Source organism: Anomalospiza imberbis, chromosome 3, assembly GCF_031753505.1.
Source record: "Anomalospiza imberbis isolate Cuckoo-Finch-1a 21T00152 chromosome 3, ASM3175350v1, whole genome shotgun sequence".
Taxonomy (NCBI): domain Eukaryota; kingdom Metazoa; phylum Chordata; class Aves; order Passeriformes; family Viduidae; genus Anomalospiza; species Anomalospiza imberbis.
In genome coordinates, this window is record NC_089683.1 from 64,268,152 (window position 1) to 64,340,240 (window position 72,089).

Sequence of the window (72,089 nt, forward strand, 5' to 3'; positions counted from 1 at the left end):
TCATTTGGCCCTTGTGTGACATGGCTGGTGTCTTCTTGGCAGGATGGGATGGTTGCCCACTCAAGTGGAAAGTTCCCTTCTGTTTTAGCCTACAGTCCCAAACAAGTTACTAGCAAGTTGAAACTGCCATTTTATTCATCTGAGAGGTTTTTGTGTGGGGGCAGAGGAAGGTTAGAGATTTGGAGGTTCACAGTGGTTAGCCCAAGATTTTGGTAAATTGAGGATTGACCATGTCAAGATTTACAACCTTCCTTAAAATACTCCCATGTATAATACACAGAAATAGGGAGGGAACACCTATTTGTGTTCATAATTGTTAGGCCTGATGCTTTGACACCAAGAAATACAAAGTCTTTGTGTGAGTAACAGGAGGAGGAGTACAAAGAGGTGAAACTTTACACTTTGCCCTTAGTCACATCACAGCTGAGGATCTCCTGAGTCACCAAATGATATCTCTGGCTATCAGAGAAAATCGCTTATCATCTTGTTAATTATCTTATCCCAGCTCTGCTTTGTCATCCATCTGTCATAGGAGGCTGATTTGAAAAACAGTCTGAGGGTCAGCCTCTGATTTCCATCCACCATGTATCACTAGCCAGACAACAAGAGCACCTAAACTTCTGGCACAGCGTATGGGAATATCCAGGGGCGGCATTGTCACTCAGAGGTGACAATGCTGAGTTTCTTCCAGCACAGCTTCTTGTTTCAACCACAAAAACTTGCATTTTGTCTGCTCCATACCTTTCAAACCATCCTTTCTCAAGCAGCAGACTGCCTTCCAAATCTGTGCTCCTGCCTCAGCTGCTGCCTGATTTCCCATGACTGCCACAAAGGGTAATTACTGTCATCCCCAGTAGTGTCTAGGGCACCCTTTAAGTCCTTGCTCTTGCCCTGCCTAGAGCACAATTATTCTCAGCTGGCCACGCAGCAGCCAGATTTGGAGCACTCCTCACCCCGGCCATGTGAGCAGGCTGGAGGGGAGCCTTGCTCATCTCTGTGGCAGTGCATGCTTGAAGAGCATCAAGGCCAGCATGAGGGAGCATTGCAAAGGGAAAAAAAAGGAGAAGAAGAAGGATAAAACAAATCTCTTTGGTTCTCCTCTGCACAATAAAGACAAGAAGACAAGTAAGGATGCATGAACTGTTTGCTAAAGCTCTTTTTGCAGTGGTGGACTTGAAATGACATGTTCTGCCTTCACCTCCCACGCTCCTGAGGGCACTTGGGAACTGTGGTGCTTGCAGGAATGAGTCCTTTAAAGGTTCAAAAAAAGTGGAAAGAATTCTTCTTAACATACATTTCCACCTCCTCCTGGTGAAGCAACTCAAAGCTTGCTCTGGAATCAGCAACAGGAGTGTAACACAAAGAAGCAAACCAGAATAGTTCTGAGGAGGAAAGGTGGCTTCAGGCATTGAAGTGGACAATCACTTCCTATATAATATTAGTTTACACAGAATATTACACAGATCATATGCAGTGTATGTTTTGGAAAAGGATGGTTTGTTCTAATGTAGTAAACATTGCTACAGCTGGTGTACCAGCTTGGATTAATATTGGAAATTTGGCTTGATATTCATCAACCGTGTGTCATCAAAACAGCTTCAGTCTGAGCTGTGTTTATTTGCAGCTTACTGCATAAAAAATCTCAGAAGTCTGATAGTAAAGTTGCCTAAATGATTGATTCTTTAGGGAATTTTTTAAATTTAGCTTACTTTCATTAACATCATCCCAAAACATAATACCTATTTCAGCTTCCTTTTCCTGGTGTATTTTTTCCAAATTTTAGAATAATAAAATTTTGAAATGAAAAATTTGAACTTTCTTCCAAAGTATGTAGGCATGACATTTTAGATATTTAATTTTTATTTTCTAATGCATGAAAACAGTCATAAATAGCAAATTTGAGAGTTTAAAGAGATCTGAGAAGCTGAGATCTGACTTGCTTTGTAGTAAGTAATCTATTTGCCCCAGAACTGGCCTGGTTCTATTGTAAATACAGTAGCTGCTTTGCTATTAAAAACAGTAGTACAGCTAATGTAAAGCTAATGTAATCCAAAGAGATTCTTTCAAGTCACCATCCAAACAGAGAGGCCGGCTTTGAAGGTTATCAGATGAGAGATCACAGAGGACCAAGCCAAGTTACAGATGACTGGGCTTGTACTGCTCCTCTGCATTTACTCTCTGGTTTTGAGAGTACCTGCCAAGTCAAACACAAACATAAAGACTTTTTGACAGCCTGTGAAAAATGTTTTGAAGGCAGAGAAGTGCCAAATAACACAGTACCTCTACCTTACGCTCCTGCCACTAAAAATGTGACCTTGCTATAGCTCTACAGGTGTTTTAGTTTTCTAATGTAAGGGTGCTTCATTTTATCTGTATTAATATAATGAAAATGTAGGCTGGCCTAGCAACAACAACAAAAAAATGAACTAACATGAAAGGGATGTTCAAAAAGGGAGTGCTCATGTTGTCAGTCTCACAGAGCTTTACCATTGTGCTTCCTTTTTCCCCCATGGCTATGGTAAGTAGGACTATTATCTACCTCTTGCAAACAAAAAACATATGAATTAATATCCCTTAAAGGGCAATTCCCATCAGGCTTTGGGACTGACAAAATACTATATAGATGCAAATAGTAGGCATCTAGAATATCTACTCCCATGAAATTAAGCTCAGCATGAAGCAGTTGGTCTGGGTAACAGAAAGCCTCTCTTCAAGCTTTAGGGCAGCCAGTGTATTTCTACTGTCACAAGAGAGTAAGAAATACACTGTGCTGTCCTAAAGAGCTGAATCGACAGAAAACCCTCGGCTGAGACGCTGCTGAAGAGACATTCAGTATCAGTTCTTGGGTAGAAAATGCCCCTCAGGCTAGGGCTGGGCTGCTCCAAACCTCCTTGGCAAGGAGACAGGAGGCATAGTCATCCAGCACTTGGTGCTGGGGAGCAGCTCCTCTGCATTCGCTTGAGGGCAGTGAGACAGCTGGCAGAGAAGCCATCACGGCACCGAAATTAAATTTACAGGCTGCTTTCCCATGGCTGCGCTGGGACATAGCAGGGTGCTTATAATTATGTTTTAGGAGCCTCCACCCTCTTGCCCTAATTTCCAATTAAAGTTGTATCCTTCCCAGGAGAGATTGCAAGCATCCTACCAATAAGGGGAGGAGGCCAGGAAAGACCATTCTGTGTGGATCAGTGGTAGACAGCAAGCTGAAGAATTACTTTTATGCCACAACCAGCAGCTACTCAGCCTTGTCACCTAATTAATTGTCTCTTCTAGACTTACTGATGGTGTGTTTAAAGCCAAAAAGAAAAAATGGACAACGAGTGGAATGGAAATGTGGTGGGAACAAAAGGAGAGAGGAAACAGACAAGGCAGCATAGCAGTGGAAAAATGGCAGTGTTTCAGTCTCTGTGCTATTCCTATTGTCAGCCAACTGTGACTATCTAGAGTGGAGTGCTAGGCTGGATGTATAAGCAAGAGATATTCTCTTACTAGTTTGTTTTCCTAACCATACCTAGATGTTAGTGTCTTCTCTGCAGGACTCCTCTCTTTACCCCTACCTTATCCTAGGTGACCCAGATACTGCACCTAGAAACCAAAGTTGTTCAGTAATCTTGATCTTTTGAAAGGCAGAACATGAAAACTGTACAGATAATAGTATTTTAATATACTTTTTCACTTAAGTTTTCTGAACAGTCTCCTAGTTTTTATAAACCACTGCAGGTTTATATATATTTTTTTCAAGTGTTGGCAACTTCTGATTCAGATTCAGAATGTGTAAGACCAACATTCTCATCTCCAAAAGTTTGTCAATAAAAATTTCCTGGTGGCTTTAAATGACCAGGAAACTGCTCTGAATGCCAAATGGCACAGAGGAAACTTGTGGTTAGACTTGTGATGGAGGCTGGCAGCACCTGCTTTAATGAGGAAGAAAGGTGCTGCTAAGAACCCTCTGTCTTATCACATCTCAATAGGTCTTCCTCCCCTCGGTTATGTTACTTGGTCAATAGGTTGCAGCTGTGAAGGAAACATCTCTTACTCAACACACAAATCTTCCTCTGACATTCTCTCCTCTTGCTCCTCTTCATTTGCATCCTCATTTGCTCACAGCTCTGCAGCATCCATTCTTTTCATGTGGGTTTAAATTAAGGAAAGACCATAATCTCATGAGTGCCATTTAAAGCAACAACTTTGCCCATTGTAGTAATAATAATAATGTAATATCTCCTATAGGATGTTTCTCTCTTCCTCTGTGTAATAAAGAGTTTCCTTTTAATAGTCCTTGTTCCACCAACTGTGACTAGCAGAATATGTTATTATCAACAAATATAATTTATATAATTAGAGATTTATGGGCTTGTATAAAACCCTTTACCAGCCTGCTTCTGTTTCTAGACACTGAAGTTTTCTTGTTTGTTTTTCCAGCTGATAAGAGCCTGCATGGCCACTAAAATTGAAAATGAAAAATAAAAAAATCATACAGAAACCTTTCCCACTGGAAAAAGCAGATCTGGATAAAATAAGACTGTAACACTCCATTTGCAAACTTAGGCACTTAATTGTAATATTCCTTTTATTCTTGTAGAACAACAAAAGCAATGCTTAATGAGATGAAATATTTAATCTTATCCAAACAAAAGAATTTAAGAAAATCACTTCAGTAAATCCTTAGTTTATGTTTCTAAGTAACTTTTCTGACAGATTTTTTTTAGATTTATCTCACAACAGATAGAAATATAAAAACATTAAAGCATAAATAGTAGAAAATAAATTTCTTCATTAACCACTGTCAATAAATGGAATTTTTAGGGATCAGTTTTATGGAAGTTTTGATTCTGGTGAATCACCATGACTTAGCTTTCATTAAGGATCTTCTATACAGGAAAAGGAAAAGAGAGTAAACGTGGAAAAGATAAACATTCTTGCAGTTACACGTAATGAAATGAAAAGGTGGAAGAAATGTCCATTCTGGACGGACAGTGAATATCCTGTCCATTTGAAGAGTGAGGACCAAACCTTGAGCTCTGTCAGTGGGGCTTCAAGCGAAGCCGTGCTCAGCACCATCTGCGCTGCTTGCACCTGGCACATCGGACTCCTTAGGTCTATATGAGGAAAAGTCTTGGGACAAGGCTGTGGGGAACACACAGCTGGATACAGGGACGAAGTTGAATCTGGATCTGCCTCTTTCTTTGGAGTGGGAAGTGTTGCAACATGAGCAGTTTAGGATGGACGCGGCTGCTATTGCTGAAGATAATATGTTATGAAGTACTGGCTTCTTCTTCAGTCCAGGGTGGCATCCATGATGTTTTCTTTGCTCCCTGCGTAGTACAAGATGGATTACAAGCAAAGGGAAGACTATTGTACAAATAACAAATTATATGTGTTGAAATTTTACTAATTCAGTAACAGCTTTTATAGCAGCACAAACAAGGAGCCATTTCTCACATAAAAGACGAAGTTTTTGCTCATAGCTCTTTAGTTATTAATGTTAAAGCTTTTTAAAGCTACCCTGGACTAAAAAGTGGACTGAGAAATTATCAGCTGCTGTAATTAGAAATCTCTCAGACATCAATCAAGAAAGTTGTGGAAGCAAAGGACAAATTCACATGCTCTAGACAAGAGTCATTCCAGTTTCAATTAGTTAATATTAACCTACTTTTTATCTACTCTTGTCTTATTACACTTGAAGTTCTCTGAGAGCAGAAACTCAGGACAACTTGTCCTTCCAAAAAATGACTTTTCCTAGGTATCCTAGTGAAGAAAACCCTGAAACCACACAGAAAAGATAAAAAGGATCAGGAGTTACTTCTATTTTTTACTTTTATTTTACCCCAGAAAATGCAGAGTGACTGTAACTGGTCAGGTCAGTAAGTGAACTACAGAAGAAGCAAGTGATGCTGATGAGGAGGCCATCCTGAGAGCAAGAAAAATGTGACAGTGAGGGAGCAGCTCAAGAAGAGTTTGAAATGGCAGGTAGTCCTGATGTGAAATGCAAAAATTCCAAGTATGGCAAGCGTTTGCTCTTAATGTTATTAAAGTTATTTTTCAGTAGCATCTTGTTACCGCTGCAACTTGTGATTCATGTGGGTGTACTATGGGGAAAGATTTTAGTGAGCTGAATGTGCAACCTGGGCATTCAGTGTGATGGTTTGCTTCAGGAATGTCATCATCTTTCAGCAATTTGTTGTGCTGAGGGTTTAGGAGGAAAGGGAACCTATGGGGGCTTGACCTTAGCTGTTATTTTATTGAGTGGGAACCTCAATTTCGCTGTTACAGGGATATGAGGGACGAACAGAAAAGCATGTCAAATAACCCAGTGAGTGCAGGAACAGTGCTGGAATCCTCCACTGGCACTTACCCCCTCCAAACATGTGTTTCTATGTAAAATAGGGATAGCCATCTTTTGCAGAGTTGTTAAAAGGATGAGTATTTGAAAGGTACACTGAAACTGGATGTTTTTGAATTTAATTGATTTCTAAAGCAGGCAAACAATCTAAGCCTGTTGTTCCTCAGGATGCCAATGCAGCCACTCCTCAAACACAACACCCAAGGCAACAAAACCAACACCCTGATCTGAAAAGAAGAAGCTGCTTTTCTTCCTCTTAGTCCTCTCTGTCCTCGCATCCCCATTTGCTTACACCAGACACCAACTGAAGCAGGTGAAGCAATACTGCCTTTTATGTCCTTTCCCATGTTTTAGAGAGAGCAGTTGTGACAACTGAAAATATCTTCATTAGAAGCATATTCAAAGTAGCTAGAATATTTTCAATATTTCAACTTTTCTGGATGATTCTGAGCAGCCTGAGAACTGTTTGGGAGTTATATATGTTCTAGCAGAAACCAGCATTACTTCTTTTTGCGAACCTGGTTAAAAGTTCATGCTCTTTATTGCTAGAGAGGTGGAAGCCTACCCCTCTGTGATCAGCAGCAGTGGTGCAGTGCCCCAAGAACGCCAGAAAAAGAATCCTTCTGGCATTAGCAGTGCTAGTGTTGTCATTCCCCTCCCAGTTTATGGCACAGCAGTGATTACCCCAGCTGTCTTGGAAGTTGTGGCGTGACAGATATTGGTTTGTTCTGGTAGCTGAGCAACATGATGCTGCTGCATGGGGGGATGATGAATCATGAGGGTGTTGTTCAGGCTTAGCAGGGTTTGGCTTGGGGAAAGCATTAAACAAGGAAGCCTAACAAATCTTGTACAAATCCAAGAAAACACTAGTGTTGTCATTGTCCAGGTCAGGACTGTGCAATAAACTACAGTCTATTCACAGGAAAAATCCTCTGGCTGTGCCAGGCAGCCAGGTAGTAACCATAAAACAAACTAAATTTTTTGTGTGTGTGGAGATGAACATAGAGAGGTTAATAGGATCCAGCCAACAGCTTTTGGCAGAACAGCATCTTCAATGGATTTTAGGGCTTCTGCAAGAATTAGAAGCTTTGAAATTTAGTACCAATTTGAGAAACTTAAGTAGATTTAAAGAATGGATTCTTTTAATAATTTTTTCTTTTAACTTTAAACAGATTTATGAGAGTTTAATATTCCATAGTAAGCATTATGCAAATATTCCTATTCCCTGCTAACTAAACTGGAAATAATGACTGGTGGGGCACTCTCAGTTGGTTGGTAAGTCTGGCAGATAACAAGCAAACCAACCCATGAAATGCAATTTTTGAGTGATTATGTCTGTAAATCTAGAATTTCACTAATGGAGAGCTGTGCAAATAGCGGTACATTTGGTTTTGGTTTTGGTTTTATGTGAGCTGTAGCAAAACTCTTCACCATGGAGCCTCCACGTGAGAATGCAAAAGTAGTTGACTAAAAACTTTTCCTTTACACCATGTATGACGGGGCTGTATCTCAAAACACTAATTTTATTGTTCCTTTTTAAACATAAATCAACCTTGACTGAGTTTAAGCCCAGACATTTAGCAATCCCTGTTCTAAACTGAGCTTGCTTGAACCATAAGGATTTCTGTTCCTATCAGAAGCTCTCTGATTTGCAAGTGTTCTCATTTGTCAATATTAGAAAAACACTTTTCATCATAAAAATGAGATGAGACTAGAGCTCTTGCTTTCCCAGAATCTGGCAGTGGCTGTGACAGTCTTTCAAACCTGCAGAGATGGATCTTCTTCCAGTTAAATTTCTTCTTACTCCCTTCTCTAGTTGTCATTGCCTCCTGCCATAGGTTATACCTCACTGATCTGCCTGCAGACTTATCTTAGTGCTCCCTACCTTGTTTCAAACACAGTCAGTTGAAATATTTCAAACTTTCTTCCACCAAGTCTTTCATTTCCTCTGATGAATTAGCTTTGTTGATTTACAGTGACATGAACTAGAAGATGCTTTTGCAATTGTGATGTTAACAGAACAGCTATGAAATAAAAAAGTAGCTGAGAATCCCTTTTCTACTGTCAGTGGATCCAGAAGAGAGCCCCTGCTGTTGCATTATGAAGTGCATCTCTGAAGGCTTCTCTAGCTGGGCCCTACCATGTTTTCATCAAGGTCTTTGGCAAGCCTGTCTTCAGGAATATGTGAAATGTGATTATATTTTTGAAACTACATTTAATTCTTTATCTGCTTCCTTCAAAATCCCATAGACCTCCTTTAGAAACACTTCTATAAAGTGATGATAATATAAAGCAATTCTCTGTAGCCCACACATGCAGCTCATTCTCCATTAATGCTTTCTCTGGTTTCAGAGCAAAAATCCATTGCACCTTGGGGAAAAAATATACTAGAGCACATAAATGGTCAAGATATTTTCAAGTGGACATGAAAGTTATCTACAGGAGCTCAGGGTCTTCTGGCTTTATCAGTATTTATAACAGATAACACAAACTAACAAAGCAAAACCAAGACCTTTTGTTTGTATTAATATTCTAAGTCATATGTTGAGTACAACAGCTCTGTATTTGGTTTGGGCACTCTATCATTCTAAGAAAAATTCTCCTTTGATGCAGAGACCCAAAATTGTTTTCTCTGAGTCCCAAAAACTCAAATGCAGTAAATTGATTGATTGGCACTATCAGGAGGAAGGACTTGACTGAGCTGAAGCAACCTTTCAACCTTCCTCCTTTCTTAAATCAGGAGTTGGAGCACACTACCAAAGGAGTGTTGGGGAAGATCTCATCATTGCTTCTTATGCTGCACCTGCTGGTAAACCAAACGCAGGATTGTGTCTTCTGTCACTACTGTCAGCTGGGTGCATTTCATGAGAAATAAGCGTGAGGAAACATGAAAATAAGGAAAGTTAGGAAGAGGCCTTTAACATAGATCTGAAATCAAATTTTAGGCACAGTGAAGCCTCCTTTGACAGTCAATAATTTTCTAGTCGTCAGAGTCTGAGGAAAACCATCTCCCCTGAGGGGGTGAGCCCTGATTGAGCAACTTTGGCATAGATACCTGAGAGAGGCTAACCAATCTATGTGACTGTCTCATTTTCTCTTAATTCATGTATCAATGTTAGTGATCTCAGATTTCAAGGCTGTAAGGGACTTACCACTACAGTCTTGTCTTTTGCATGACACAACAAATAATGTTATTTTTTAATGAGTAAAATGTCATTACTGCCAAACTCAGCCATTATAGTGAGATCACTTTTTCAACATTTTAAATGCTTATTCCTTTGAAGAATTAATAGGACAAAATAAACCAAAATAAAACCAAGCAAACCCTCTTTGCTTGTTCTAATCCCTGGATCATCTTAATGTGGGAAGAAAATGCTCCTCAGACTTCACAGGTTTTTTTCCATACTGCTGAGTTGGGATCAGCTTGAGACTGAGTTCTCATAGAGATCTGAGCTTTACAATCCAATGCTTTGCTGAGTCCTCTTGACCCAAAGAAGCCTGCATAGGCCTGGGATTTCCTCTCCTGGAACAAGCTGGGAGTGACACTCTGAGGATCAGGAATTGCCAGAAAGGAAGGATGAGTCTCCATTTATTCTGTAGGGAAGGGGCTCAGTCGTTAGACTCCAGCAGACCTTGGGAACAAAAGGCCTGTAAAACAAAGGAAGAACTGAAAAGATTTGGTTTCAATGCCTTCATCTGGGAAAATTTCAACAAGCCACTTGTCCTCTGTTGTCTAAAGTCATAAGCCATAAGACTGGAATAATTTTTTTTCTCTAAGAGATGAAAAGGCTGAGCTCAATGGGATGTAAAGCAAAGATCTGAAACCTTCTTGCTGGAATTTCTAGGCTTGTATCCCTAAGAGCCAGTGATGTTGCTGGATTCCAGCACAGCCATCTCTAAACTGCTCCCCAGCAGCTGAGGAAGCCTACTTCAACTGGCTGCCAGGAAGCACAGCCGTGCTAACTCCTGTGGGTTAGCATGTAAATGATTCTGCATTTGTGGCCCCTGCAGCTCCTTGCAGGCCTCTTCCCAGTGGAAATGAATTGCAATATCCCCTCTGACTACATTTTATGGATGGCAGCTCAATGGTTCATTAAATCTCCTTCTCCAGAGATGATGTGATCCTGCTTTCTGCAGACAGAGCTCTATAATGTAACTGAAATTAATCCTGCAGCCACAGACATGCACAGGAGCTCTTTACTTTGGTTCTTTGCTTTACACCCTATTGAGCTTAACCAAGCTTTCAGAGTGAATTTCCCATTCAATCTGCAAAGAACTCCCCCAAAACCCACTCAGACCCCCTGCCAGAGACATTACAGTTAGTAAGAGACAGTGCACATAGGAGAAATAATGAACTGCACCATTCAGAAAGACTACCAATACTTACTGGCACTGCTACCACCTGATAGCAGTACGAGCAAACTTCAGGTGCAAACTTATTATGAGAAAACCCTGCCAAGCCAACCTTCTGCAACTATAACAGACTACCAACAGACCTATTTCCACTCTGTGTTGATTTTTCTTTTATGGCACATAATAGTCAAAAGACAGGGTTTAGAAGCACTTTTAACTAGGAAGACTCGCAAGTTCAGCTCCAGCTTACCATGCTCTGGAGTTCTTTGAAATTTATCCTAAACAAATCCAGGTAAACAATAATTAGCTGTGCATGGGTGAGGGTCTCAATCAGAGGGCACAAGGGATTCATATTTATTAATCCTCTTGTACCAGGCAATTTTATCTTTCTGGTAGAAAAGTTCTAGGACTTTCAATGGCTCTCATAAAAATATCTCACAAGAACATCAAGGATTCTTCTTACCCTTTTGAAACTGCTCTGGAAGAGGCAGTCTGCTTTCTAGTTTGAGTACAAGAGCCCGAATAGTAGCTTCTGAAGTTAACTTTGCAGTATCAATGATCTGCTTTGGGCATTTTGCTGATTTTTGGTGAGTTTTTCTGGGGTTTGGTTTTGTTTTTTTTTTTTTTTTTGGTTTTGTTTTAATTTTTGGGTTTTGGTGGGGTTTTTTTACATCTTGATTTGCTTGTTCAAACCATGAGAGCAGCTTAAGCCTTTCTATATCTGTGGCAAACAGCAAGGACATCACCCTTGTAACAGCATTGTGCAAGTAAGAAATGAGTTATCGTGTAGGAAAAAAAACCAATTTGCTATGTAAAGCTATAACAACTTTAAAATTGATTGGTGAGTCATCCCATGTAAAACTCTGTAGAGGATCGCAACCTAGTTTTTGATGAGGTGGCTGATTGATTTCTGAATTTATAGTTTTCTCAGTTTTTTGGAAAGCAACTTTAGCTTTCTCTGTTATTAGTGGCTAAACTGGCCCATTTTGATTTAATTTCTAGAGACATAGTTTTTGTAGTAAGGAGGCTGTAATCCCTGTCAGGGATTATCTGGCAAATTATAAGCATCTGCTCTCAGTTTGTTTCCTCAGTGGACAAGGCCAATTAGACCTTGTGGCTATAAAGTTGTGCTTGTTTTTGGAAAGAAGGGCTGTAAACACTAGTGCAGATGGTCTGATGGTCTTAGGGAGCGTTTTAAGACTCTCAGCCCCAGCACTTAAAAATTTAGTTGGAAATCTGGAAAAATTCCTAGAAGGTTCCAGTAGCCAGTCATTATTGAATGGTCTTATGTCCCTTTTGGCATTAAACTGAAGCAATGGTGGATCAAGAATTTGAAAAAAGGGCATAGCATTTCACATGGATAAGGCTGAAATTCAGTCTCACAGACATTTGTATGTCTCTTGTTCATTTATTTATTTTGGAGCTGATCATAATTTATGAGTTGACATAACAGAAGGAAAGATTTCTTTGAAAATAAGAGAGAAAACGTGGATTTTTAAACGGAGATTTGCAAATGTTTCCCATTTGTTGCATCTCGGTTTGGGGTTTAGGTTAGGGGTTCTGATCTGTTAGCTAGCCATGTTCTGTGTACCCCTGCGCACCCCTCGTGTTTCTTTTCCCCACTCTGTGGCTGTTCGCCCTGGGTCCCTGACTGTTGGAGCTTCCGCTGTCACTCCTGTGACCAGTCCCCATCCTACCCGGAGGGTTCGGTGCCTGTCACCCCGATCTCCTAACCCCCGTTCGCCCCAGAGCCCCGGGACTGCCCCCATCGCGTCCCCGTTGGGTGCCGTGGTCCACGTCATTGCCACGGCGCCTGCCCCCATTGGGCGGGAGGGTCCCTGCTCTCCTCGCCCTGCCCCGATATAATCCCACGCCTCGGAGTGCTGGCTGCCGTTTTTCTCACGCGCAAGCTGGGAGCGGCTCGCGGCGCCTCTGCGCAGCTCCCCGTGGCAATAAAAGACTTTCAGCCTTCCACGTGTGGGGATCCGGGTGTTCCTTCACTCTTTACTGGTGTCTCTCGCTCGCGGTGGCAAGAATCCGCAGCCAACCCCGCCCAGACAGCGGCACGGAGCAGAGTCCGGAAACGCACCGATCCCAGGTCCCTGAGAGATTCGGTACCACTCTAGGTGCCGAAGCTGCCTGGGGACCGGGAAACACCACCAGACGCCGCGCCCATTCTTATTAATTTTTAAAACAATCGAGCTCCCAGCTCCCTTCAGATTCTTTGAGAAGCCTGCCTCCACTGCTACAATTTTATACCATTCCTATATAATATTTGGGCCAGCTGCATTTTAACTGTCTTGTCTAAATATTCCATTCACCTGCTCTTATAAAAAGTTTTAGCCTTTTTCAATGGACATGTGCCTGAAACAGCCTATACTGAGTTTTTAATAAGAAACGTAGAAGACTCAAAGTATGATGAGTTTGAAGTTCAGGAGTCAATTTGGTAAACAGTTCAGATTTCATTGTTCTATAAGATGGAATTACTTCCTTGTGTGTATGTAAAATCACTTCTTCCCCCATATAGGAAAGGATGATGGAAATGTAGTGACAGAGTGCTGCTCTGCCTCCTTTGATAGCAGATGGCTTTTGCTGTCAGTGCCCAGGTTGCAGGTCCAGTGACCTGAGTGTTTTTTGAACATGAACGTGGTGATCAAGGCTGAAAGTTCCCAGAGGCCTATAACCTGCAAACAGAGTGAGTAATTTGTCTAAATTTGGTTTCATGTTCTCCACACAGAAGCACATAGCAAAACCTCAGTTGATTTGAGCCAGAAGCAGACCAACACACAGAGTTGTAATATCTGAATCAACTGTTTAGATGGACAAATATACAGAAATCTTCTTATCCATATATTCTCTGACACATTTTCCAGCGTAGGATCCTGCTCAAGAGTGCAAGACCCTCAGGCTGAAACCAAGGCTCAATTTCTCAATTCTGGTTTCAAGTGAATCATGTAATGGACTGGCCAAGTCCTGTCATCATGTGCCACTTGGTCGGCACATGTCCACATTGTTTACAAAATTCACACATTTGCAACAGGTGAGAGCATTGCTTCCCTCTTTCATGTCACATTAAAATGACACTGTTCACACATTAAGAGCTCTTAAGCTCTTGCAGGTAAGGGAAGTTACAGGGTCATTCTTCAATCCACTTGTATTCAGCAGATTAGAGAAGGGAAGATTCCATTTTCCAAACTTGCTGATGCAGAACGTGTAGCGTATTCGTGTGTGAGGGAGAGTGACCTGTAAGAGTACAAACACACGAAGAGTGATGTGGTCAGACTGGTGCTGCAAATGAGCAGGTTGCATTAGGTGCTGGAAGGGAGTCATGCTCTATAGGAGTGCTGTCTGTACTATTTATCAGAGGAAGAAATGTGGTTTATGCAGTTCGGTGTCACCGAGGTGAAATAACACAAGTAAAATTATATAATCATAGAGTGGTTTGACATAGATCTGTTGGAGCAGGTCTAGAGGAGGGCCATGAAGGTGATCAGAAGGCTGGAACACCTCTCCTTGGAGGAAAGGCTGAGAGAGGTTGTTCAGCCTGGAGAAGGCTCCAGGGACACCTCACTGAGGCTTTCCAGTAGTTAAAGGAAACTTGTAAAAATAAGGGAGAATAACTTTTTACATGGGCATGTAGTGCTAGGACAAGGTACAGGGTGGTTTTAAACACTGCATCTCTCTGCCAGGTGGCACTTACGCTCCCTCCTGAGGTGGAGACACTGAGGAAGAATAAAGGTAAGTAAAACAGCAAAGCAAGAGATGGAAGGGATGTGCCCTGGCCTCAGAGATTAGCATGCCTTGCATGGCTTTAGGGATTCTGTCTAAGATTCTGTCTTTTCTCTAAGTGCTGGTTATACATTTAAGAACTGGTACATAGACATGATTATGTGCATGTATTTGTGGTCATGGACAAGGGTGGCTATAATACAGTTTCCAGGTTCTCTCCCTTCTCTGCCACATGAGCATCTTCATCACTGTGCTGCAGAATTGTGCCACCTCTGCAGACCAGTGGGATGTGAAGTCATGAGACTCAGCATGAGAGAAAGTGCTATGGCCATGTATTTTGTGGGAGACAGCTGAACCTCAGGCTCCTGGGCGCTGTGACAACTCTGCCTGCTGGAGCCTGTCAAAAAACAAGGCACTTACGGTATTTAGAAACCTTCAGGAACAGAGAGCAGCTGAACAAGAATTTGCTGATCTGAACATGTGTGTTTCATTCTGACAATGCACCATTTATTACCTATGTCTTTTTAATGCCTCCATCTTTCTGCTCAATATTGAGGAGGGATAGGAGAATATTTATGAGTAAACTGCAGGAATAAGCATACCAAATGGTTGCAAATTTAGAATAGAATCACTTAACATGTCGTGCTTCCTGAGTTAGGGATAAAGTAGTTACCTAAGTGATTCCATTCCAACCAATGCAAGAACATTAATCACATCTAATGATACAATTTCAGCTTGTATAGACACATTCTGGCTCCTGTCCAGTTACTGAAAATCTTAACCATGTCATAACCCCATTTTGATTATCTGTTGCTTGGGGAATCAGCTTCAGACCTCCCAAAACCACAAAAGAAGCATGAGCAAACACTGTCAGGCACTGCCTTCATTCTAAAAGCACTTTAAGAACTGTGATGGAGATCTCCATCTCTATTGGATACATCCTTTCTCCCGGAGCAGGTATCTTCTTCAGGTACTGCTTCTGACTGGAGCTCTGTGCTAGTCCTGAGACAAGGAGATGGTACTACTACTGTCAAGTCCCTATGGCAACACAAGCCATTGACTTGGGAAGAAGAGTCACTGCTTGAGTGCTTGCAGGAGGGGCAGTGAGCTATGTTTACGGATGATTAACAAATTGTTTAGTAAGGCAGCATGGCATTAAGGAGTTAATCATAATCGAGGCAGAGATTAATATCTATTTGTAGCAACTCCAGGCAGCTTAACTTGCTTCCACTGGCTTCGTGACAGAGTGAATCCCCCAACTGAAGCCATTGAAGCCTGCTCCACCCAAACTTGCGTGGTTTCAGACAGAAAGCACCTGTCAATCTGCCCGTCCTGCCTTGCCGCATGCACAGAAAGCAGAAATCATGTACAGCTCTCCAACTCCTAAACTCCTCTGCACTGAGGCAGTTACACATGATTATATCCTTGGTGGAAGGTGATGTCTCCTCAAATTGGTTAGGCATGTTTACAGGCTGGAGAAAAGATAAAGCAGCTCAGTGATTTGAGAGTAATTTCTGCCTCCCTTTGTTGGAGCCATATTCACAGCATGCTGCCTCGCCCCTGTGCAGGAGGAAGAACAAGTTCAAAGGGATTTGTACAGAGTTGCAACTCCACACTGAAATACTCTTTCCTCATCTCACTTTTCTGGCAGTCACACTCAATTGCCCTAACTCTGGAGTTAGGCCAGACTCAGGAAAGGAACAAGGTGGCCTGGGTTTGGCAGTGGGGATTAATTTTGTACCTGTACATCTCTTTGGAAAAGATTTACAGAAGTGTGTCCACTGTAGCAGCTCGCTTTCAAAGGGAATCCAGTATCACCAATTTGTACAGGAATTTGTTTCTCATCTCTTCACACTGCAGGTTATAATAAAGGAGCTGATTTACAGCATACCACAGCAGTAGGAGAAGTGGGAAAGTACCTATATGTTGCATTAGAAGCAACAAGGGTGGTTGAACCTGCAGGGGAGCTTCCAGTACATTGGATAAAGTAACCCAGGTTGGAATTTGACAAAAAACCCAGATTATTTCCTTTGCCTGAAGAAATATATGATGGTGACCCTAAGGGCATACACTGCATGAAAAGCCATGATCTTCCAAATATGGATAAATCAGTCAGTCACCAAATTAATTTGAATCATTTTTCTCATGCAAGGCCTTGTTTGCTTTAAAGAGACAGTGTCATTGACAGACTTAATTCTGGTTATTATGTTTGTTAGAGAAATAATTATTTCAGGTTCCCAGCTCAGAATCCTTGACATTAGTTCTGATACAAAAGTGCAGAGAATATTTATGAGCAAACTGTAGGCGTAAAAATACTGAAGGGTTGTGAACTTATGTGATAGTGTCAAGCCCACAGTGACTCCAAGTTATCACAATGAGGCACTTAAATGGTGAGCTGCTCTTTGAAGGTGTCACAGACTGCAGCAAGTGCCACTTTCAGCTTTTGTGGAATAGTTACTCAATTCTGAGTGATACCATGGAGAGATTTGCCATGCAAAATGGCATGCCTTTTTTTAGTGTAAGATCATAGAATGGTTTGGGTTGGAAGGGACCTTAAAGATCATCCAATTCCAATCACCCTGCCATGGGCAGGGACACTTTCCACTGGACCAGATTGCTCAAAGCCCCATCCAACCTGGCCTTGGACACTTCTGGGGATGGGGCATCCACAACTCTGGGAAAATTGTGCCAGTGCCTCATCACCCTCGAAGGAATTTTTTCCTTATATCTAACCTAAACCTACTTTCAGTTTGAAGCCACTCCCCTCTGTCCATTCCCCCTGCCCTTGTAAAAAGTCCCTCTCTTATCTCTATTGTATGTCCCCTTACTGCAAGGATGCTGTAAGGTCTCCCCAGAGCCTTCTCTTTCTTCTCTTGGCTGAACAACCCCATCTCTCTTACCCTGTCTTCACAGAAGAGAGGCTCCATCCCTCTGATCTTTTTGTGGCCCTTCTCTGAACTCACTCCAACAGGTCCATGGCCGCCTTACGTGGGGGGCTCCAGAGCTGGATGCAGTACTCCACCTGGGGGGCAGAGTAGAGGGGAAGACTCCCCTCTCTGGCCTTGCTGCTTTTGACACAGTCCAGGACACGTTTGACTTTCTGGGCTGCAAGTGCACATTGCCAGGTCATATCAAGCTTTTCATTCACCAACACCCCCAAGTCCTCCTCAGGGCTGCCCTCAACCCATTTTTCACCCAGCCTGTACTTGTGCTTAGGACTGCCCTGAGCCACAAGCAGGACCTTGCACTTGGCCTTGTTGAACGTCATGAGGTTCACACGTCAAGCCTGTAAGGTCCCTCTAGAATGGCTGCTCTTTCATACCTGCTCATTTTTAGATTACAAAGTAATGTTCCCTTTGGCCAGTGCTAGGAGAGTCGGCACACCTTTACAGCCGGACACATGAAAGCTGCCATGCAGAAAGGAGGACTGGGCTGGGGAGGGCCCGTGAGAAAATGCTTCAGTGCCCCCGGGAAGGAGCAGCGGAGAAGAGGAAGAGGGAGAAGGAGACGGAGGGAGAGAGAGAGAGGGCAGTGCCTGCCTATCTCTGCCAGAGGACGGAGCAGCGTTTTCCTAAAGGCACCCAGCGCTGAGCGAAGCGACTCCCGGGCGGCCGCCGCCGGCTCGCTGCGCTTCCCCCGCCTCTTCCCACCGGGCCTGCCCGCCCGCGCCTCCGCCGCGCCGCCGCTGCCCGCGCCCGCCCCCTGCCGGTGTCCGGCGGCGCAGCAGCCGCGGGGAGGCACCGGCAGGGGCGGGGCAGGGCCGGGCCGGCAGGGGCGGGGCAGGGCCGGGCACGGCCGGGCTGGGCCTCGCCAGCCGGGCCGCTCTCAGCACCAAGGCTGAGGCGGAACGAAGGCTGGCTGATGCTTTTCGGCTTGGGGCAGTGGGCCGTTGAAGACCTGGTCGGAGGCTGGGCCTTTCCCACGGCCATAGGGGAGCGGGCAGAGCTTTTCGCTTCCCTGCGCAGTGTTAAGGGCACGAAGGGCCGGTCGGGCAGGCTCCCGTGGCCGGGGCAGGAGCAGCTCCCACGGCCGCGGGACAGTGCGGGTGGGTGGCGCCGCTCCTTGGTGGCAGCCGCTGGGCTGCCGAGCGGCGGTCCTGGCTTCACTGCCCTCAGCTGCCTGCAAGAAGGGATTAGCAGCAGCTGGAAACTGCCTTGGCCGCCTGACTGCCACATACTACTCATGCGAAACTTGGGACGGGGTCCCAGAAGAGAAGTACCTTGAACTTAAAGCTAGGCCTTCCCCAGATGGCGACAGACACGTGGATTGGTGACCTCCCCACGATGAGGAAGATGCCGTAGATGACCCCTGTCACTGCTTTGAGCTGTAGCTTTTTTCAGGAGCTGAGGACACACCCAGAAACCTGTGGGGTCAGTGCCCAGCCAGCCCTATAATCCTTGAAAGCTCAGTGACACTAAATAGCAGAAAAATAAAAGAACTTTCAACAGGAAGGCCCTGAACCCTTCTTTCTCACTGGAAATCTTGATGTGAAGATCACGCTGTATCAGTACTATGTTCTTAGGATTGTAGGATGTTCTCAGCTCAGTACAATTTGTGACTGTTTGTTTCCCATTGCAGGAATATTATTCACACTCATTTGCAATCAAATAAAAGGCTGACAGTGAAACATGGCTGATGTGATGCGGGAGGTTAAACCAGGGAGCTGGAATGCTTCCTCTAACCCTAGATGTCTACTTTCAAACCATATAATCTATATATATAAATCTATATGTATAAATCCATGTGTTCTCTTATGTTAATAACACGTGCCTGAAAGGGCTTGTCCTCCTGATGTGTCTATAATCTGCTAAAAAAGGATATGGTTCATTAGTATGCATCCATCTAAAAAAGCTGATTGGTTTCTCTAGACAGATTGCTACACAAGGTAGAGCAAACTGCACTGGCATGAGAATACACACATAGCTGCTAAAGGTTATTCTATGCGCCTGTGGTTGGGTGTAAGTGACCACAACTGCTGTTCCTTTTGTCTGGCTAAAATACACCCATTCCTCGTGCTGCTATCCTCTGCATGGTGCATGGGCATGATTTGATTGTTGTCACACATTTCTGCAGTTTCTTCTACAACTCCTTTTCATTATTTCATGATTTGACTATTAGCTAAATAGTAAGTGTTCCCACATAGCCTGCTTAGGATGTATGAAGCAATTTGTATAAAATAAAGCTGTTAAATACTTGTGTTCTTTTTTTATTTCAGTTTTTATGCATTTCTTTAAGACTCTTGAGTTAACATTTCTCTGAACCAAAGTGGAAATGCTAAAATAGCCTAAGATTTAAAAAAAAAAGTAACAAAGTATTTTATTTAGGAAATGAACTTATTGCATGTAAAAGAAAAGGATCAAAAGTACACCAGGATGCTAAGTGTTTGTGTATGGGGTTTTTATAGCTATGTATTCACATAAATACTGAATTAATACAAGGAGCAATAGGACTGTTGCCATTTCTGTCAGGCATTACCCATTTGGTACTGATGGGCCTTACTATGGCTTTGGGTTTTTTTTTTTTTTTTTTTTTTTTTGTTTTTTTTTTTTTTTTGTTTTTTTTAGAAACTCTGGCAATAGCCACAAGCTGAGATGGTTTTGTCCCCAAGAGGGCCAAGACTTCCAGGGTAACTCTATGTGAGGTACAAGGAAAGAAATTTTCATTCTCTTGATCTTCTCTAAGCACTGTTCTCTTTTGAAAACTAAGCAAGACATAGCCACTAGATGTCTGTATTCAGCAACAAAAGGCCACATGTGCCTTCTTATTCTGCTATAAGCTGTAATAAAAATGCAGTATAATTTTCATAAAATCAATTAGTCTTTTCAGAGTAAAATTAATGTGGACCGGCCGAAGAGGCAGGACAACCCACCGTGAAGAAGTTCTTCACAAAACCAGCTTGAGCAGGACCTCTGAGCATGTCCCCTAGTGCTGGACTCAGCCTGATTCTAACAGAGGCCAAGGATGACATTTCCTGCCAGAACTATGGGGAGACACCCCTGACTCAGTTTGAGATGCTGCTAGAAATGCCAGATATAGAGCACTGGTCTGCCAGTGGCTGTGCCAGCCATACTGCTGGGTGGCAGAGGAAGGGTAATGCAAAAGTACAACATCTCTGCCCCTTCCCTCAAAGGAGAAGTCCTTGGATGCCAAAAGAAGGCTGTGGTGGGTTAATCTTGGCTAACAGCCAAATACTCACCCAGCTGCTCACTCCCTTCTCCCTCCCCTCGTCTCCTGTAGGACACAGGGAGAAGAAAATAGGATGAGAATGATCATGGGCCAGGATAAAGACAGGGACAGTGCTTGCTAATTGCTGTTATGGGCAAAACAGACTACTTAAGGGAAAATCAACTTAATTTATTTCCAACTAAAATAGTGAAAACAAAAAGAAAAATATTAAAACAACACCCTTCCTCTCCACTTCTCCAGTCTCAACTCCCTCAATCCATACTCTTCTACCCACTCCAAATGGTGTAGAGTGTCAGGGGTGGATATGATCAGTACAGAGTGGTTTCTTTCTGCTAATCCTTCCTCCTCACACTTCCTCTGCTCCCCTGATTTGCCCACGAACTGCAGTTGCTGTCAGGAAATATCTGCTCTGATGTGTGCTCTCTATAAGATGCAGTCCTTCAGGAATATTCATGTGCTCTAGTGTGCATCCCTCACGTTCCCTCCCATGCTGCTTCTCCCTCATTTTTGCCTCCTCCTTAGTCTCTACTCCCTTAGAATTCATGGAAAAGTAATACCTAGTGTGTCTACTTGGTTTTGAACCTTCTGTCAATGATCAGCTGTGAAGAACCTGCCCTTGGGTGCACTGGAAAGGGCTCACAACATTTCTACAGCCATGGGAGCAGCCTGAGCACATCTGGAATTTCTTCAGTGCCTCTGTGAGGGTGTGCAGAAGTGGTACTCTCCCGTGTGTGAAAATGTTGATCCATTCCATAGGGGAAATATAACACTCAGAGTAAGAAACATTGCATATTAATAATTGGCTTGGTTCTATTAAGATTTAAAAATCGAATTCATATGTTAAAAATTTTAGAGAAAGCAAATTAAAATACACTAAGAGGGGCTGAAGAATTTCTTTCACAAAAGATTTTGAAACTTTTGAAACCTGAATATTAAACTTGTCACCAAAGAACTCTAGATAAGTGGTAAAAATTCAGCAGAAGAAATCTAGGCCTGCAATTACTCTAGCTCAGATTCACACAGAAATTTCACTTTGACAAAAATCTCTAGTTTCAGTGTTAGTTGTTTTAAATGAGAATTTTAAGCAGATCATCTAATTATGTAATGAGTTTCTCACTTTCTGTTAAATAGTATTTTGGCAGAACTGACTGTATATTGCAGATACTCCTTTGATAGCATTGCTTATTTTTAATTCTGAAGTGTTGTATCTGGTTTTTTCAATCACTTTGGATACAGTTTACTTTTCTAATACATTTTCTTCCTGACTACCTGCTTTTTTAGAACTGTGATGATACCGTGATAGGCTGATTTCACAAGCAGAATGTGGAAACCAGGCCTCACAGACAGACAAGAGGAAAATCCGTCATTGACTTCAGTATGGCAAGATTTTTCCATCTATGATCCCTTGACCTGTCTCATTCTTGGTCAGGCAACTAAATTACTTGTTTTAAGGATTTTTCTTTTTCCTTGTAAAACAGCTGTTTTATTTCTACATAGATTAGAAAGATTTTTTTTTTTTAATAGAAAGTCTTTAACAATTCCTTGTACATTTAAAATGTGAAAATTGTGGATTCATCTTAGGAAAGGAGCCAAAGTTCAAGCTTGTTCTGTCTGAGCTGAAGCAATGCTGCATCCCAGTTGCCAAGTATTAAGATGAATGCCCAGTGATAAAAAATTTTTGCTTCTGTATCTGTGTCTGATAAAATCTTTAAATTAGGTTCCTATTTCTTGACATGAAATAGTGAAATGTAAGCAGTCAGTACAGCACTGGGTTAATCACTGGGGTTTTCTGGAAGAATAATGTGGACCACAAACCTTCTCTGCCCAGCAAGGCTGAGTTCCTGGGTGGGAAATTTGATGTGCACTGCCAGGATTAAGAAGAAACACTGATGGAGAATGGCAGGCAGGCCAGGCAATAGCTACTGAAATAACTGACCCAGAGACAGGGATTGGTGTATCTTGTTGACCATGACAATTTTTTTCAAAATCTTGTCACAAATTCCCCGATAAAGACAATACTGTTTCTTCTACACCTTTTCTCTGCTCCAGCAGTGAGATTTGAATCTACATTACTAGCTACAATATTCAAAATAAAACTACTGAGGTCAGCAGAATGTGTCTACAATGAGATTTATCTGAAGCTGAAGTAGTTTAATCAGAGTTTTACTTTCATCTTAGTCTTTCAGAAAAAGAAGGCTCTTTTTCCAGAGTATATAATGTAAACTGGCAACTAAAATTTATTTACAGAAGTTAATTAAAATTGTGCAAAACTCTTTCAAACATTTATTTATCAATGTCATGCATTGATGTAAATCAGAATAAAGTTCAAAGTATGCAAATAAAATGTTACACAAGCATACTCTAGAGACTTTTCTTATGCTGAGTGGTGATTTATTCGTTAACTTTTTGTCCATTTCTGTCAATTGCCGGTAAATGTCCAAAGTTCTGTCTGTTGTTTCTAATAACAGGAGCAAGACTCATGCAAATTTGGAGAAAACACATAGTTGCAGCCTTCTAAAATGGGGAAATGATGGATTTCTTAACAGGCTGTCAAGCTAATCTTGCATTTCTGTATAGTCAGTCCCGGATGAAACTGCCCATTGTGACGCCAAATAGAAAGTGAGCTGAGATTATGAGCCTCCCTTTAGTGCTTTGTCAGCTATGAGTCTGATTCTATCTCCTTCTCTTATAGAAACATTGCACCTTCAAGAGGTGAGAGTGATTTTTGTTTGCTGCACCAGCACTAGAAGATGGGATGCATTGTGCATATATAATATATATTTGTAAAGAATATCTCAAACACCTGATCTAGTGTATGAAAATGTTATGCAGAGCAGTGTTGCTAGGAATGCTACTTAAAAAACACCAACAAATTTTAACAAAGGTTAAATGACTTATCTAGCTTATATAGGAAAATTGTGGGAGACTTAAGAACTGCCACACATTCTCCCAAACTCACAAAATCATCTTATTCACAGACAGGCCTCTAGAAAGGATTCATCTAAATGCTATATTCCTTGGAAACTGAACTCCAATGTTTATTTCCTCTCTCTGTAAAATGAATGTGTTGTTTACATTTTCCTTCTTTCTCTCTGTGGCTTAAAGGGGCTGCAGCAGCTTCTTGTGGGTACATATTGCTTGTTCTGCATTCTTTTAACAGCTGTCATCAATACCTATCAGCAACTGTTTATATGAAGTTATGATTATTTCATTAAAAATATGACACATAACCTCAAGGATGAACACGGACAAAAAAGCAAGCTATCAGATACTGATTCAATAGGCTCAGGACTGCTCATCTGGAACTAAGGGCGCCACGAGGTCAAGTACTTCCCCTTATTCAACCACACACAATACCCCTGGCTGCTCAGTACTTGTAGTTTTAAGCATTTGCTATCTTTGGTATCAGATTGTTCCACCAACAATCAAGGTTTGAATTGAAGAGGAAGCTTTTTTGGAAAGCTTGTGGTCTTAACCCAGGCATTGGCTTACTTGTTGAAGCTAGATTTTAAGGATGGCAGTGTAAGACTTCAAGCTGCAAGTAAAGCCAGGTCAGTTCTGTATGGTTTTCTGTAAGGTGGTGAAGGTGACACCTTCCTAAGGAAAAAGATGTCAAGTTGTAAAACTGCAGGCAGAGAGGCAGAGTGTAGCTGTGGGTTTTTCTAGGGCCTTCTTTATGGAAGAACTGAAGTGTGTTGACAAGCAACATCTTGCCTGGCTTGTGATGCCCATTGGGACAGCAACAGTATTAGTGGCCCTTTGGGTCACTTCCAGTCTCAACACTGAAATTTGCTTGAAATTTAAGAAGAGATTCCTGTCTGGTCTTCTCCTTTTGTTGTTTTAATCAATGAATGAGGGTGCTTAGGTAAATGTGCCTTCCTCTCCTGTGCTGGTAACCCAGTCCTCAGACTGATGGATTTGAACATGAGGACTTTCAAGTGACTCTGCTCATGGGGAAAGCTGTCACTGACTGTCTGCCTCCTTCAAGCTGATCACAGTGCAGTCCATAAATTAAGTGCTCAGGGAAGTATGGGCTGTTTACCTGATTCACATCATCCCTCTTTTTTTTGCTTTTAGATAGAAGCATGGGTAGAATTTCTCATGAAGCTCTAGCCCTAGCTAGCTAGCTAGCTCTAGCTCTAGATCAAGCTGTAGCCCCCATTGCTGTATCTTGTTCATTGCTGTGGTATGTGAATATTTTATTGAACTCTGTAATGCATGATGGCTATTGAAGCCTGTGGTGTTTTTCTCTGCTTTCAACAGACACTAGAAAGTCATGGAGAATGGTATTGAAGAGGAAGGAAACATTTACAAATAGTAGCTATGTTACTTCTCAAGCCAAAAAACAAACCAACAAAACAAACAAACAGAAAAAGGCAGTTAAATGTCAGGAAGTGGTTCTTAAGGGAATAATTCTCCCAAGGTCTTGTGCCATTTTTAGGCTTGACCATGTAAGCAGAGCACAGCAGCTCTTGAAAGACACGTGTGGGCCGCTGGCTCCATGGGGCATGTGCAAGCACACTGCACAGTCTGAGTGAAGAGGGAGGGAGGGCACCTGCGTGCCTCTGGGAAGGGGATGCCTCAGAAAAGGTAGCTATAGAAAATGTCTGTAGAGGATTATAGACAACTAGACTGTTTCTCTTGGAAGTCTAGAAAATTTCTTCTTTCATTGCCCACTATGTAGCAAAGTTCCCTGTTTTTATTATGATTAGAAATAAAACCTAATCTTGTGCCAGAGCGGCTGCAGTGCTGGTTGATCTGGCTAGCAAGGGACAATGTGAAGTGCTACACTCACATCACGTTCTGTGAAACACAGACAGTGCAGTGGAACAGTGTGAGAGCCAGCCCTGCCTTACCCAGCTGAGATGGAGCCCCTTCTGTCTGTCCCATGTGGGGCAAGGGAATGGATGCCGCTCATCTGGGGCCTGCCGTTCCGGGGGCCTTTGCATGGCTCTTCTCAGAAGATGAGCATGCCTTCGGCCCTTTCCACTGAAAACAACTGCAGGGGAAAAGTGCAAGTGGCTCAGCACAGAGGAAAAGATTGGGTGTGCTCCGAAATGCATGGTGAAAAAAAGATACAGCTGGGTAGGCTGCTAATCACTTGGTGGAAACGTTTCCTAATTATGCAACAGGCAGCCTTAAATAACCTCCTAGAACAAAGGCAAACGCTTCTTCCCTTTTGATACCACACCTTCTTAAAGAGGGAGAGAAGCACTGAGATGGAGCAGGGCAGGCAGCCACTGTGAAGTGCTGTGGGCCTCCCGGAGCAGCTGTGGAGCGCGTGGAGCGCAGGCAAGGACTGATGCTGGAAAGCCGGGTGCTGGGGCCAGGGCTGGCTGGGGCTGGTCACGGCGCGAAGGGCTCCTTTGCGGAGGGGAAGATGAAATGTGACAAGTGGGCAGGCCAGCTGCTGGCCAAGCAGGCAGGGGAAGGCTGTGACAAGCAAGGGGGAGGCAAAACCAAAAAGTTTAAAAGAGGAACTAGGAAAGAGAATCTGCCCACTAGGAAACTTATTTTAGCTGCCAGTGTGACAACTCTCACTGCACGACAGCAGCTGTGCCAACCACGGGCATTGGCCCGATGCCTGAGCTGGCTCAGCGTTCACCCAGCCTCTGCCATTGGAAAGCACCATCACAGAGACATGGAGATGCCAGAGCAGACAGGAAACCATGCACACAGCAAAGCTCTGGAGGTCCACCAGCCCCTGGAAGACAGTGGAGCAGTGGGAACTGAAGGCATCGTTTGAGGACATTGGATGAGTGTGCAGGATGTGCTGCTCCAGTCAAAGGCCTGCTTCCCATCTGACATCTTCTGGCCACAATCACTTTTGAAATGTACGAAAGTACCTGTGACATTTTGAAAAAATATGACAATATTTTCATGTTGCTTGGAGAGATGTGGCTGGAGATAAGAGTGTGTCTAAGACAACTCATCATAAACTGAAATAAAGAATAACTGAGACTTATGTATGAGTGTTTCCACCTAAGGTACATAGAAAAGTACCTAGATAAAATGTCTGAGGATCTAGATCTATTTTCAGGGGAAGGGAAGAACTTGCATGAACCATTATATACTTCCAATTTAGATTTTCAGTAGAGAGGTTTTCAGGAGGAAAGATGCCATCTAAATTTTGCAGAATTTTTTTTTAAACATCCATCTGTGGAAATCCTAGACTTTGGACAAAAAATGCAAAGTGACAGAAATCAGAATAAACCACTCAGTCTAGCAAAAAGCTGCACGATCTACTAAACCCTGTCTTGTGATGACAAACCACATGAAATCTGTGCAGATAAGCCATCACCAATGGCTAGTTTCCCCTGTGTCTTACTGAGAAGAGGTGGGGAGAATATACGTAATTAATACCCAGGGGAAAAGCAGGGAACATATGGTGAAGTAATCCCCCATTACACTCAAGTGGGTATTGAACAAATGAAAAAAATATGCTTTTGTAGCAATATTCCTCTGGAGACGGTCCAAGCAAAGTAGCAGGGGAGCTGTGATGTGGCCTGGTGGAACATCATCCCACCAATTGCTTCATGCCTAGAGGGGCAGAGGAGGTGTGACAGGGGGAGATCTTCTGCTGAGAGAAGCCCATGCACTGCAATGCTGATAGGCATGAAGGCAGACTCATACAGTCTGGGTAAGTATTTAAGGGTAAATTTTTAAATTAAGTGTTTCACATGATCTTTGTGAAAGCTAGAAGTAGGAGGACTAAAGTGAATGTTTGAAGGCTGGAAAAAAATCACCTGCAAGAGAAATTTCTGGGTGTGGTGTGACTTATCTTTTCCTGTTTCTCACTGTTGTTCAGTGAGAAGATGGCTTTGTAATTGCAGTTATTATCTTTACGTGATAAACTTAGTTCTGGTGACAAGATAACATGTTGTAAGCAAGACCTCATTTTCCTGTTACTAGTTCTTTTGGTTAAGTAACTTATGTTAGTTATGGAGGAAGGCAAGGTACAATGCAAATATACCCTGTCCTCTTATCCAGCCTCTCAGTAATATTGTATTGTGCCAGGTAAGGACTTAAGGCTTTGACATTATCTACAATGACATTGGAAAAAGCTTATCTTGCTTTGACAGAGATAACTTTGTAATGATAATCTCCAGTCTGAAAAAAAACTCCAAAAAACATCAAAGAAACAAAACTGTGTGCTTTTTCTTTCTTCACACCGAACAGAATTTTTCAGGAAAAAAATTTTCTGCAAAATGTTGCCTCTTAAAGTTGTAATAACAGTTCCCTTGAAATTTCAAAGCCTGGAATTATTTAGGGCACAGATACCCTGATTCATTTGCTGTGAGCAAGGCTAAGACAGCTCTGCACCTTGGTCTGCCCCAAGTGGCTGGTGCAGTGTAAATGTGTCCATCCACACTCATGCCTCCAGCTCTCTAGAGAATCTTTCGGAAAGGAGATGAATGGATGAACTAGACTTTAATGGCAATAAAGCTTGTCTATTTGTGGGTGAATAGGGTGATGTCAGTGTTAGAAACAAAGATCTAACTCATGCTTCACTGCACATTTTGAATTGGGGTGAATGGCTGGGTTGGGCAAGAGAAATATTGCTGAGGTGTTCCTTCCTCCTATGCTGGAAACACACTTGTCTGGGGACTTCTTGAGACATATGATTTCAAAATTCACAGAAAATGTGACAAAACACTGACAAAGAGATGTGACAAAGAGATTTCAAGAGGTTTTGCCATATACCTTAAAGAACCTGGGCTGTTATTTTGTGTGGTATGGGGGGAACTGATGGAGGCTACATTAAGCTTGGGGTGAAAATAGGATTCAATGAGCTGATTTTCCCAGTTTTCCATACTGCTTTGAACCCAAGGGGAATGCTCTGGCCCTTGCACTCAGGGATCACTCAGGGTATTGCTGGACAGGTATGGATGCCCTGACCTGCCTGAGTATCCTGCCAGGAAATGCCTCAGCTTACAAACATGGGGATTTCAGAGTAAAGCGGCAGTGCTGGTGCTTGCTGGCATACAAAGTGCATGGAGGTGAAGAAAAAACTGGAAGTCCTGCCAAAGGTGATGGCTGGCCAGGAGCCAGCTGCACAGAGGTGTGCTGTCCTCTCCCAGCACCATCACACTGCCCAAACACCTGGACACTGGTGTGAACCCCTGACTGGTTCATCCAGATTCTGCCCAGCAGTCTGCCCTGAGAGTCAACAGCTGCTGTTTTTGTAACTAACTCTTTATGCAGGCAGTATGGTAATCTCCTGTGGTCACAAGTGGAAAACCCCCACTTTGCACACCACCTTGTAAAAGCACCACTCAGACTCTCTCCAGACAGAGCCTGCAAAGGGGAAAATTCCTCTTCAGACCTATCAGGCACGTATCTGATGCAGAAAAATGTTCCTGAGGTATCCTTAGTTCTTCAAGCTGCAACCTGAAGTCCTCGGAACTGAGAGTGACAGGGAACTCCAAAAGGATGTTTCTCTTGAGCTAAAGCCTTAACAGACTTCCCTTGGATTATGTACAAAACAGGCTCCAACACCAGCTCACCACTGAGTGGGGCCAGGGTGTTTCTTTCCCAGAGAAAGAAATACCCCCCGTAGAATAAGGTTTTTTTAATTTCTCCTCTGGGGATGGGCTATCCTGTGCTCTGTCCAGGTGAGCTGCCACATATCTCACCTGCTCTGTGGCAGCACCACACCTGGGATCCTGCCAGGAGGGACTGCTGATGGCACTCACAACATTTGAGCACAGCCCAAATCTGGGCTGAGCTCGCAAAGAGGCTTGGTGCTGGACAAGGGGAACCTAGCAACCTGCCTCAGGATTCAGCAAGCAAAGACAAGTGTAGGTGTGGTCATGCTGAATTCTAGTCACCACAGAGCACCCCATAGCACAGAGGCTGATGCTGGTTGGTCTACTGAAAATTTGTTATTTTTAATTTATTTTAATTAGAAAAAGAAAAATGTTTCATTTCTTCTTAAGCTTTTTTTTTTTTTTAACTCCTGCATATAAGCTAATCCAAGAACTATTTAATTCTCACTTAAATGGCACTTCTGCTTCTGATAGCAAATGTACTTTAGATTCTTTTACTTGTGTTCCTGTTAAATCTTAGTACAAATATTTTAATTTTTTTTAAATTAATGCTGTCTTCTTGAAAATTTTCAGTGACCTGATGGAGGAAACCAACATCACGCTATTTTCTCATATTTTGTTTGCAGTTCATTTAGCCCTAGTAAAACACAGCAGTTGTGTAGAATTAAAAATAAAGAACATCACACTTTCCAGACTGAGGGACCAAAAAGTCCTTCCCTCGGCTGTGCTGGAGCAGCTCAGCAGAGGAGTTGCGTGGATGGTGCAGACATGTAGGAGTAGGGAACTTGCACTGCCACATAATGCCAAAACTTGACGGTTGAACCCTAATCCAGCACCCTGTGTGTCATCCATTTGTTCTTTTGACATCTGACTTGTTTACAGCATGAACATATCTCTCCCACATAGAGGGATTGAAACTCCCTGAAGTCTAACTTCAGATGCCAGGAGATACGGTGGTTTACACCTTTTCCACAGAGGTAGGTAAAAAGTTTTACCTAGCATGAAACTTCTTCAAGGGTTTGACTTTGCTTATTTTTGATGTGGATTAGATAGGTACACTGGGGCTGTTAAACATTAATGACACTGGAGGGCCTTTATACAGTAGATGATCTCCCTAGGTAAATTTTTGTCTGAAGTCAAAATGCTTTGCAGCTCAGAACTGAGCTAAAATGATTAGACCTTTTCAAAGGAATTCTGCTTTATCAGAACATGAACATTAGTACAAAGAAGACTTTAGGAACATTTTGTATATCTTCCCAAATCTGAATTGTGCCCACATGGAGGGAAATCTAAAATCTATGAAGGATTTTTATAATCCAATTAATATCAGTCATTATCCTTTGGAGATAATAAAATTCTAAGAATAGAGAAAGAAAATGTTCAGCAAACATCTTGGTTCTGTATATAACATTTCCCTTAAATAACAATGTAATGGAAATTATTGTTCATATGTGGTACAAGTAAGTAACATCACTTCTTTTTTAATGCAACTTACACCCACAAGTCGTACAAGAGTTGCTTGAAGAAGAAGGAAAACAGCCAGTGTCATTCTATGTTAATTATTAGAAAACAAATTTTCTTTAATAAACCTGATTCAGTACTTTGCTGATGTAAAGTTCTAGCCTGGTTGATAAAAGCAAATACACAAATTTCTGTGAGGTATTTGTATTGGTAATGTAGAATGTTTGGACAGAAAAATCTAGTAACTGTTGCTAGCAAAAAAACCCCATGCCCTTTAAATTAAGAACTGATACCCTGGCATAATTACTAATACATTAGCCATAAGAAATCTTTACTACATGACTTCTCTAGTTATTTTCTGCAGAGATCAGTGCCAGATTTGATCTCATTCTACATTTTCATTTCATCTCTGTCCAGGAAGAAAATATTAAGTCATTACTTAATATGTTTTAGTACAAACCAAAGATCCCAAGAAACTGGGAAAACTAAGTATGGATGAGGAAGAGGAGTCGGTGTAAAATAGCTGGATTAGCAAACTAGATCCATTGAAACAAATGCACTTTAATATAGGAAAGTACAAAGTGGTGTATTACATCCTGAGAGCAACAAAGAGAACTGGGGGCACAGTGAACAAATAGCACAATATGAGCTCAGAGTTTTACAGGGGTAAAACTCTTTAGGGATGTCCTGGTAAGCTAACAGAAAAGATGTTTCTTGCCCCCATATTTCTCATTGCTGAGATTTTTTTTTCCATGCTTAGATTTAGTAATTCTAAAACTTTTTATTGGTTCTTCTCAGGTCTCACTAAAATCACAATTTTATTATGAATATTTTTCCACTACAAAGAGGGTGTTTATGCCTTGATTATGTCAGTAAGTCAGTATAGCAACAGATGAAAGCCAGCTAGATTAACTTCTCTCTTCATTTCCTTGTTCATGCCACAGTGGTTTATTCTCATCTCCCTTGATAACCTTGAAAACCTCAGAGTAAACAAGTGGGTCCTCTATTTGCCCCAGTGTATAACGTTAATCACCGTGTAAGCCGGATACAAATTCCCTGGTACATCTCAACTGTGTTATGATTCAAAGAAACTGAACACTGATCTGTAGCCAGCTGCAAGTGATGTACAGAAAACTGTGACTCAGTACTTTTCCTTGTTTGAAAAAAATTCAGATTTTTGTTTTGTCAGAAAAGAAACTGATAATAGAGCCAGGTAGGTCTTTGATGTAATTCCATTGTCTACAGAAGAAAACCCTATTTTCTTGAATGCATTATTAATGCATGTCGAGGATATATTGGTTTTGGCAACTGCCTTGCCATGAACATTCATTCCAAACAGCCTTGTCCTGATACATTTCCATTTGGTCTGATTTTCTACACAAATGAGAACATGTTGGCCCTGAAATAGGAATTTTTTTTTAGAATTGAAATAGCTTTCTAGAACACTGTTAAAATAACCAAGGAAATTGTAATGAAGCAATGGTGATGATTGGTAATTCATTAATATTTAGGTGTTCTCCAGTGCAGAGACATGTGTGTGGTTTCACATGCTCCATTTGGGCAAGTTTAATTTTGATTCCTCTATATCCCATGGAGTACCTGAAAGAAAACAAGACAAAGTGACTTCAGAAAAATGAAATGTCTCAAAAAAGAAAGACTCAGTTGATCCCAAAGTTATGGGATTGTTAGTGTGCAGTGAGCATATTCTCGATGCAGATAGAAATAATTATTGTGACTTACATATCATACCTTTCACCTCAGAATGCCAAGGCATGTTTTAATCATCATTTAATTTAATCTCTTAACTACTGAGGAGAGCTAAGTGCTATTTCTCCAATTTTATTTGGAACAAATAAAATGAAAGAAGTGAGAAGTTAATTACCCAGAAACACAAGACATTTAAATGTCTAACACCCATTGATTTCAGGAACCACTCGCTGCCATACATTTGGAGTGGCTCTGTCATTTGCCATCTAACTGATTAGTCAGGAATGTGTATTGCCTTCATTTTCTAACTTTCTCCAATAGGAAACATCTCCTTAGAAATGGGTTGTGGGATTCAGTTCATCAATCACCTGGACACTCCTGGTAGTCAAGGAGGGTTAAGACAACAGAGATGAATTCCACCCTGCGTGTCTGCACCGCAAAAGCGGAATACCAAAACACAGCCTACCCCAGCTGTGGTCATCCACTTACCCTTGATATACAGAGATTCACTGGAAAAACATTACAAAACATATCCAGGGGATTTCCACACAGCCCTTGATGTTATCTTTAGTGTTCTAATTCAGTTTCGGAATAAAGCACTCATTTGTACTTTTTCTTGTGTGTACTTGCCTCTGCTTCAACCAGCTCAAAACAAAGGGATTTTAAACATTTACTGACTGCACATGCCTAAAACTTATCATTTTCTCATTTTTATGATGTCTCTAATGTCCTGTGCTTATTTTCAATTTATTGCAGGCTTTTCTGGATTATCTGCTGATATTTTCATCATTGCAGTATTAAAATAGAGATATAGTCAATCTTTTATGCATTAGCAAGTATTTTTAAATAGTTTATGGGTTTTTGGCTGGGGAAAAATAAATCACAATGTGATCTAGCTAGGCTTTCTCTGGAACTGAAAATATTTAGTTACACCCTGAATTGCAATAGAAAAAGCATATTGATAAAAGATTAAGCGCAAACGCACCTCTGGCAGCTGTAATACAGATGCTATTATTACAGATTGAGATTTCATTGTTGACAAGAAGAAAAGTGATACAACCTACCCATACCTGCTGTGTTTGCTGCTGGACTTCGTTGAGAGCTTAATTTGAAGTTATGTGCAAATAGGAAGTGCTGTTAACTCAAAAAGGATAAATAGATAAATACTGTGAAATTGGGAAGGTCAGCACTTTGCAAAGCATGGCCAGACTTCTGCATTTCTACAGATAAATCCATCTGCTAGACAAAGAAGGCAAGCATAAATGAGGAACCTTAGGGGCTAGAAATTTTCAGGAAGCTACATTTGTGACCCTCACCTTCTCCAAAGCTTCAGGGAATAGAAGAATGTGATGCCCTGGGAGCTGGCTCAACAGTGCTAGCAAATGAAAATGCACCTATACCAGCATGATAGCAGGAAAACAGTGAAGCAGAAACCTCATTGCACTGTGAAATGCAATCACAGGTACCTTGGGAAGTTGGCTAAAACTGGAAATGCTCTGTCATCTATTTAGCACATGCAGATGTGGAAAATATAACAAAGCTCTGCACGTTAAAGATCATACTGTTCCTGATCCCAGCCAATGGATGGCAAGTTTCTCTTCTGGGAGGGGAGAGTGAGTTTGTATCAGAGGACAGACATGTGGCAGTGAGATAACTCAGCATTGTGGATGGAAATCAACTTACAGTGTGCAGGGGCACAAACAAACCAATCCTCAGAAAAAATCGTACCACTTTGAGGAGGACTCAGTGTATCATGGTGCTCAGAGTAGAAAGCTGGTGCAGCCCCTTTGCAGAGGAGATGAGCAAAGATAAAGGTCTGCAACAATCAAACTATCTGAACTGAAAGTTGGTTAATTAAATCATGAAAGCCTGGTGACAAGAAATTCTGCTTTGATGGGTCCTCTCTGCTGAGTGCACAAAAAAAAAGCAAGAGGAAGAAATTCTGGTGATGAATATGTTAAATTTGACATTCATATAGACTTAGGTTTGGCTGGGCCTGATGGAGTTGAGTTATATGTTTAGTGTGAGTAATCCATTTTGAACTTTAATTGTGCACATTTCTGATATGACTCAAATGCACAAGAGTGCCAGCAAGCACTGCAGTCTTTCCTTTCACCTGACCTGGCACCAGCCTTCAAAGAGAAGGGCTCTGCCAGGGGTTATCATTTATTGTTCTATCACAACTGCCCAAACTTCCCTTTTCCTAAAAAAGTCTCTGGAAATGATGACTTTTCTTTTAGGCAAATGTAGGCCGGTCTAGACATACCCATGATTGTGAAAAAGCTATGCAATATCATCCTTTTCTTTTAGGCTGCACCTTAATAATATGTAAATGAATAATAATGTCATCTCTTCCCACCAAAAAAAATAAGCTTTGTCCTCATTGCAGGTAATAAGTTACAGGATAAATAAGCTGTAATCTATCATGCTGAAATATCAGTTTGGCTACTTCTGTTGCCTTTAAGTAGCTGTGCATTCAGGACCACAGCAAAGGCTAAAACACCTAGTTCCCATTAAACTATAGCAATCCACCAAGACACGCATCCATTTAAATGCAATGACTTTTAGCAACGAGACTTGCTCGGGTAGGCATGCCTTTGTGGCATGAGGGTACCAACAACAGAAATTTAAGGTGCATTTTTTCCCTCCAAAATGTATAAAAGGAAGTAAGAGACTATTTTTTAAACATTATCTGACCAAACTTCCATCTTATTTATTCTACAGAATATCTCATTCCTCAGGGACTGGTTGAACATTGGTCAGTGGTGAGCAGTTGTATTGTGCATCACTTATTTTTCTCAAGTTTTATTCCTCTCTCTCTTTTTAATTACTATTATTATTATATTGTTGTTCTTGTTTGTAGTATTTTACTTTGTTTCAGTTATTAAACTGTTCTTATCTTAACCTGTGAATTTAAAATTTTTTTCTGATTCTCCTCCCCATCATAACGGTGTGAGTAAGTGGGAGTGCATATTTTCACTCCAGAACATAACAGACTATTTTTGTATAATAGCTGGCCAAATCCCCAGCAGAACACCTGGAGCAAATAGAATTATTACAGCTTTACATGAATAAAAATGTTACTGGAGTTTGCAGCAGGATGTTTATCCAGCATGACTGCAGTTTACACTCTTCTGTCACCAGTGTGAGGCAACAGGAAATTAAATGAGTCCCACAAAAAATAATGTTAGCATGTGGGATCTCTGAGCAGAAAATCTCATGCTACACCATACTTCATGCCGTGACAAAATTCTGCCCCACGGTGCTCAGCAGCATATCTGACAAAGGTCAGTAGGAAAAGCATTGTTTTCAAAGCACAAAGCACCACATGGAGTTGTGCTCCTCTTAGCAGATTCCCAGCTCACTGGCTTTGCTTTACATTGTAAATGAGAAGGGGATTTTGACTCCTTCTTGTCTTGTCATGACACCCAGTAGTGGCTCTTTTAAAAAACAGTACTGGCTGGGAACTGGACTAACTCATGATGTGCATTTCTATGAGCTCATATGAATCCCTTGACGTTGAGCCACAGAGAACAAAACCTAAGATCCCCCTTCCCCGGTAATTCACCTGGGGAAATCTGAATTCCTGCCCAACACCATGTATGTGTACTAGAGCTTAAACCAAAAAAAAAAAAAAAAAAAAAATTGTGGGGAAAAAACCAGCCAAACTAGTAACAAGAAGCATTATTCCTGTCAGAGGTGAGGGGTGGTGGGAGGGAGGGGAGTTAGCATTCATAACATTCACTTTAGTGAGGCTGGAGGAGGGGGGCAGTCTGGATAGCATGCTGTAGACTGTCTTTCAGTATTAGACAGAGGGAATTTTTTTGAAAATTAAGATTAGTACAAAAAGAAGACATCATAAAACTCCCAAGCAAAATTACCTGCTCTTATTTTGTCTTTGATGATTTGATGGATGGTACAATAGGGGTTTTTTTAGTATGTATATATATATATATATATATACATATATATATACATATATATACACATATATATATATATATATATATATATACATAAAAGCTTTTTTCCAATTGACATTCATCTTGAGAAATGGAGATGTAATCACATGGGGCTGACCAGGTTTCCTACAGCAGCTGTTGGTTTGGTTGAAAAGGGCTGCAAGAGCCCTTGGCAAGGGTGCTGAGCTGCCTGGGAGGCAGTGGGTGGACAGCCATGGCTCTGACCAGACATCAGCAGCAGGCAGCTGCTGGAACCTGGGCAGACTCATTGAGCTGGCTTGACCACAGCTTGGGAAGTGATAACATCTGTGTAGGTGCAAGACTGGGCTGTGAGGTACATATGTGTGTCCTACTGCATTGAACAACTAGATGAATTACCCACCTGAGAGCCAGAGGCAGTCTTCTCCAAAATAACCACAGATGGTCAAGGAAAGGGGAGTTAATGAAACAGCAATTAAATGAATTAAATAAAACTCAATTAAACCCCTCATCTTTCTTATAATTCAGGTAGAACAACCCTTCTGAACCAGGCAGGGTTGATACTAAGAGTATCACTGATGTGGGAGAAAGGATCAGCACAGGAATGACTGAACAAGTTCAGTTTAGTCCATTGAATCCGCTCCCATAGGAGACATGTTTGCTGCTCTGTGTGTTAGATGTGGGACCTGAGAATTGAAGCACTCCAATGTACTTTTAACTCCAGATTTTAAGGGGGCTTTGCAGTTTAATATAATCTGAAATCATAACTTTTTTGTGTTGTGGTTTTCTCCTTTGGTGATGTACGTATTACATTATAATCTCCTACTCAAGTGTGCAGGATAAAATTATGCAGCCACTGCTCCCCTGTGGCTCTCACCTGAACAAACCATGCATTATGTCACCATGATGAACTTACATGTACAAAATTATGCTCAGCATGATTTTTTTTTGGGATTTATACCCAAAACACATATTCAACATCTAAACACTAGGGAAGTCTCTATGAATCCTCTCAAATCCTTCAGCCTCAGAAGTCCTTCATCACCTCTGTCAATAAAATCTCCCAGTACTGGGGATATCTGTGGTGAGTCTGTTTCCCAGGTCCCACACTGCAGAAGACTTCCTGCAGCCAAAGTCACAGCAAGACTCTCAAACAAAGCATGAGCCTGGACATATGGACTGCCAGGTCTTGGTTCTACCAGATATCCCTGCTTACTCATGGCCTCCTAAACACATCTAGAGATGAGCAGGGGAAATTTATAATTTTTGTTTGGTAGGTTGACTATCCTCTTGACATAGCTGCTCAAAAGTCCCTGCTGTGCCTGTTCAGAAGAGCAGCTGAGCGTCCAATATCCCAGTCTTAGGTGGGAAAGACACCTCAGCATATCCCAAGAGCTTTGGTCTCATGATGGGGGCCTATTTTTGTGTGTTTATCCTAATCACTGAGATGCCCTTTCTCCTATGCCTATCACTGGCAGTATAAAGGCCATAGCTGCCAGATAAGAGTAGTTTAACTGACTTCAGGCACCTTTGAGAAATGGGGTGGTAGAGATTAGACAGTCTGCAGCAAATGCAGGGACATCAGGATGAAAAACAGCTGGCAAAATGGCTATCAGGTCAGTAGCTCAGTGTTAGGTGTTTCAATCTAACACAGTCCATCCAAGCATGTTAAGTGGCCTAGTACTTCAGATTATGCCAAAGACCTGCCAGGCAGAACACTGAAATATCAAAAGATAAATCTATGTACTCTCTATACTGAAAAAAAATTGCTTTCTTCTTCTCTGTGTCATGTTATCTGTGAATTGAGTGGTTATATCCCTGAGAAATCCAGAAACACAGATAATGTTCTGATCATTTTATATTCATCTGAAGTATATCCCTTCCCCAAATAAGATGAATGTGTAAGCCAGCACAGCAGTCCCTTCCTGCATTATATTACAAGGAATTCCAGTATAATAGAAGTAGACATTAAGCCATTTGTTTCATAATAGGATTGTTTAGCCTGGAGAAAAAGGGGTTCAGGAGAGACCTTATCATGCTCTACAACTACATGAAAGGAGGTTGTATCCAGGTGAGAATCAGTCTTTTCTCCCAGGTAAAAGTGACAGGACAAGAGGAAATGGCTTCAAATTGCACCAGGGGAGTTTTAGATTAGGTAATAGAAAAAATTCCCTCACTGAAATGCTTATCAGGCATTGGAACAGCCTGCCCAGGAAAATGTTTGAGTCCCCATCCCTTGCAGTATTCAAAAAAGGTGTGGATGTGTGTCGTGGTTTGACATGGAAGTGATTTTTTTTTTTCTTCAGGAAGTTGGGTCAAACCAATCAGTGGTCAAGTTTGGATATTGGCACCTGAAATGACCACTGAAGATAGGGATACGCCTCTGAGAACACAGGGGGTTAAAAGCAAGAACTCCCAAGAGCTCGCTCTCTTTTTGGTTCCGGTCAAGGTGCTGTGCGGACCTCCCCTGCCCAGCCATGGGGCTGGGTGGGGGAGGGGAAGCCATGAGGCCTGGTCGAGGTGAGCTGAGGGGTAGAAGGACTGGAACCGAGCCAGCTCCTGTGGACGGAAGGGTAGAGAGAAGCGGAGATGTTTTTGTCATTCCCCCCCCACTCCAGAGAGAAGAGATAGAGAGTCCGGACGGCACCTGTAACTTTGCCGGCGCGGAGGAGAAGGAGGGGGGGGAAGGCGCCCAGCCTTGGCCTTGAGTATCGGCTGCTGGGCAGAGATATCAGCCGTCCAGGGAGTCTGAGCTTTTAACCCTTTCCTGAGAAATGAAGGCTTTGTAAAATATTGCTCCTCCTTGATTTGAAGTAGAAGAGAGACAGTCTGGGATCCGAGATGATGGAAGAAGAAATTCTCGAGTTGGAAGGAGATGATGGAGTGGCTTGTGGCTGGACTTCTCTTGTTAGCCATAGACTGAACCAAATTCTCCTAACAGAAGCTGCACTTAGGGTGGTGCGTTGGTGTGCCAGGAGACCTGTTTCAGTAATTACCAGCAGAGGAGTAGAGGGAAAGTGTGGAGAAGCCCTCTATCTTCAAGGAAGAAGAAGAGGAGCAGAAGACCTCTATTCTTGGACCCTCAGCCCCAGGGGAAAATGGGGGGGACTGTAGTCCCAAAATGAGAAACTGAACTGTTGTCTCTTTTGGTCCACGGCAAAGCATCCTTAAAGGAGCCCTATGAGCAGTCTGTCCATGCACGGTGGTGAGAGCACTGTGACATGGAAAGGAGAGTGTCACCATGGCAAATTTTCTTCGGGCGATTTCCATGTGTGACATGGAAACACAAGGGTGGCAATTGTGTTTCCTGGGGGGGGGGGTCTGTGGCACAGGAGAGACTTCTGTCTCCCTTGAAAGACTGAGTATTTGAATATCTGAAGGGTGGCAACTTGATCAGGATCCTGGGTGGTGTCTCACTGTTGAGTTTGTTTAGGAATTAGGTGGGAGGAGGAGGGGTGTTTTAGAAAGTCTTCATCCAGGATTTAGTGTTTGTAGTTTTTATAGTAGTAGTAGTTTAATAAAGTTCTTTCCTTAGTTACTAAGTTTGGGCCTGCTCTGCTCTGTTCCTGATCACATCTCACAGCAATTATTTTAAAAAAGTATATTTTCATGGAGGCGCTGGCATCGTGCCAGTGTCAAACCATGACAATGTGGCAGCTGGGGACATGGTTAGTGGTATTAAGTTAACAGTGGGACTCAGTGATCTTGATGATTTCTTCCAAGCTTAACAATTCTATGATTATCTACTAGTTTTGCCTTTCTGCTAAGGAAAAAATCTCTGGCTATCAAAGATATGTGTCTTAGAAAAGAGCTTTCTTTTCTAAGTGAAGTGGTCACGAAAAGGGAGACTCCAAATAAAAGTTCTCTCTTGCAGAACAGGAAGGAAAAATAGATGAACTTGACGAATTGTCTGGGCAAAGAGCAGAAAGCATCAAAAGGGTCAAAATCCCCATGGGACATAAGGGAAATACCAGAGTATTTATAAAAAAAGGCCCCACTAGCTCTAATATTCCCACACAAGTAAATCACAAGAGACAAGCTGGGCACTCATTTACATGGGAGCTTCAGAATGAGACCAGCCTCATGTGACACAAGGGTTATGAGTAATGGGCCCAGAAAACAGCAGAGAAAAATCAGGGGGATCTGGGGCATTTGATCCGAAATCCTTCCTCTCTGCAGAAGCTGCAATTAATAGCAAGTGGAGTAAATCAGCCTCCTGACTCTGAGAGCGTCATGATGGAGGTTCTGTCTTTTCAGTGGGTGGGGGCTGGTGGCTGCTGAGAGTGGATGCTGTGAGCTGCTTCCATCTCCTGCTGCCTGGCTGCAGACGTCCCTCCCAATATTTGTCTGTTCTTTCACTACTGAGGTGTCTGCCTGGTGCAAAGTTCAGTGAATCACAGGAATGTGTGAGTTGCATGTGTTGTTAAGAAGGGGTAAGGTGGGTACTGGTCAACAGTCAGATTTTGTAAAAGACAATTATGCTGTAGAGATGGGGTTGGTACGTCCAGCAGGCTCTGCTCTGGGGAGCATAGGCTGACTTCTAGGTTGTATGCTCTGAAAGCAGAGGTAAACTCTGTGAGTGCAGAGAGAGCTGGGCTATGGCTTAAAGATTTAACCAGGACAGACAGCAACTGAGTTGTGGTCAGCCTCTTAGGAAAGTGTCCTCGACTGCACAGGTGTGTTTGCAGCCTGGGCTCGTATTTTTGTTTCAGGTCATGAGCAACACCTAAGAGCCATGATAGTGTATGGTATTGCCTGTCTAGCCTGAGGTCTGAAACACCTGAGTGCCAGCACAGGAGTTATGGTGAAGAAATCCCCTGGCAAGGAGGCTGGGTTAGGTTGAGCTTGGGATGAGAAGAAAACACTGATTTCATGTAGTTTTTCAAACAGCAGTTGGCAACTTGCTCTTCATGAACTCCTGAGCAACTCCGATGTCAAGGCTTCCCTGCTGTCCCTGGCAGAGGGAAGGTTGTAGGCCTGATCTGTGCCTTTGGGGCTGCACACACAGCTGTGTGGAGGCTGGGATCATGTGCTGCCAACACCACCTCCCAGGGTGGCACTGAAGCAGCACTTGTTGGGAATTCCTGAAATAACGGATGGATTAACACAGAAAGCCAAGGCAAATCAGTGTAGCTTAGGTTTTGTTGCTCCTGCACCATCCATACTCTCCCACACTCATTCTTCTGGGGACTGAAAATACTCTGCACTCACAGGAACCAACTCCTTATGCCCAGGTCCTTCAACAGAACTAAAAGCCCTTCCTGAGAGAACACCCACTTAGAGCAAGTTATCTATCACCTCTTCAAAGCACGTGGCTGCATCATCTGCACCAAGGAGCAGTAACATGCTGAATGGTAGTGCTGAACAGAAAGGCTTCCTTCTGGGAGTGTCCCATCTTCAACTGTGTCCTCGCGCATAGATATAAAAATAAGAAATTCAATCCTTCAATAATTTATTTCTTTATACCAGAGAATGTTTTTCAATTATACATTTAAGTTTGTAACTTTCAACACTAGAGTAAATATATGTAAAAAAATCCTAGCTGTGCAAATTTCAAATTGCATTGTTTCAAATAATATAAATATTTTAATAAAACATATGTTCACATTAAGGTTCACAAAATATATAAAATTTAACAGAAATAAGTGATGAGTTATTTAATTTTTTTTGTTTTTAGAAACTGTTTTTTTTAGTAACTAGAAAAAGATTCTAAACTTGAGAAGCAAGTTAGAAGAGATATCACCTCCGAAATCATAGCAGCAAAACAGATGCTGAAAACTTAAAAGGTGTAAAAGGAGAAGAGAGAAGCAGGTAACAGGCACAGTGGTAAAGAAAGTCTTGCAGATTGAGAAGTGGATGCATAAACTTCAGGAGTGAAATCTCAGCCCTGAAGAACTCGTTACTGAGCTCCCAGCTGTTTGTGTGGTAACAGAATCACATTAAGGATGACAGAAAGTGTGACAGAAATGGAGAGAGAGGGTATGAACAGCACACATATACTCCTGAAATTTGCAGTGCAAGAGAGACAAGAGTCAATCTCGTTTCAGAAGTGAAGACAAAGGGCTTTGGGGTTTTTCTTGTCTGTTGGAGGTAATTCCTTCCACACAAGTGGGAAATAGCAGGATAGATTTTCACCATCACATGCATTTCTTCTGCAACTTCTGTCTTCCCAGCTGTCTTGGAATTTAGGAAAGGATCTAAATGCTGGTTAGGTTAAAGGAGCAGACCAGTGCTGGTCTTATTTTGGCTGTGGTTTGCTGAGGGCTCTGCAAACATAGAAGTGCTTGCTGTTATCACCCTAAATGCCTGCGGGAGGTCCCGCCCTGGTGAGTTCTGTAAGGACAGCAAGGACATGGGCAAACCAAAACATGGTTCTTCAGATGTCAACTGAAGTAGCATCAGTCTGTTCTGGGTAATCCCATTTAGGAAGGACTTGCCCCTGACTGATGTATGCAACCATAAAAAGGTCCTGCACCTCTGACAGTAGACATGGCTCCTTGCCTGGGAAAGGGGAGGTATTGAGAAACAGGCAGACCTGGGAAGTTCTTTGGATTCAAATGCTTCACACTTCCTCCTGGGAAGTCCAAGAATTAAATATGGCATTGTAGGAGCTTAGTCATGAACGAGAGCTCTGTGCAGAAGGCAATGTGACCTTCTCAGCAGTCCTTGTATGCAGTGTTTAGAGGAAGTAGAAATTTATTCCCATTCTTGGGAATAAACATGATCTGAGCAGAGAGTTTATGTTTCCCCCCACCCTCCCACTCCCAGGACGGTTAAGTGTTTTGGACGTAGCACCATTTCAGGGAAGGAAGTAGCTGGTATTGCTTTCTTGTTCCCCACTAGCCATAGATCTGTTTGAACTGGTAGCATTCATTGCAGTAGCCGTTGCACTTGGCATTGCCATAGTGATCACAGGCAGGGGCTCGACAGTGTTGCTTGGGAGGCTCCTGTGCCACTGGCTCCCTGGCACTCCCTGACGGTGGCAGCTGACCAAGGCGCCGGCACTCCGGGCACAGGTCATCATTTCTGCAGGCCAGGTTGTTTCTACACGAAGCCACAGCACACTGTCTCTTCTGGGTACTCAATGCTGCTCGCTGCACATCTCCTCTGTGCTGCCCTGTTCTCTTGAAAAATATTAAAACACATTGTCAGTTGCTGTGCTGGCAGCACAAATGGCTTTTCATTTCCTTTTTGCTCTGCTTGTGGTTTGTATAGGTAACCAACTGGGGATTGTTCACAGGTACTTCTACAAAGTGCAGTACCAAGAGCCAAGTTGAGTTTTACCAAAGAAAATCACAAATTCTGTCATTTCTTAGGAAAAAATACTGGCTTTTTTATCTTTGGCAACCCTCAATTCTAAAAGGACCAAAACAAACCAAATTTAGAAAAGCTTGATCTGGAACAAACACAATCTGTGATGGACTCAATCAAAAATGCAACTTGAACCCCTTGACACAGCTGCACAGCTCTAAGGGTAAGAACAAAAGTCCTTCCCCAATCAATAAAACAACCTAGATGTTGGTCCAATTGCTTCCACTGGAATTGCTGGCAAAATCCCAGCGGAGGTAAAACTGAGCATGGCCATGACAACCCTAAACTGAGAATAACTTTTTACGAGTGCTGCTCAACTGCAGCAGAAAAAACTCATGATATGCACTATGCTTGTCTTTCCATGATAGTTAAGATGCAGGAATTTGAAGATTTTCTAGTATGGATCCCAAGTTGTTCCCACAAGAGAAAAACATGCAGTGCTAAACAAGAGGAAGATTTTGAGAAGTTCATACTTACTTCTGGCTGTCTCACCAGCTGTTCTTCTGTCCTTCTGGCTTCTTGGAATCGCTGGTTCTGGGCTTTAATGAAGCAGTTCTGGCAGTACCCCTCGAGCATTGTGCTGCCCAGGGTGCCGCAGTCACGCCGCTGGCAGGATACCGTGTTATGGAAGCCGGCAGCAGAGCTCCCCGTCTGATCTGCTGCTGAAGACTTCCTCTGAGAGCTCCTCTGGTGCCGTAGCAAAACACTGTCTGTAAAGCAAAGCATGAATAGGAGCAGTTTGAATGTGTCCAATAGATCTGATGACCCAAGGCAGCTAAAAAAAGCTCCCCACCCTAAATGAAAATAATCTAAAAATATCAGCTAGCCTCAAACATAGGTTTTTGACAATCCTGAGACTCCCCCAGTTGGTACATCTTTCTTCATGTTAGATACATAAGCGTGCTAATGCAGCCTGATTTTCACATAAGTTGTTGAAACAGATGATTTGGGGAAAACTTGCCCTAAGTGGGAAACCTAGATCACACTGAAGTCAAGACAAATTTCACCTTTGACTTCGACTGTCATCTGTGACCTACCCATTTCAGCCTCCCCCATTTCAGTCACATCAGACACTTGAAGTACAGTGGTGCAGAGCTTAAGGGGAAAAAGTGCATTATACTTCTTAGTCTCATGAAGCAATCTTATATATTCCACAATCAGAAGGAAAAAAAAATTCATTGTGAGCAATGCTGGAAAATAAGGTATTGCAAGCTGGCACAGAAGTTCCCTAATCTGAATGCATGTGGAAAGCTCAGTGTTGTGAAAGATGTCTCTGCCAACAGCAGGGGGGTTGAGTTAGACTATCTTTAAAGGTCCCTTCCAACCTAACCTATTCCATGTTTCTTTATTTGTATCGGCAAACGTAGCAGCAATAAAATGGTCTGAAGAGATAAGTAACAATTCTCTCTTACATATGCCTTTCAGGCTCTATTCCTAAGGGCTCTTTACCTGTGAAACGGGGCAGTAGCATGAAAGATGAAGATTTCATGCTGTGATTTATTCACAGACTATTATTGCCTTTTTCAAAGTCAGTCTTTAAACACATGTGCATCCACACACAGGGTATTACCAAGGAAGATTTCAAGGCAGAGTATAACAACACACTCCAAAGTTATTCCAAAATACGAGCTAATTACCTACAGTCAAATTCTACTTGCTCTGCTTGTCAAGACAACTACAGTGGTTACTCCAGAGCATTATACTTGTTACATCCAGAACAGATAAAGATCTACAGATTCTTCAAGGCTTTTAAACACCTTGCTAACATAACTGATTTTCAGTACCTTCCATACATTTACAGTGTTTCCTTCATTGACCTCTACAACTTATCTAGCTGTGAGGAAAATTCATACCAAACCATGATTGCAGTGGATGATAGGGAGGTATCAAAAGCCATCCCCTTTTGAGTTGGTTTTGCTTCCATCAAAGCTGAAAGGAAGTTTTACAAGAGATTTCACAGATTTCTCACACTTCTGCCATGTGCCCCTTTATGGTATGTTGGTTTTGGCTGGGGTAATTTAATTTTCTTCACAGTGGCTGGTATGGGGCTGTGTTTTAGATTTGTGCTGAGCACAAGGTTGATAATAGTGAGATGTTTTTGTTATTGCTGAGCAGGACTTACACAGAGCCAAGGCCTTTTCTGCTTTTCACACTGCCCTGCTAGCAAGAGTGCATGGGAGAAGACATAGCCTGAACACCTGCCTGCCCATGGCAAGCAATGAATTAATTATTTGTTTTGCTTTGCTTGTGTATGCAGTTTTTGCTTTTCTTATTAAACTCTCCATATTCCAACCCATGAGTTCTCCAGCTTTTACGCTTTCTATTCTCTACCTGAGCCCGCTGGTGGAGAGTGAGTGAGCGGCTGTGTGGGGCTTGGTTGCTGGCTGGGGTTAAATCACAAAAATGGGATAATAAAAGACAGAAAATCACCTTCTCCTCACACTGTTTTCGTAACCCCCCTGCCCTTTTATCACCCAGTACACGCAGAACTTCACAGTTCAAGGAGGCTGATCTGTAGCCAGTGTGTCAAAGCTCACTCCATCTTCACTTACCATGGTTTTCCCTGTACTCAAAGAAACACAGCGTGCAAAAGCCCTCATTTTGTGATGTCCCAAAAAACTTGCAACCAGGTTTCCTACAGAGGTTGCCTCCCCTGTTCTCCTCGGGAGGCAGTGCTGGTGGTGAGGGCTCCTTGCCTTGGCTGTTGGGACCCTGATAGCAGGAGTGTTGGAGGATCTGTGAGATCTGGGACGGGTCAGATGTTGATCTCTGGTGGCAGGTGGGCAGGAAAGTGGGACTGCCATTTGGGGACTGCTCTGTAGACCTTTTAAAGCAAGTGCTGCATATACCATTGAAGGTCCTCTTGGCCTTTTGATGGCACATTTTACATGTGGCATAGTCTAAGTGTCTCTGATCATCCAAGTTGTTGCAGGGACTGAGCTGCTTGGAGTTGTAGCAGCGTTCACACAGCCCATTGTGTTGCACATTCAAAGTGAAGGGGCAGTCTGGGGTCCTGCACTTCATGGCTGTGGTTTCACTGTACAGGAAAAGGCTCGGAGCGGTTGGAGGTGCAGAGCGAGGCTCTGTTACAGGCCCTTCAGATGTCCATCCCCCAGCTTCACAAATATCCCCACGGGAGCAGCCTGACCCAGCTGCCTTCAGCTTTTCAGGCGCTGCTTTGGAGGTCTGCTTTCTTCCTTTGTTTCCTTGGGACCTCTGCTCAAAGCATTCATGGCAGTAGGGCTGGGTGTTCACAGACATATAGAAAGGGCAATTCGGCGTTTCACATTTCATCTGTAAGAGGGAGAGCTGGGAAAGTGACAGATCCTGTCTGTTCCTGGGACATGTCTCTCTTCTAGCAGGTTCAGCATTCTCCTGCCACTTCTTGTACTCATGCTGTACCAGTTGAAAGTAATCTTCCACGAGGTTTATTTCTTTGGGTAGATTGCCTTCATCTAACCTGACAGCCAAAAAAGGAAGATTGCATCAGTGGTTGAAAAGAGCAGATGGTGGGGGTGGAAGCAAATACAAGCAATGTGGGAAGGAAATGTAGATTTAATGCACATCCATATTACTCAGACAGAAGATCTGGGATGTCACACTGTTGCTGTAAATGGAAATAATTTTAAAAGCAGGTGTTCAGTGATGGAGACTTTCACATCTGAAATAAATGTCCTGACACAATGCTAAACAGAAGTATCCTTAAAAGGCTTTGCCAAGTGAGCGTTTTCTGTCTAAGAGCTGTTTGCACAAAGAATATGGGTAATCTCTCAAAAGCAGAAAGTCCCCCAAGTGGTGAATTTCTCTGAGGACCAGTGCTCAACTGAGCAGAGGTTAGAGTAGAAGAGTCCTTTCTTCACCAACTCACACTAAGAATAAGCCCTTCCTACAGGAGGCTCAGCATTTCATGATACAGTTCATCATGAAATCTGCTCCTGGTTCTGCACTGTTGGGTCTGTATCTACCAGCAGAATTCTTCTAACAAACTATGGGGCTTCAGTGTGGTGTGTGCAATGCTAGCATCCATCATACCATCCTTACTCTGCCTCCAGCTGCAGGGAAAACCCTACACTGGAGCTTCACCATGCCACAGTTGGGAAGCTCAAGTGCTACCCTTTACGTGTGCATATATCCTTCAGGTAGAAGGACTTCAATTTTCAAGGCCCCTACACCAGAACCAGCCAACAGCATGAAGATTCCTTTACGAATCATAGTGGAAGCAAAGACAGAGGATACAGGGAGTTACTCCCCTCCATCACTTCTGAGGGGACTGGTTGGGCATCACTGCCAGTGGCCACTGAATATGAGAAGCTGATGGGTATTGCCAGCTGCTCCTTGCATGTTACTGATGCTCAATCATCAGGGGGACCAGCAGAGATGCCGGTTCCTCCACTGGCCACAGCTTCCTGCCTGCTGCCACACGGAACAGCCCAGGGTGTTGAGGCATCTGTGCTCAAAACATACTGCCAAGTACTTTGCCCAGGGCAGCCAAAATTACACCAACTGCCCATTATGCAATGTGCCCTTACACAAAGCAAAAGGGCTTGGGCTAACTAGTTCCTGCATTTAACTACCTTTCAGCCACCCTCCTGTGTAATCCAAAAGTCAGTGAAACTGATCAAATGGAATTTTTCTTTTAAAATGCTAGTTTCAGTTTGCTAAATCTGAACACATTTTTGCCTTTAAATTTGAGACTGTACTCAGCTCATACTACTTCCAAAGATATCAACAGTAATGCCAATGTTTCATATTTCAGGTAGTAAACACATGGGCCACCTAGGAAGGAAGGAAAGACCAGAAGGACACACTGGACTGCCCAGCTTGTCCCACCTCTGTAAATAACTTTGAGGAAACAGGAATGACACTCACTTTGCAGCATTAATTAGATGAGTTGTACCATGATCCCAGCCTTGCACTGGAATTTCTATCACTATCAAGTAGTCTTTTAGCAGCTGCTCTTTCTCCCTCTCTTCTGCATCTGTCAGAAAGTGCACATTCAAATCCTCAAATCTGCCTTGCTCACTGGTAACCAGAGGGACAGCCCGGATTTCTGTGGGAAAACAAGATGGATTAACACATGCACACACACACACACACACACACACACACACACACACATATATATATGTGTGTGTGTGTGTGTATATGTATATTTACACAAGCATAACCTGACAGACATAACCATAAAATGCAACACATGAAGATATCACCACTAAATTTTTGAGAGAGAGGAGAACAGCTGGGCAGAGCAAGGAGTTTCTGCATGGTACCACTGGGGGAGGTTGCAAACACAGCTACAGCACAAACTTAGCCCCATCGCACAGTAGTTTTAATGTCCCCATAGCAACTATCTTCTCCACCTGAACAGGATTGTAGATCTTTGTTTGTAATGCCTTTTGGTGGGATGATGCTGTAACCTGAACCTAAAGAACTGCTGTCCACTCAGAACAGATGCGTTAAAAATGGTAAAGCATATATTTCATTATTCCTGCCAGGCAGTGGTACTCTGCTGTGAGACTGCATCCTTCAAAGCTTCTTCTCTTACAACGTGGAAAGGAGGCCAGAACATAATAAAGCAGAGGTAACCCTTTGACCAATTCCAGCCTGCAAGCAGGTGAGTTGTACTCTACTTTCAATTAATATCTTGAAGGTAACCTTTAGTTTCTACTCAGATTCACAGACAAAGCTCTTTCTGCTCAAATTTTCAAATATTGATTTGAATATATTTCAAATCAATCTTATTTAACTTTAAAAATGCAAATCTAAACCAGACCATATTTCAAATGCTTTATCAGCAGAGTGGTTTTGAAGAAGTAACATAAATACCAAACGAACTGCTTGAAAAATACCTGGCCCGCTGTCCTTCAGAGCCACCAGTGGTGTAAAATGCATGTTGTCATAGCCAAGCACAATTGGGTATCTGTAGCATTTTTCAGCTGGCCACAGGAGAGGCAAGTAAACACCACCAACATTCAGAGGAGCAAAACTAGAGCCTGACTCTAAGCTTCTAACCACTTTATCTGCATAAAGAAGAAAAAGAAAACACAAATAAGTATGTGCTACAGGCAAGAAAAATTGTATGCTGGGGGTTTTACAATAATTGCTGAAAACACCGTGTTCTGAAATGTATCTACCTGAAAACAACAGGGGTTGACTAAGGTTACTAACACAGCACAAAAGTAACACAGTGGGATGACTGACCAGGCAACTCACCTGCAAGAACAATGATTGGCCTTCTGAGGATGTTTGCAAGGATGAAGATGTGGATTTCTTCCAGCGCATTATAGGGAAGCCTATTTCGAGCCCCAGATATTTCTGGGGAGGTCATTTCAATGAGGTATTCCCACTCCTCCTCCCAGTTCTGAGGAAAGAAACAGCTGTCACCAATGGTTCAAAGACATGGAGGTCAGGAACCAGCTGCAGCACAGCAGTGCTCCAATAATCACATTTTCCTATTTCCTCCAAAGGAAGACTATTTCTGCTCTCCATTAATGACAGAATCCGTGAAGCCACAAAGCAAACAGAATCAGCAAGGCAACGCTGGCGAGCACTCAGAAAACAGCACCATTCCCTCAGGCCGCCTTACCCGGGTGTCATAATGGAGTCCTGTTTCTACAAACTCCTGGGATTTAACAGCCTCTCGCTGCCAGCGGAGCTTCAAGTTCTGTGTGTCAATCTCCCTGAGAGCACTAAACAATGTTTTTCTTAAGACAAGGTCGATATCTTCAATACCCCACATGTACTGCGATGCAGCATGCATAAGGCAATTTCCATCACCTGGAAAAAAAGACAGAGTGCATTATTTTCAAATGGCTACTGAAATAAAATACCACAAGCCTGTGGGATGTAGAATTACACCACACATACGCATATTCCCTGTGCACTTCTCTCTAAGCTGCAGACTGAAGGGTTGTAGAGAAGGAGACCTAAGTTATGGTCTCTGTTCAGAGACAGAAAAAAAAAAACTTCCCTCCTTACTGGTTTTGTCTCTGTACCAGTCCAAGTTAAGCTGTCACCCAGCAATGCTCCTTACCTATCTTACTTAACTTTGATATCACAAACTAAATTTTGGGGTCAACTTCAAATGTCAAACACAGCTGAAATAGCTTTTTAAACACAACAAAGTCGTCTTAAAATTACAAAAAAGATGTAAATCTCCCTCATTGGTGTTTATACAAATATACACCCGATAGCATGAGGTTGAGATAATGGAAACCATTAAGAAAATATTATAGTAACCCCAAGCCTCACATCCTCTGATGAGCACTGCTTGGCACTTAGCTGTCCTTGATGGAGGAATTGTAATAAAAAAGGAGACAGAAAGGGAATGGCAGATGATTTATATAAAGCAATCATAGGAACACCTCTGGCCTTCCTCTCAGAAATGATAGTGTTTTGGGTTGTTACATATATTAATTATTTAGAGGGCTGATTTTAAACCACAAAATTAAAACTAAGTCAATGAAAAACTGATTCGATTTTAATTTACACAATCTCCTTGCACTGAAAAATTCCTCTTCACAGGTAGGAAGGATTGTGATATTCTGCAGTTTCAGAGGGGTAATTGAGACTTAGAGGCGATAACTAACTTAATTAAAAGGTGTGACAAGAAATACATCTATGTCTGGATTTCAAATTCTATCTCTAGCTATCTTCCTCAAAAGGGGATGTCTCCCCTGAAAGGGAGACATCAAGAATCATTACTGTCACATCCTCAGATGCAAAACTAGGTCTGATGCCTACCACAGTGGTAAACAGATTCACATAATGCTAAGAAACCACAGCAATTTTCTTAGAATAGAAGACATCAACCCTGGCAAAACTACTATATTTTTCTCATGTGGAAAAAAAAAAACCCTAACAAACCCACCCAAAGAACTCCCACAAAAGAATTAAACCCAGTTTGCCACATACATGAGGAGCTCAATTACACCATTTGTGAACACTTTTGCTACTTATTGTGTGAAATTGCAGAGAAAAGCCTACAACAGACTCGAGTTCCCAAATAAGATATAATTTGAAATCTACTCAATGCTTCATAAATTGTTACGGGATTGGTGCATATCAGGTTCCTGCAACTGCCTTCTGTTTTCTGATTGCTGTTTTGCAAAGCTTACTTCAAATCTGCAGGCTGCTTACTTGAGCTCAAAAATCAGGGAACAACCAAGAAGACAGAAAAACTGACTGTGTTTCCTTCTGACCAAGAAAGATGACATATTAATTCCATTAAAATTTTCCCTTCGCAAAATCTAGAGCAAAGATAAGACTAAATTTTTTGTCTCTCTGAGAGCTCACTTTCGGTTCTTTATTTAGAAGCACTGCCCAAAATTCCTTACACAGCACTTGGAATTCCCCCACACCGTTTGACTAGCAATTGAGCAACAGTTGTACTTTTTGTTCTGTGGGTGCAGCGTGGCCTCCCTCGGACTTTCCCAGGGGGTGTGGCTGGGTGAGCTGGAATGAATGCCAATTCATTATACAAGTGAAATCTCTACAGCCAATAGATGCTGGAATTTTTTAATTAAAAAAAAAAAAAGAAGAAAAAACCCTAACAGTTTCGATTTTTGTACCTCCTACCGCTTTCCTTCTATCTCCATTCAGATGTCTGCAAAGAAATATGTGGTGATTCAAAATAGCTTTTTTAATTAAGAAAACCCCACCACTCCAGAGATTCACAAACATATTAGGTAAAATACACATCAAAAGATCCCGTAGGAGATACTTTCTCTGTTTTCAACAGCTACAACCTTAATCAGAAAAAAACCCAGAATTTTCTGAAGAAAGTCCACTGTTAACTGAGAGAACTAACATATTCCTCCCACATCTATGGGTTAAGCAGCTAAATGTTTAAAAAATATTTTTCATGCCACATGGGAGGAAAAAAAAAAGTTGTTTTCTGGGATAATACAGGGCTTCTCCATGCTTCTTCAGTTCTTTCAGAGATCCTCTCCTACAGTCCAATCTACCTTCTTTCTCCTACAAAAGTCCTTCTATGCAACTACTTTGCATAACCCACAAGTTTCCAAAGCCACTCCTACTCCTGCACTTAATGACCCTGAAGCACTGAACTGAAGCCAAGTTGTCAGCTCAGTGTATGGGGAGACCACAAATCTTGCTTTGCCTTCCCTCAACCTGCCCTAATATTTCAGCACCTCGCATACAGGTACGCCTGCTCGTGGGTGGGATCCAAGTCCACACTACTCCCACGTGTAGCACTGGCCAATGGTCAAGAGATAAAGACTGAGGTCAATGTTGCTGAATGAAATGTGGTGGCCAACAAGGGTCTGTCCAGGCAGTGTTAACTCCTGCAGGATTTATATTGACTGGAGATGGGGGATTCTAAAACTGTTACTCTTCGCCCTGGGCAAAAGTTGTGCACATTGTCCATTCTCCTAGAAAATCTGTTTGAGTGAGATTTTTAAGATCAAACACTTGGAGTGATGTTACCTTCCCAGTACGTGCAAAGCACTGCCTGCTTTGACTGTAACTCTGGTCCTTCCAAAGCTCAAGATTCCGTGACTTCTGTGCACACCCCTAACTGCAGTCATGAGAATTTTCCATCAATGCGGAGGCAGCCCAAAATAAGCAAACCCAGAACACAACATGGACTTCAACAATGCTGCAGGTCCACCACACCTAGTGTTTCTATAACTGCTGTGATCTGCTCTTTGAGCAAAGAGTATGTATTTTTCATCTTCTTCAAGTCCTCACTGTCCCAGTCTATTGTTCCTGGTTAGGGGCAACCTGTGCTGTAAGGAATCCTGAGTCCAAGTTTGCAGCTGCGTGACCATAAGTCATAGCCATTACCGAATCTTTCCTCTACTGAATGTAAAATGCCTGGTGACTCTTACAGTCATGTGCCAAGGTTTCCTGCTCAAGACTGTGGACAAACACAACCTGTTCAGGAAATCTTGGCACTACTGCTGTGCCTTTTCATTTGTAGCACTTGATGCAATACACACACGGAGTAACCCAAAAGCCAAGTCCTGAAACCAGCACTGATTGTTGAAAGAAAAGGGCACTGCAAAATTTGTGCTGCACAAAGATGGGTGTCAGTCACACACATGGGAGTTACCGGTGGGCCCTGAGGGAAGGCAAGAGCTGGCAAACCCAGGCACGGAGCTGAGGATGAGGGAGCAGCTCCAGCGTGGAGCACCGACCCCAGGGACAGCAGTGTCAGGTTCCTGGGAGGCTCCATGTTCTGAGTGCTATTGCTGTCACTGTTGTTAAAGCCGGATCAGCAAGCAAGCATTGCCTGCCAGCTACAACAGCAGGGCTTATTGGAAGGATATTAGCTTCTGCTAAATATACATGGGAATGCATCTCTGGTCACTAAAAGCATCTGAAGGCTCCTCTTGCCTGGTATTAAAGGATGTTTGGCACTTCCGATGAGGCAGCCGACATGTAGCAGTCAGATTCATGGGAAGCCAGTAGGTTCCAAATCAAGTTTCCCTGCCTTGTTCTTGACTCTGAAGTGCCACAGGTTACTGATATTTTGAAAATATCTGTGAAATTTCCACAATATTCACATACTGTGGTGTGGGCAAAGGTCTGCTACAGCCTCAGGACAGCACATCACGTGGAAAGAATTTTAATTTCAAAACAGATTGAAAGGCAGAGCAGTTTTAAAGCCATGTGCTTCTGTTTCAGTAATGTGAACTCAGATGCTATTAATAAAGGTGCTACATTTGTACAACCTTCTTTTACTGTGAGTGCAAAGACCTGCTCATAACTTACCATTAGTCTTCAAAGGAACAAGTCTCCGAACTTCCCTGCACCAGTTGAGCTTCCTGTGGCGCTCCAGTGAAGTCTGGGTAGCCTGGTCAGTCAGGGACTTCTGAAGCATTTCCCGAAACTGGGGACAAAACTGGCACATTCTGAACATTTCTATGGTGTATCTGTGCATAGTCCTGAAGTGATGAATTATTCCACTGGGAGGTTTGACTAGATCCTCAGGTGTCCTCTCTCTGATCTTCATAGCCTTCAGCATATTGCTCTGATACAAAGCTTGAGGAAGGATGTGTTGGCCAGCCATGTTTCTAGAAGACATCTGAAATGAAAAAGGATCCTTTTATTGGCATGTTAGTGCCCTTCTATCACAGTGCTACCACTTGTGCAATGACTCAGAAGACACTTTCAGGGTGGGATGCTAGATTAAGTTTTGCAGTCCAACTGAGCCTTCCATAAATAACTTTTTTTAAAGCTCATATTCACTAACTTTTCTGCATTATTCAGATACAGACACTGATCAGCTTATCCCACTCATTTGCTGATATAATTTACTGTGATATTGAAGAGGATTTATGCATAACTAAGAAAATTGCATCATCATTCAAAAAAAAAAAACATTTAAATCAAAATAAGGATAAGAGAAGGCAAGATCAAGGGAAGGGAAAATTATCCTAGAAACTTAACTAATTGACAATTGTACAGTATAATCCCATATGCACTTGCTGAATTTCAGGACATTTCAAGCTCTTGTCTTGATAACATGACAAAAGAAAAAAAGCAGTTAAAGACCATTTCAGATTTCCACAGCCCATACATTCTGAGTAGTGATGGTCAGTAGAGTACAGAAAAAGCACAAAGAATTGCAAGCAGTGCTAGTATCAGTCCCATACTTACAGTGGCCAGATATGGTAGATAAGGAATTTGTCACTCGAGGACAGGCTTAGGTTACTTTTCTTGAGGCTCTTTGTAAGTGGCAGAGCTATGGCTCAGAAGTGCTTGTGCTGGTGTGTGGGGGTGCAGTGCCACTATTACTCAGTGGTAAGTCAATAGAGCTGTAAAAGCATTTCCATTTGGCTCAAAACCCTCAATATATTTCCACAGTAGGACATGTAATGTTTACTGTTCTGCATCTCTTTCTTCAGTAACTGGCCTCATGGGGTACAGCAGGAAAAACAAAAAAAGAAACCCACAACACCTCAAACTTGCTACACTCAATGAAATACTTACTCAGAGGACACTAACATTGTGGCTAGTTAGAGCCAAACGTACAGACCGCATCCCTCAAAACCCCTGTGCACTACAGTAAGAACAAAAATAACAACAATAACCTGGTTTTACAGGGAGAGACTCTCCATGCTGTCCACAAACATTCTTGCTTTATTTAAAAGCAAAGCAAAATTTGTATCAAGACAAATAAAAGTATGCATGCCTAAAATGTTTAGAGTACAATTAGTCACATTAAGAGACTCCACCATTGTGATTATGAATCTAAGGACAAGTATCAAGACATATATGTGTGTCAATCTCTGGACACCAAGTACAGGGAAACAAGAAACAACTAAAAATTGTTTATGCACCTATTAGGACGTTTTCTCATGGAGATGGGAGGCACAGAGAGAGGCAGAAGAACTCCAGCCTGACAGACTGACCAGGAAGGCATTCCCAGGTCTATGGGGGCAAAAGACCCCTCTTGCACAGAAGGGCTTCAGCATCTCCTCCACAGGGAAACAGTTGCTCTCTCCTCTTCACCCAGACACTTCCATTGGCAACATCCACCTCCACATGCCCAGCCAAAGCTTTTGAAAAGACCCTCACAGGGTGAGAGGGGACCTCAAACTCCAGGCTCCAAGAGCTGAGCTCTATAACCTCTCTGAGAACCAGCTGATGGAGAGATACAGTTTGTCGGGATAACCCAACAAGCTCTAAATAGAGACAGATGAAACAGGCGATGCTACAAAGTCCTGCTTCAGGGTGATGTCATTCACACACCCTAAGAGCACTAGGGACAGTGCGCAGAGCTGTCACATCTTGCAACATATGGAAAAGCTTTCCTTTAGGTAATAAAGATGGCATATTCTTATCAGTCCCCCATCAGCACACAGCCTTAAAATGAAAATTGCGTATTTTCTCATCCACTCTCCTCACCAATATAGTTTTACGCATGCTATTTATGTAATCCTGTATTTAAATGTGTGAATGTGTCTAAAGAGCAAATATAAACAACTCCTTACTAAACTGTGTGATACCACAGCTCTACTTTGCTCTGAGATGACCAAAATACTGAATTCCTTACTTATGTTAGTAGAAACATTGAGTCAATGGGATTTTTTTTCACACGAATAAAGACTAATCACATGACTAAGCACTACCCGGCATCGACTCTTGAAATGGTTATTTCCAGCTTTAAGTAACAAAAAGTACTGAGTTTACAGAAGCACTCACTGAAACTACGTTATTCGATACTATGTTCTACTAGCATTTTTCCCCTCCACACGTGGAAATTACTGCCTGTGTTATTTACAGTCATAAATGTGAACCAAGACAAAAGCCAAGCAACCCTTATTTTCAAAATCAATGTGAAGAAACAAACAGAATTCAATTGACACCTAAGCTGGAGATTTAAAAGTAGAAAACTGACCTACAGTTATATTAGTTAATAGGCTACTGCGCTTTGCTGTGTGCTATGCTACTTTAACCTTCTCACAAGTAATGACTAGGAAATCCCAGAAAGGAACAGCTGTAAACAATAATTTAGAGACAGCATCCTTTCCAAAGGTGTAATGCTGAGGATGCTGGGCTTGGGAAAGCTGAATACTGTTCTGAGATCTGCCAATGGTTTCATAAAGTTATTTTCATTTTCTGTCCTCTATCTGAAAAACGGCAAGTAATAAACTTCTCCATTAAGTGCTAAAACTTCTAAAACAAACATGCTCAATACCTTTTAAGCCCCCCAGAGATTTTTCTGCCTGGGTCTTTGCTCGGTACAAACCAAAACACAGTACTCTTCGCCAAATCAGAAGATGAGGAGCGAGGCTCTTTTAAAGATCCCACAGGACTGGTTTACACACAGTAAGTATTCCGCGTTCTTAGTTCCCTGACCTACTACTCCACTGGGGGCTGGGCGTGCAAGGTGGCAAGGACACAATACCGCCCTGCAGATTCCCAGGAGAAGCAGCCCGAAGCTTCATGGCGGATTCCCCCGCGGCACTCGCAGCAAGCTCGGCCGCGCTGTGCCCGCTCTGCGAGCCGCAGCAGCGGCGGAGCCCCCGCGGGGCCGGGCCGGGCCGGGCCGGCAGCAGCGGGCACAGCGTCCCCGCCCGGCCGGGAGCCGGCACACGGGTACGGCCGAGCCCGCCGCCAGACCCGCCTGGCCCCCGAGGCGCCCTCCTGCAAAAGTGCTCCGGGCTCCGCCGTGCCCTGCCCAGAGCAGCGCTCACCTCTCCGCGGGCGGCTCCTCCTCCGGCCGATCCTGCCGTGACTCCCGCTCAGCAGCGAGGCTGAGGCGATGGCACGGAGCCGCGCTCGGAATCCATCAACCCCCACCGCGGCGGAGCTCCCTTCTTTTCCCTTGTCTCCACCCTCTTCCCGCCGGAGCTGCTGCTGCCGCTGCCGCCGCCGCTGCTGCGGAATGAAGGGCTGAGCCCAGCCTCTTGTTTTTTTTCCCTTTCTGTTTAAGCGCCCGGGTGAAAAAAAAAAAAAAAAAAAAAAAAAAAGGAGATTGAAAACACAACACAAAAAACCCCCACCGGGGATTTCCACCGGTAGAGCGCAGGGACTTTCCGGCCTGTGACAACACCCGCGGCCGCCGCCGCCAGGGGGCGCCGCCGCAGGGCAGCCCCGGCGCCTCCCCGCCCGCCGTGACTCACCCTCGGGATTTTCGGGAGCCGGGATGCCGTTTCTTCCTTCCTTATTCCTTTCTCCCCGGGCCAGGGCTTGCCCATCCCGTCCCGCAGGCTTCGCTCCGCTCACGGGCCGGGCCGGTGTCGCGTCGCTGGGTGCGGAACAGCTCCGTGTCCCTGCGCAGAGCGGCGCCCCGGCCGTGCCCCGCAGCCCTTCCCGTGTCCTCGTCCTCGCGGGCACGCGTGGCAAGCGCCTGCCCTTGCTCACAGCTCTCGGGCTGCAGGTGCTCGGGTGTAGCTGCCCACATCCCTGCCCCAGCGTTCCAGCAGGACGTTAAGGGGGCCCGTCCCATGGAAAGTACTGTTCTTCCAGACGGTTTTCAGACCCAAGCAAGTTTTTGGTTTTTTTTCGTTTAGCTTGTATGTGCTCCACAGTTTTGGCTCTGTATTGTACGTAACCACAAGTGACTTCATTTCTTCAATTAGAGATTAGGCTGATATAGAACCCCATAGTCCCAATATGCTGGCATTTTCGGCAGGAGATGTTTAATGTGCTTTAATCCAGCCCTGCTCAAGGTCGGATTGTTGCAGGTGAAGAGCAGAACCTTGGGCTAAAACCATCAAGTCAGGGAGATCTTAGTGTCTGAATATGATTATAAATTCTTGACTGCGACTAGCAGTTTACAGGAATCAAATTTAATTATTGTAAACAATTAATGCACACCTTTAAACAATGTGCTAATATTGTGAAATATTAGCGGTGAAGAAAGTCACTGAATAAAACCCAAATATTTAAGGCCTGTTAATATGATTTATGGATGGGATGTATGCTGGAAAAGGGGCAGTTTCTTGCTTAACAGCCTTACAATCTGAAGGCACCCAGAAATGAAATACAGTGGAACAAAGTTTCTTGCAGTATTAAAACACTTCATTTTCCCAGATAATGAGCTCCTGCTTGTTCCTGAGTATCCACCTCTCCCAGGGGCAAGATGAGAAGCCAGGGTTGCTGCACACCTTGAAATCAGGTCTTAAATATTGACTCCTTCACAGAACAGGTGGATTTTGGCAGAGTTCAGGTTTGAACTCCTTCACCTCACCTCCAGTAGCAGCAGCTGGCTAGGATCATTTGCTCATGTCACACAGCAGGGTTATGTGGCAACATGATCTTTCCCAGGGTTTATAGGCCTGTGCTGGCTCTGCACAGCAGCCCATCCTTCTCCTCTGCCTTTGTTCAAAAATAAGTCGGGGATATGGCCAGAAAAAGAATAATCCCTTCCAGTTTTTTATTCCTCCTCTCCTTGCAGAGTTTTCTTTTAAAGGTTTTTGTGGGTGTGTTGTTTTATTTTTCTTTTTGTTCCCCTAGCCTCTCTATTGTCTTGGAAAGTATAGTTGGGTAGGAAGGCTCCACATTTAATGATTGATAACCTGAGAGGTGGCTAAAATCCAGGGAACTGGACGCCTGAGGGAACTGGGCTTGCATAACTAGGGCAGCATCTGTGCTATGATTTATACAGTATATGTTTCTGTCAGCATCTTATCGTTCCCTTCTCCTGGACATTTTCCTCTGTCCTCTCATGGGGACTGAGGTAGCAGATTACTGAAGTGATCTGATTAGAGAAAAATGTTTTTATCCAAAACATTTCCCTTACATAATATGAAGCTCAACCCCTCACAGAGTTTTACAGAGATTACTTGAAGTGATGGAGGGTTTCACTGTGGAGTAGGAATGATGAGCTAAGGTAGGAAGTAGGGAAAAAAGAGCTGAGTTGTACCCTGCTTTGTGTAGGAAACTGCAGCAAATAAATTAACAAGTAGTCCTAGCCATGATGGAGATGCTGAGACTCAGGAAAACCTGAAAAGGCAACAGCTTATTTTTGGTTTCTAAATGGTAAGCACATCTGAATATTAATAATTACTGTTTACACCTTGATAAACTCAAAGTTGATTGCACATTGCTGGAGCAGATGTTTATCAAACAGGTCTGAGCAGGATGGCAGGAATTCATTTGATCTGAGTTTGCACAGCACAAAATAAAAAGTTCTGTCTTGTCAACCATAACTCCTCAGCAATATGGGAATATATTAAAAACATCAGCAACATCAGTAGTTATAGAATACATGAATATACATTCATCTTTTCTGGATGACTCCTGTTTTTTTTTGTAGCTATACCTTATAGTTTGTCTCATAATTTATAGTATAATGTTTATATTTCATGAAATATAAACATATAGACAGATGTATAAAGTCAAGGAAAATTTTCTTCTTTAAAGTGTGTGTGAATACGCACACATACACACATATTACTATGTACATGTGCACATGTATTTTTAGGTTATATGCATGTCTGTATCTCTTGAGGGAAGAGGGAAGTTCTTGGCATTAAGGACAGAATAAGAAATACTTTAATTTTCAGCTATCTACATTGTGGCTAAACATAAGGGTGAAACAGTCCACTCTTGTAAGTGGTAATGTTTACATAACCCTGGAGGAAGCTGTCACTGGGGATTGAAGAATATCCATTTTTTGTGAAAATTTAAGTAATCAGTTTCATACACATCAGTCAATAACAATTCTTTATTGTATCTGGGGAAAAAAAAAAGAAATCTCTTAAGGCCCCATTCAGCTCTGTATCTCTAAATTATTTTAATTACTTTGCTTCTTTTTACTGTTCAGAAAGGAGTAGTTCACGCTCACTAAATTAAACGAAGACCTCAGAGTGTTCAGAAAACCATTGCCAAATGTTTGAGAGGCTGCACTAAGAAAGACTCATTGTTAAGGCAGTACTCATATAATATTCAATGCTAGGATGATGGCTATAGTAATATTTATGCATAATAACATTCAGACTTTTAATAATTCAATCATTTGCTGTGTCTTTTAATATCAGATAATTCTGTAAGAGGTGTGATTCATCTAGAAGGGAGGAAAAGGATCATTAAAGGGAAATCCCTTTTAATGCAAGAGCAGTGCTTGAGGTCATGCTTGAGTTCAACACTTCTGTCTTCCAGGAGCTGTTCCGTTGCTTCTTTTCCTGGTGGAGAAGTGATAAGAGCTTGTCATTACAAAGGAAAGAGAAGGGGGAAAATCCCCTAAACATTTATCAGACAGAAGGATGGTGCTTATTACTGAATCAAGTAATGACGATAAAAAAAACAAACAAACAAAACCAAAAAACCCCAAATCATGTCTGCCACTTAGACAGCAAGAGCTGAACTGGTTTTCCAGAGAAGACTTTTACCAGGGTATACTGGCAAGTGAGTGTACTGGAAGTAGGCATTCTTATCTATGGCTCAGGGCCAAGGCTTCTTTTTTTTTTTTTTTTTTTTTTTTTTTGTCTGTGTGTTGGAACTGCAGTGGGTTCAAAGAGGCTGAAAGTTCAAATCTTTCCTTAGCCCCTTTTGTTAACCTGAAGGTTAAGCTGTAAGGGTGGTATTCTCCCATTAAGGCTGGTGAAGCACTGTGAAAAATGAGCTATGGAGGCAAACACTGGACATTTTTAAGAATAGGTTTTATTAACTGTAAGGGGATTAAGTATGGCATTAACCACACTTAACTGTATACTTACCTCCTAGTCTGTAGGTAAGCTTCAGCAATGTCGTCTGTGAAATGCATGAAAAAGTTTAAGCAATGATGATAAAATCTTTGTAACTTGTTTTTTATTCCTGTGTTATCTGTAGATATTGCAGCAAGCCTCAGGGCCCCTAAAAACTGCAGACATGGCTATGTATAGCTGCATTTGAGATAGCAGCACAGTCCAGCATTACTGACCCTCTTCAGTGCACAGTACAGACAATTCCAACAAGGTGCCAGCAAGAAATAAGAGGAAGACCAACATTATTTCTGCTTAGGAGAGCAAAGTGATTTCAGTAGATTTTGATGGACGCTCAGACTAGACGTGTGGCTAAACTGAATAAGTACAGCAGTAGTAAGCCAAATCAAAGGCCCATTGACTTCACTGCCTTGTTTCTCACAGAGGTTGAGAAGCTGTCCAGGAAAGAGTGTAGAAACAGGCTGGATTGTTCCCAGTACTTTTCCATCCTGTGCTTTGTCACAGTTTCTTGTGCGATTTCTTGTGGCTTACATTCTGGTACCTCAGTTTCTCAGTTGTATGGTAAGTTTGTGAATGTTTTTTTCCTCACACTTTTCTGTTATCATGCTTATTTAACTTTGACTACAGACTCTTTAGAATAGAATGTTTTCTTGTGTTGTCTTTGCTGTACTTGAACACCTAGACACATGGTTATTTACCATGCAGTGTGGTCCCTGCTTCCAGAGAGTTACCGTCTATGTGTAGCAGACTTCATTTAACTGTGAACTACTACTGTCAGAATGGTCTTTGATTTAAGTTGAGGGTTGTAAGCATAAAGCACTGCATAGATAGCACTGCAGAGGGATGGATTCTGCACGGGGATGTCTTTGCTTTCCAAAACTGCCTTAATGCACAGAGCAGTGGCTGGGTTTAGGTAGTGCAAACCCAATCATTGTACCTTTTAACTTGATCTTTAGGCTGGCATGACTGCTGTGCTGCCAAAATGTCAGTGCACATCTGTTGTAGATGTTGGTACCACACCCATCACAGCAGGGGACTCTAAAGCAGAGTCTGCTTTTGGAGCTGTTTGCTTCAGCCATCACTTCAGCATCCATGAGTCAGCAAATGGTTAACAAATAAATAGCTAAAGATAATGCCTCATGTTAAATCAAGCAGGGACTATGGTTATTTTCCTTTCTATATTCCTATCTGATGAGATGATCAGCTATTCTAACTTTAGGTATGAAGTAAGCATTTAGCACAAAGCTATATCCTCTAGGAGTGGATGGGAAGGAATGCAGCTACCAAATACTTGCTCACTTAATTAAAGCTCTTACTCCTCTCTCCTCTGTTCCTCAAACAATTTCCACTTGTAATGCAGTCAGTAAAACTTTCTTAGATAGAACAACCTGCTGAAAGACTTGCCAGTCTTTCAGATCTTTAGCATTCTTTATTTCTTTCCCACTGAATTCTAGTTTCACTGGAAGTTCTTACTTTCTCCCAAAATATAAGCAGTTTGTATAATCTGAATGGAAAAAAAAAAACTGAAAACTGTTCTCATTTCTTTTATATATGTTCAATAATGTATTTTGTTACCTATGTTTCCATTTATTAAGCCAGCCTTACACTCTTCAAAATCAGTAAAGGTATTTTGAATTGTGTTTAATTTCCATGTACTTGGTGCAAACTTGAATGAATGACTATATCATTCCTTGACAAAATAGGAAAATTGCTGATACTGTTTTCTCTCAAGATGGAAATATCTATTCTCAGCAGCTCTTAGTGATTACATGGGTAGGGCTAAGTGAATAAAAAGTGACCACATGAAGGTAATCTTTAGTCATGAATAATAGAGCATGAAGCTTGTCAATCTTCTGTAATTTTTATCATTTCCCCCAAATCATCTAAATGGGGAGAAATAGCCATGAAATATCCGTTTCTACAGTATTTGTTGAATGCTTCTGGCTGGCTTTTTATGTTCACAATTTTCTAAGCATGACAGACAGCAACAAAGTCTGTTGAGCCACTTGGGCTGTGTCAGGCCCATAACTGCTGCCACATGGTCAACATCTCTTTCAGGAACAGATTGTTTTGATTTTGTTAAAGAGAACAGAATTGTATGAGGGGTCTGGTACCAGCAGTGCTTACTGTAAATCCTGTTTTAGTTACTAATTTAGATGTGAGAATTAATCTCAGTTGGCACACCCTCAACCAAACTGTTCAACTGGCATTTTACCTCAAAAGTGCTAAGCATTCAATCTCAGAATCTTGTGTGTTAAGAGGTTAACTACATTCTGGGGCTGTTCAAAGCTCACAGCCTTCAGTGACAATGAGGAAGTGAATTCATTCCTGGACTTCCAAAAGCAGAGGAAAGACATTTCTTTTGTGTAGAGCAAATTCTGTGCATGGGGAATAACATGAGAGGCTTTATGAGTGGCCAGAAATTCAAATTAGCTTTCCAAATGTAGAGAAAATCTATCTGCCGTGTATCAGCAGTGCCAGAATTTCCCCAAGAAAAATACTTCCAAAGAAGGATATTTATTTACACATGGGAATTTACCAGAATATGCTGAACTACATAACAGAGTCCATACATTTTTTCCTAAAAGCTAACAGTCATCTCCCATCAGGGAAATGGTGAGTTTGCTTTCTAAACATGGGTTTAGTCAATGTCCACGAGGTGACTCTGATCATGTGTTTTAGCTCAAAAGGTACATTGTTTTCTTCTGATTTCAGTGCAAAGGGACTCCCCATTTTTGCAATGACAGCATTTGCTAGTAAGACTAACATAATTGTTGATTCTTAACTTCACAGAGAGGATTTTTTAAGATTTATCCTACATACATGGGGAGGGTGTGTTTTCATGTCATATGCTCCCACTTTTGTAATTTTTAATGCTTCAGAAACAAAACTTTTAGCTGCTTGCTACAAATTCCAATTTACTCGTTCAGGTGGAGACAAGTAAGAGTAATTTCATACAGCTTCGAGAATCATATAGGAAAATGTATTGTGTCATCTCCAGGAGATACTATAGAAATATATGCACCTGTGGTATATGTGGAACACCCCAAATAATTGTTTCTGTCCACATGGTTCTAGAGCATTAACAAAGGACTGTCTGATCTGAATCACCTGGACCATGTAAATGCATCTCTCTGCATCTCTCTGTGTTGACCTTCTTCTTATGGAGTGGGACTCCCTTTTGATGGGGCAGTGATGGAGTCCAGACCGTATGGGACAGGCAACTTCTGAGAGGTCATAGGTTTAAGGTTTTTTGGTATGTCTGTAATAGTTCATTATCCAAAAGCATTTCTCGTGCTTTCTAACTGAACTGATGAATTTGCCTTACACTTCAGAGAAGGCATTTCTTTATTTGGTAGACCAGTTTTATAGAAATTTGCTTTTTCTACTGCCAAACCTTTTTTTTTTTTTTTTTTTTTTTTTTAAGCGGAGAACTGCTGAAGTCCTACTCAGCTCCTCACCACTGTCATCAAAATAATTTACTATTCAAGTCCTCTCCATACAGAAGAATAAATGTTGAAAAAAAAAAAAGAATAAACAGATGCTTTAGCATAGTATCTAAAGATAGAGTGAAGGAAATACTCTGCTGTGGACAAGATAAAGATTGAAAGTTCATTGCCAAAAATTTAAGTGCAGTGCTTTACCCTGGCTGAATCATGCCTGGTTTATGAAGCAAGAGTCGAACAATTTAGGAAGTCCAGCACACATCTCATCCTGATCTCCTCAGCCTCCTCTTTCTGATGTTCTGCCATTTTTTTCCCTTTTATGGTTGTGCACTTTGCCCAAATGAGTTCATTTTAAAAAGGGATGAAAGAGAAAGACTAACTTTATGGCTAATTCTCAAATAACTTGTTGTGAAATTTCATGAGAACTTGTATCAGAAAAATAAGGAGCCCACATTCAGTAACTATTCCATGGGATTTGTTACTGCAGTAAAGGCCTGCTCTGGCCTCAGGTGTTTCAGTGAGGTCAATTACCTATGCCTGCATAGGTTTTCCCTGGCAATTCCAGCAGGTTTATGGCATCCTGTCATTTCCTGGACTAAATAAATAATCTAGGTATACATTGAGAACCAGCTATGATATTCTCCCAAAGAAACATCTGCATTTCAAGGATGGTACCTGTGTACAAAAAAAAGAGAGAGGGAGAATGAGTATCAAAGAGTGCCCAGGGTCACATCATCTGCTGAGAAATACACAACAGTGTATGCTGGATATGGTGTAAACAGCATTTATTCTCTATTAAGTAATGCATGGGCTGTATGCTCCAGTAAGGATATATATCTACGCACATATGAGTACAGAGATGGTACAGAAATGGAACAGAGAAAGCTAAATCATAAGGTGATAGAGGCATTAAAATGCAAGCAACAGGAACAAAGACTGTGGCACAGTATCTACAGAGTGGGTGGTTCTCACAGCTTCCCCATGAATCCTCTGACCCTCTCAGTAATAGCTTTTCATCTCTTTCTCCCCACAAATCCTTCGAACTTTTGTGCCTTTCTGTTCTTATGAGTATGGTGTCAGGATACTTCACAGCAAGTCTGCAGGCTGTACCTGTGGGTGCACCCATCCCTGCTGCTCAGATCTGCCTGTGTTGAACACCCCATAGCTGCTGACTCTTGGGGTAGCCAGGGCAGTGTAAGATCAAGTCTGTCTGCCCTGATAGCTTCCTTTCTGCTCATCGTGCTACCTGAGCAGGAAAGTATCTCTTTTAGCATATCCAGTAGTTCTAACAGCATTGTGATCAGTAATTGCCATGATTAATAAACTGTACCCTGAGAGGGGCTTAATCTGAGTCACTTCAGTGTGATGGAAAATGAAACTGAGTGATAAGCTTCAAGCTTTTCTAGTGATTCTTCAAGATTGTCACTCCTAGGAACAGCATGTCAGCATCTGAGTGGCTCGCTAGGTATGCTCTGACATGGTCACTCTCATCACGCCCCTGCAAGTACACTCAGCCTGGACATGTCTGTTTTATAAAAGTTCTCCACCTGAAACAACAGTCATTAGTTATTCCTGGTCAGGACCTAAGCATGCATCATTCCAAAGTCCCTGTGCTTCTATCACTGTTTACTCCTCTTGTTGCAGGTCCATTACATTGGCCATAGGAGCAGGTGTCTATATGATCTATTTTTTCTTTCTATGGTATGTTGAATCCCTAGAAGTCCAGGGAGGAAGTAACCCCTGCAGACTCTGCCTTTGTGATTCTTGTGGAGATTGCAGAAGAAAGATCTGTTCTTCCCCCTGGGCTGCTTGGCATGTGTATTTAACTGGTTAATGAAAACAGGGTCATCTCCAACCTCATGTTCTGCAGAGATTAGTTCCTTTACAGACAGGACAGATGGCAGCATAGTGGAAATAGTTTACAACAGGCCAAAGTAGAGCTTTGCTGTTACTTCAAAGTTCAAAGTGGGAGTCTTCAAACTCTGGGGAAACTTCCTGGTACCAGAGCCATCCCGGGCGCAGAGGGTGACTCCTTCCAAGGAAGTCCTGCCCGATTCTGATGAAGCCCTGAAGTAGTTTGTCTACTTCCACTGAACTCTGCATAAAACCCCCACAATGCTGTTGTAGTGCATAGCTAATTTAACATCTGAATTGTTTATCAAAGGTAAATCCCCTAGCTGAACACTCACCACTGCATGAGCATTTTGCAGGTTAGAGGCACCTACGCACGCTTACCCATCTCTTGCCTTATTTCAGTACTCAGTGTGTCTGCTTGATGTTAGGCCAGAACTCTTATCATTAAGAGAAAGTTGATCAGTTTCTCCAGAATGAAATTAGAGTGTGTGTTTTCATCTTATGTCTTAATTATAACCACAATCAGGCAAAAAACAGTTTACTGAAGTGTTCAGCATTGCTGGCGTTAAAACCCAGTTTCCTGCTTTTTTCTATGTTTGTCAACCCCTTTTTTAAAAAAATAAAAGTATCAGAGATTGGTCTCCACAGTGAATTTGGTAAAGTGAAGAACAAGGGAAAGCCTGACTTAAAATAAATAATTCTTTTCTAGGGACAAGGCTGAGAAAAAAAAATTGCCTTTTTATCTTTACATAATTTTGTCTTTTAAAAAAATACTGTTAACTTTTTATTTAAATTGATCTGATGATCCAGTCTTAGGATCAGAGTCTTGATTTCTTGCAGTAAAAAGACTTATTCATTGGGGATTTGCCATTTGCCACTCAAAGAAATGTTAGCCCAAACCTACTGGTATTTGCACTTGTGGATAGAGACTTTTTGCCTGCCATCCAAGAAATATGCTCTGATTGACCTGAAACTGCCAAGAGTCAGATCAAATACTTCCACCTGTCTTCAGGGTGAAGGCAAGCAGCAATACCGATTCCCCTTGTTGCCCAGTGGCTCAGGGGAGGTGTCATGTACCCTGTACCCAGTGTTGCTGTTCCTGCCTCTGACATGGAAGGCCAGGGGAAGGCAGGGGCAAACCTACCTTCCCTTTACCTTTCTTGGTGATGTAATAAAACCTGCAAACTATGCTGGAGCACAGCATATGTAGAAGGAGTCTTTCAGTCCCTCTAGTTCAAAGTGTGGCACTTAAATAATTTTTTTTTTTTTGGTAGGAGGGAAAATACTAAGGAATTAGATTTCATCATAAACTAATGATCAGAAATCTTATTGAGCCTATTCCAATTAAGAGTTAAACATTTCTGAATAGGGTAGGTGAGACTCAACATGCAAGGTTGGGAGCACCATACCCTGGACTGTGCCATGTGGAGATATTAGATGTAGAAAAAGAGCCTGTGTCTCCTCACATCCCGAAATACTAACGAAATGCTCCTTAGATAAAAGGTTGGGGGTATAGCACTGGCTTCTTGTTCTTTACTTTGTGCCCTTTGTTTTTTATGCTTCCAGTGCTGCAAATGGAAATTAAAAGTTTTCTAATGGGTAAAAGTGCAGGTGATTATAATATTTTCAGGTTAATAAAAGGAACAGAAAAATCTGCATTTTCTCACAGATCAAACCACTTTTACTGATTTTTTTTTTTTTTTGTTCTTACACTAAACCAGACCAACTTCATCTAGGGATGGAGTGAATTGCCATTCTGTAACTGTGTGCTCCCCACAATGTGATGGAGTATGTTCCATCCCCTTACAGACCCAATATTGCCCACTGGGTGCAAGTGTGCAGGGTGATCTGGAGCAGGTTTGCTGCAGCCCAGACCTGTAGGGCAAAGCTGGACATCCTACAATTCCAACTCCCCACTAGTCCAAATCAAGGTGGGAGGCAATAATTATATAATGACTTTGTAAATGAAAAAATGGAACTTGTCCAAATGAAAATGTCCAAACTTGAAAAAATGGCACTAAAACTATCTCATAGTTTTAGTGCCCCTTATCTTGCTGGCAGGCATTATAGAAGAGGGGAATATCAGTGACTTGGGACAAGCCTGGTGTTACCTGAGTAGCAGTTGATGCTTGGTGATGATTGCTGGCAGCTGAAGTTGGAGAACACTCAGCTTCAAAGCTGGGGAGACTTTGGATGCAGAAGATTCTGTGGGAGATGGGAAACTGGGAGCTGAGAAGCTGCATAAGGGAAGCAATTCAGTCAGTCAATTCATTCATCAGTGCTACTAGATTAGAAACAAACTGGGATTGGGAAAATAAGTGATGGAAAAAACACCAGCTCCTCCTAGGAGCTAAAATACAGGGTGAGAAAAGGAAATTACTGGAGAAAAACAGGTCAAGTAAAGGAAGAACTGAGTGGGATGTGGATAGGAGTAGCCACGGGGAAAGGCTATGATGAGGAGTCAGAAAACAGAAAATGGGGTGGTGAAGACTATCAACAAAATGTCCAAAATTACAAATTTTGAAGTGATGAAGACTTAGTCAAAAGGGTTAGAAGAAGACTGGAACTTGGTAAAGCAAGGAAACGAGAGCTTGGTGGCAAAGCTTGAGGAATGGACAATGAAAGCTGAAGACAATAAAATTAGAGGGATAGGAAGAAGCAAGTGCAACCTGAACAAGGATGAGTGAGGAATGAAAAGGAGAAAATGTGAAGCAGTGGGCAAAGACATTGTGTGCCCCACTGCACAGCCTGTGCTTGAGCATGGTTTGGTATTCCAACTCATTGAGTTTTGCCATTTCTACGCCAGAGATAGAATGTGCCCATCACCTTTGTCCCACACTTCTATTGATCTCCCTGAGACTAAAGAACACTAAAGTCACTAATTGTGATACAGAAGAATGCCTGTTTCCTTCACCTAATACACTTATCCTGGGGAATCAGGGATATGAGACAGAGAGAAAAGGACATCCCTCACATGACCAGGACCTCCACCTTGCTTGCTGTCTTGTTCTGAACGTGCAGGCTGAAGAGAGATTGCACCAAGAGCAAGTGCAGCATGTGGTGAAGGCAGTCACATGCTGCCCTGGGAAACTGTGTTTATCCTTCTCTTTGCCGCAAAATTTCTGTGTGGTGCTGGAAAATTTTTTGAAACCTACCTTGTCAGAGGTGATGACTGACTGGGTGCTCCCTGTATTACGCATGTGTGGGTGGAGATTTCTTGTCTGACGTGAAGGAGTGCTGAGTTCTCACAGCAGAAGCTGAGGTAATACATACTTGGCTTTGGAGACAGAAAACTGAGTATTAAACAAACTGAGAAATCAAGTCCTAAGGAGTACAAAAAAAGTAATGGAAACTTTTGACCTTAATCACTTTGGGCTTCAGTTCCCTATGTGTAAAATGTACCACCCCCTCAAGCTGCAGGGCTTACCAACAAAGATTAGCTCACATTCAGAGATATTCAGATGCTTTGGTGATGAGGCAAGAGCAAGAGTCCCTGAGTAATTTCATTTTCAGAGCTGTTGAGTAGGTAAAGTGTGAGGCTAAGCACTGAGCAAAGAGCAGGACATGAAAACCCAAAAAGCTGCTCACCAGATAACTAGCTTTGTAGCCTATGCATGCAAAGAGATGGCAGTGGGGTGGGAAAAGTCATTGTGAGATCATGAAAGAGTTCTTTCCTAAGGTTACTTAAATGTTACAATTTTCTTTCCTGAGTGTTTGGTTTGTAAAAATGCCCAATAAACATTGGGCATTTTTGTGTGCAGTATAAACATGTGTTGGCAAGATGTTTGATGAAGTAGACATTTCTCTCTGCCTATAATGTGTGATGAGTGATACTTTCCTCACAGTAGTTCACTATGTTGGTGAATAATTTTGATATTAATTTGATGAGCTTAATTAATATGTTGGTGTTCATAGTAGCTGGTTCCTAGAAAAGTAAGCAAGTAATATGACCATTTTATATATCTATTCTATCAATATTTGAAATGTGCATTGAAGAGTTGGAAACAAACCCTGGATCCCTGGATCTTGCTCTTTTCCTTAATGATGAAACAAGGCATGAATTCTTATTCCTGTCACATTGAGCTAGAAACATATTTAAACAGGTCTGCAGTTTATCTTGGAGTCCAGTGGTTGTCTCACCATTTAGCATAACTAGGGTCAAGTCTGGGATAAGTAATTATTTAGGAACACTGAGCATAGCGGAGGAAAATCCAGATATGATATAGAAGGAAATCTAAATGAATCTGGATTTTACAAGAAGATGGATGGATCTGATTTGATGGAATCAAAAGAGCTTTTGGTATCAACAGTTGAAGTCCAGGGACAGGGATGAGGAGTCTGGCTTTGGAACCTAAGGCAGTTTCCTAGAACAGACATTTACCTATACATTAATGAGGAAAGGGATACTCCTTTCAATTGCATTGAGAGTATGTGGAATCCCCTCTGATAACTGATTATGAAACTGTCACTGATAGTTTTAAAGTCACACATTTGGTGGTTTGTTTTTTAAAAATGTCTATGAGTCACAGGAATCTGTGAGGCCACTTGTGAGCAGGGGAAGAAAAAAGAAACCCTCTACAATGTAGGTCACTAATTCTCAAAAAAGTCAGTGGAGAAAAAATAAAAGCCCCTAGTATAAGTCCTTGCAATAGTCACTATTTTGGGTACAGAAACATTTAATTTCTGAGCAAAAAAGAACCCACACCCTTGTTTTCTTCTCCACCATAATTTATTCCAAATGTCATTTCAGTCTGTAGATTCAGAGAAATTAGTCTGACGGCACATAGAACATTTATTAACATTTAGTGACATCTTAAGGCTAAATATACACTATTTTCTTGTTGTTTGTCTTCAGTAGTGGCTTCTCTTAGTCTCAGACTTGAGTCTTCTCTTTTACATACTCTGCATTCATAGCAGGAAGGGCAATGTCTTTTCTCCCATTTTATAAAAACCTTTTGTAATATTTAAAAACATGGCTTAAAACTAAGGCCAAGCTTTCTTTAATTTCACTGTGGAAGTAATAAATAAAAGGTAAATGAAGGGATTGTGCTGTCTCTTACCTTGTCTTGTGCTGCAGCTCTACCTAC

At 42.2% G+C, this 72,089-nt stretch overlaps 1 protein-coding gene across 3 annotated transcripts; it reads right to left on the minus strand.

Annotated features, from left to right (window-relative positions):
• Positions 1-41,704: 41,704 nt before the first annotated feature.
• Positions 41,705-58,323, minus strand: TNFAIP3 (TNF alpha induced protein 3). Of its 3 annotated transcripts, none has more exons than XM_068184811.1 (9): positions 58,178-58,323; positions 54,318-54,630; positions 50,167-50,357; positions 49,794-49,941; positions 49,430-49,600; positions 48,450-48,630; positions 46,133-47,040; positions 44,058-44,290; positions 41,705-43,393 (listed from the first exon to the last, which is right to left on the minus strand). In XM_068184811.1, the coding sequence occupies exons 1-9, from the start codon at positions 58,250-58,252 to the stop codon at positions 43,109-43,111; spliced, it is 2,505 nt and encodes an 834-aa protein (XP_068040912.1). In that variant the 5' UTR covers positions 58,253-58,323; the 3' UTR covers positions 41,705-43,108. The 3 variants fall into 3 exon arrangements, with proteins under 3 accessions (XP_068040912.1, XP_068040913.1, XP_068040914.1); XM_068184812.1 differs by lacking the exon at positions 58,178-58,323 and adding an exon at positions 57,749-57,997; XM_068184813.1 differs by lacking the exon at positions 58,178-58,323 and adding an exon at positions 55,206-55,293.
• Between the last annotated feature and the right edge of the window lie 13,766 nt (positions 58,324-72,089).

Excerpts from the sequence above, each read along its gene's own strand:
- TNFAIP3 (XM_068184811.1), bottom strand. The coding sequence starts at position 58,252 with ATGGGCAAGCCCTGGCCCGGGGAGAAAGGAATAAGGAAGGAAGAAACG. Across the intron at positions 49,942-50,166 it reads GACTCCATTATGACACCCGG|AACTGGGAGGAGGAGTGGGA; the intron begins GTAAGGCGGCCT and ends TTCTTTCCTCAG. Across the intron at positions 43,394-44,057 it reads AGCTGGTGAGACAGCCAGAA|AGAACAGGGCAGCACAGAGG; the intron begins GTAAGTATGAAC and ends ATATTTTTCAAG.